Source organism: Triticum urartu, chromosome 4 (assembly GCF_003073215.2).
Source record: "Triticum urartu cultivar G1812 chromosome 4, Tu2.1, whole genome shotgun sequence".
NCBI lineage: Eukaryota > Viridiplantae > Streptophyta > Magnoliopsida > Poales > Poaceae > Triticum > Triticum urartu.
In genome coordinates this window covers 278,860,491-278,932,579 of record NC_053025.1, presented here as the reverse complement: position 1 = coordinate 278,932,579, position 72,089 = coordinate 278,860,491, and the positions used below count along the sequence as shown (strand labels likewise).

The 72,089-nt window shown below is 44.2% G+C and overlaps 1 long non-coding RNA gene across 19 annotated transcripts; it reads left to right on the top strand.

Moving 5' to 3' along the window:
* The first annotated feature begins 47,430 nt into the window (after positions 1-47,430).
* LOC125551473 lies at positions 47,431-52,098 on the top strand. 19 transcript variants are annotated; one of them, XR_007302715.1, is made up of 10 exons: positions 47,432-48,160; positions 48,258-48,290; positions 48,478-48,566; positions 48,798-48,850; positions 49,046-49,108; positions 49,467-49,674; positions 49,777-49,932; positions 50,119-51,056; positions 51,315-51,457; positions 51,815-52,098. It is a non-coding gene; the product is annotated as an uncharacterized LOC125551473 (long non-coding RNA). The 19 variants fall into 19 exon arrangements; XR_007302716.1 differs by having other exon boundaries at positions 49,046-49,679; positions 50,119-50,187; positions 50,403-51,056; XR_007302711.1 differs by having other exon boundaries at positions 49,046-49,679; positions 50,119-50,187; positions 50,286-51,056.
* The last annotated feature ends 19,991 nt before the right edge of the window (positions 52,099-72,089 follow it).

Below are 72,089 nucleotides of genomic sequence, written 5' to 3'. Positions count from 1 at the left end.
TTCTGTTTTCAGGGACAGTAATTTCACCAAGTCCTGGGATTGTTTATCTCACGATGCCATATGTTCGTGTTGTTTCCTAGTGATCCGTGCCTCTTTTGAGGATGATCAGTACGGGAGTTTTGTTAATATTGTAGTGCTCTATCCATCCATGTATTTGTTTGCAATTATGGAGCACCCTAGCTTGAGTCAATCGAGCTCTACTTTTGCTTTGTTGCGAATCTGGGCAGATCGTCAACTTGTTTGCGATTTTGCCGATGTTATTGTAGTTGATCCGTGCATGCTATGCTATTGTTCTTTCCATGTCTAGCTTGTATTTTGTGCCTTCTTTATGGATGTATGCTTTTCTTTCCATGACTTGCACCGTGGTGAGTGCATCGAGCTCGTAAACATGCCTTCGTGAGTTATGTTTCAGCAAGTCCCAGTTTTCACTAAGTCTGAAAACTGATTATGTTTTTGCTATGTTCACATGCTTGCAATTGTATTTTCTGCTCCCTTTTGGCTCAATGTCACTAAGGGACTTTTGTTAAGCTTGTTGAGTAGCTCCATGCCATGTCTTTCTTTGTCATTTTCAGGTCCTGTAGCATGTTGTTTTGTTGCTCCGAAGAGGGCTATATGATCTGAAATTCCAGACAAGTGTTAATTTCACTAAGTCTGAGATCTGTTTGTCATTTGCGTTTTTGCCATGCTTGTTTGAACCTGTTAATGGATGATTTGGCCGTAGCTCAGTGCTAGACTTTTGTTAAGCATCTTGTGTGCATCCCTGCCATGTATTTTGTTGTCTTGTTTGGGTGTTGTAGCATGTTCATTTCGTTGCATTTAGATGCCTACTTGCTGTAAATCGCAGACCGGTGTCATTTTTGAAACGCTTGCCATTTCCAAACCATAACTCCGATTCTGGCGTTCTTTATATCGTTTTCAAGCGATCTCATATCATCTTTCCAGTGGCACACTTGGAATTCCAAGTTGAGGCCAGGTTCATGCATTTCCTGTCGTACCTTGCATTTTGCATCCCGCATCGCATCCCGCATAACATATCATCATTTCATCATATTGCTTGGTCTTGCACGTGGTTGATTGTATCCTTGTTGCTTGTTTGTCTTGTTTGGGTAGAGCCGGGAGACGAGTTCGCTATCGAGGAGCCCGTTGAGTTTGCTGTCGAGGATCCAGTCAACTCTGACAACTGTGCAGGCAAGATGATCATACCCTCGAAATCACTACTATCTTTGCTATGCTAGTTTGCTCGCTCTTTTGCTATGCCATTGCTACGATGCCTACCACTTGCTTGAAAGCCTCCCAAATTGCCATGTCAAACCTCTAACCCACCATTGTCCTAGCAAACCGTTGATTGGCTATGTTACCGCTTTGCTCAGCCCCTCTTATAGCATTGCTAGTTGCAGGTGAAGATTGGAGGCCGTTCCTTGTTGGAACATCTTTTATTTACTTGTTGGGATATCATTATATTGCCATGTTATCTTAATGCATCTATATACTTGGTAAAGGGTGGAAGGCTCGGCCTCTCGCCTAGTGTTTTGTTCCACTCTTGCCGCCCTAGTTTCCGTCATATCGGTGTTATGTTCCCGGATTTTGCGTTCCTTACGCGGTTGGGTTATAATGGGAACCCCTTGATAGTTCGTCTTGATTAAAGCTTTTCCAGCAATGCCCAACATTGGTCTTACCATTTTCCACCTACCCTTTTCTTTCCCTTGGGTTCTGCAAACTCAAGGGTCATCTTATTTTAACCCCCCCCCCCCCGGGCCAGTGCTCCTCTGAGTGTTGGTCCAAACTAGAGCCCCTTGCAGCGCCACCTCGGGGAAACTCGAGGGCTGGTTTTAGTTGTACGGATTGCTTATCTGAGTGTGCCCTGAGAAAGAGATATGTGCAGCTCCTATCGGGATTTGTTGGCACATTCGGGCGGTGTTGCTGGTCTTGTTTTAACCTGTCGAAGTGTCTTGAATTACCGAGATACCGAGTCTGATCGGAACGTCTTGGGAGGAGGTCTATTCCTTCGTTGACCGTGAGAGCTTGTCATGGGCTAAGTTGGGACTCCCCTGCAGGGATTGAACTTTCGAAAGTCGTGCCCGCGGTTATGGGCAGATGGGAATTTGTTAATGTCCGGTTGTAGATAACTTGAACCTTAATTAATTAAAATGAATCAACCGAGTGTGTTACCGTGATGGCCTCTTCTCGGCGGAGTCCGGGAAGTGGACACGGTGTTGGAGTAATGTTTGCGCAGGTTGTTCTCTAGCTTCTCGCTCGTTCTTTGCCTCCTCTTCTCGCTCTCTTTTACGAATAAGTTAGCCACTATACTCGCTAGTCGCTTGCTGCAGCTCCACTTATATTTTACCTTGCCATACCTATAAGCTTAAATAGTCTTGATCGCGAGGGTGCGAGATTGCTGAGTCCCTGTGGCTCACAGATTACTATTACACCAGATGCAGGGCCTGATGATTCCGCTCCAGGAGACGCGTATGAGCTCAAGTGGGAGTTCGACGAAGACTCTCAACGATACTATGTTTCCTTTCCCGACGATCAGTAGTGGTGCCCAGTTGGGGGTGAACGGGACCATGTCGCATGTTGGGTTCTCTTTCATTTTGGCGCCGTAGTCGGGCCATGAGTGTTTGGATGATGTAATGTTATTTATGTACTTGATTGACGTGGCGAGTGTAAGCCAACTATGTTATCTCCCCTTTATTATTCATATTACATGGGATGTTGTGAAGATTGCCTAACTTGCGACATATGCCTTCAATGCGATTATGTCTCTAAGTCGTGCCTCACACGTGGGAGCTATAGTCGCATCGAGGGTGTTACATTTTCCTACCAATCTATCCCCCTAGGAGCATGCGTGTAGTAATTTGTTTCGATAACTAATAGATTTTTGCAATAAGTATGTGAATTCTTTATCACTAATGTTGAGTCCATGGATTATAAGCACTCTCACCCTTCCACCATTGCTAGCCTCTGTAGTACCGCGCAACTTTCGCTGGTACCCTAAACCCACCATATATCTTCCTCAAAACAACCAACATACCTATCTATTATGGCATTTCCATAGCCATTCCGAGATATATTGCCATGCAACTTTCCACCATTCCGTTTACTATGACACGCTCCATCATTGTCATATTGCTTTTCATGACCATGTAGTTGACATTGTATTTGTGGCAAAGCCACTGTTCATAATTCTTTCATACATGTCACTCATGAATCATTGCACATCCCGGTACACTGCCGGAGGCATTCATAGAGTCATCTTTGTTCTAAGTATCGAGTTGTCATTCTTGAGTTGTAAGTAAATAAAAGTGTGATGATCATCATTATTAGAGCATTGTCCCAGTGAGGAAAGGATGATGGAGACTATGATTCCCCATTAAGTCGGGATGAGACTCCGGACGAAAAAAAAAAAAAGAGAAAGAAAAGAGGCCATAAAAAAGAGAAAAGGCCCAAACAAAAAAATAAGAAAAAAATAAAAAAATGAGATAAAAAGAGAGAAGGGGCAATGCTACTATCCTTTTACCACACTTGTGCTTCAAAGTAGCACCATGATCTTCATGATAGAGAGTCCCATATGTTGTCACTTTCATATACTAGTGGGAATCTTTCATTATAGAACTTGGCTTGTATATTCCAATGAGCAAGCGAGTTGGATGCACACCCACTAGTTTCTTTTGTTGAGCTTTCATACATTTATAGCTCTAGTGCATCCGTTGCATGGCAATCCCTACTCACTCACATCGATATCTATTAATGGGCATCTCCATAGCCCATTGATACACGCGCCTAGTTGATGTGAGACAATCTTCTCCCTTTTTGTCTTCTCCACAACCACCATTCTATTCCACCTATAGTGCTATATCCATGGCTCACGCTCATATATTGTGTGAAGATTGAAAAAGTTTGATAACATCAAAAGTATGAAACAATTGCTTGGCTTGTCATCGGGGTTGTGCGTGATTTAAATACTTTGTGTGGTGAAGATGGAGCATAGCCAGACTATATGATTTTGTAGGGATAGCTTTCTTTGGCCATGCTATTTTGAGAAGACATGATTGCTTTGTTGGTATGCTTGAAGTATTATTATCTTTATGTCAATATTAAACTTTTGTCTTGAATCTTATGGATCTGAATATTCTTTCCACAATAAAGAGAATTACATGGATAAATATGTTAGGTAGCATTCCACATCAAAAATTATGTTTTTATCATTTACCTACTCTAGGACGAGCAGGAATTAAGCTTGGGGATGCTGATACGTCTCCAACGTATCTATAATTTTTGATTGTTCCATGCTATTATATTATCAACCTTGGATGTTTTATATGCATTTATATGCTATTTTAAATGATTTTTGGGACTAACCTATTAACCCAGAGCCAAGTGCCAGTTTCTGTTTTTCCCTCGTTTCAGTGTTTCGCAGAAAAGGAATATCAAACGGAGTCCAAACGGAATGAAACCTTCGGAAAAGTTATTTTTGGAAAGAAAGCAATACGGGAGACTTGTGAAAGCACAAGTGCTCCCTGGGTGGTTTTGGTAATTAATGTCAACATATCTCTTGTTGGACTAACACTTTTACCTAGTATGTTTTCAGATAAGTTCAACAATGGAGTGGCATGGACTAGAGGATGTGGAACCCCTTCAAGATGCTAAGGACAAAGGATTGGCTCAAGCTTCAAGATCAAGACTCTACATTTTCTATTTTAGTGATCCAAGGTCACATTGAGTCTATAGGAAAAGCCAATACTATCAAGAGGGGATGAGGTGTTGCTTAATGGCTTGCTTGCTCAAAGTGCTTAGTGATATGCTCCAAAACCCTCAACTACCTTCCCACATCCACATATGACCTAAACCAAAAGTCAAACTCGGCCCCACCGACTCTATCTATCCGGCGCCACCGAGTTTCAAATATCATAGCCACTGCCACAAACCCTAGCAAATCGGTTTCACCGATAGGGATCTCGGTCTCACCGAGATGGGATTGTAATCTCTCTCTATATGTCCATTACCAAAATCGGTCTCACCGAGTTTGAGAAATCGGTACTACTGAGATTACAATGCAAACTCTCTGGTTAGCTTATTACCAAAATCGGTCCCACCGAGTTTGTGTAATCGGTATCACCGAGTTTGCCTGACCAACTCTCTGGTTAGCTTATTACCAAAATCGGTCCCACCAAGTTTGTGTAATCGGTCACACCGAGATTAGTTATGCCCTAACCCTAACCATATCGGTCCTACCGAGTTGCATCTCAGTCCCACCGAAAACCCTAACGGTCACTAGGTTTACTAAATCGGTCTGACCGAGTTTTTCCCTTCGGTCTCACCGAGATTGGTAAATTGAGTGTAACGGTTAGATTTTGTGTGGAGGCTATATATACCCCTCCACCCACTCTTCATTTGAGGAGAGAGCCATCAGAACATACCTACACTTCCAATACACATTTTCTGAGAGAGAACCACCTACACTTGTGTTGAGGTCAAGATATTCCATTCCAACCATATGAATCTTGATCTCTAGCCTTCCCCAAGTTGCTTTCCACTCAAATCTTCTTTCCACCAAATCAAAATCCTGTGAGAGAGAGTTGAGTGTTGGGGAGACTATCATTTGAAGCATAAGAGCAAGGAGTTCATCATCAACACACCATTTGTTACTTCTTGGGGAGTGGTGTCTCCTAGATTGGCTAGGTGTCACTTGGGAGCCTCCAACAAGATTGTGGAGTAGAACCAAGGAGTTTGTAAGGGCAAGGAGATCGCCTACTTCGTGAAGATCTACTGCTAGTGAGGCAAGTCCTTCGTGGGCGACGGCCGTGATGGAATAGACAAGGTTGCTTCTTCGTGGACCCTTCGTGGGTGGAGCCCTCCGTGGACTCGCGCAACCGTTACCCTCCGTGGGTTGAAGTCTCCATCAACGTGGTTTACGATAGCACCACCTATCGGAACCACGACAAAAACCTCCGTGTCTCCAATTGCGTTTGAATACTCCAAACCCTTCTCTTTACATTCTTGTAAGTTGCATGCTTTACTTTCCGCTGCTCATATACTCATTGCATGCTTGCTTGATATGTATTGTGTTTGTTAAACTTGTGCTTAAACTCCACTTAAACTTAAGAATATTAAAAACTGCAACTTTTGGCACTTAGTGTCTAATCACCCCCCCCCCTCTAGACACCTCTTCTCGATCCTTTCAATTGGTATCAGAGCATTGGTCTCCATTGCCTTGGTTTAAACACCATTGGTGGAAGATGGATGTGTCTACTTTGGGGAGTCTTAGAGATAGAGTGCCTATTCTTGATGGAGAGTATTTTCATGAGTGGAAAAATGAAATTCTTGAGATTTTCAATGAATATCATTTGAACAAGTACATTACTAGCCCTTGTGCACCTCATGTTGATCCTTTGCACCCTACCCTAGATGAAGATATTGACATGATTCGCAATCTTAGAACTGTTAATCTTATCACTAGAGGCTTGCCTAGAAACTTGATTGGATGTTTGCCGACTCTTAAGTGTGCCTACACCATATGGAAATTTCTTGAGGAACTCTTTCCTAATTACTCCCTGAAAGATCTAGATGAAATCCTCCATAAGTCTATTGCTTTGATTAAGATGGGTTCCAATGATCCCAAATTTGGTGACTGCTTATTTGAGCTTACTAATCTTATGAGTGCCAAAGGAGATGTTGGAATCATTAGCAATATCATTTCCAAAGCTATTAGAATTCATAAAGATAACTATAGAAATGATCATTTATCTAATGAATTGCCCTCTCTAGGAATTGATCAACCACAAGATGATGTTGAACATGAATACTCGAATGAGGATAATGATGATGATGATAGTGACTATGATCTCGATGATGCGATGAGACACTTTGGTCTTATGGCAAATCTTCGCGGCTACATGGCTGGAGGAAAGGAATGGGTCCTTCATAGTGGATGTACTGATCATATGACCGGAGATAAAGACATGTTCCGTGAGCTTGCTGAAAATGACGGCCCTCGAAAGTATGTCACCTTTGGTGATAATTCAAAGGGTAAGGTGGTTCGTAAGGTGGCCATATCACATGATAGCTCCATACAAAATGTCATGCTCGTTGAATCTCTTGGCTACAACTTACTTTCAGTATCTAGACTTGCTGATTTCGGTTTCAATGTCCTATTTACTGAAGAAGAATGCCAAGTGTTTCGTAGAGATAATCATAAAATGGTCTTTACCGGTATACATAGAGGAGATCTTTACATTGTTGATTTCACTAAAAAGGCTCAACCTAAAACTTGCTTAATTGCAAAATCTTCTAAAGGCTGGTTGTGGCATAGAAGACTAGGTCATGTTGGTATGCGAAATCTTGATAAGCTTATTAAAGGTGATCATATCCTTGGAATAAAAGATGTCATATTTGACAAGGATAGACTTTGTAGTGCTTGTCAAGCAGGGAAACAAGTTGGAGGAAGTCATCGCGCGAAGAACATCATGACCACAAGAAGACCACTCGAGCTACTTCACATGGATCTCTTTGGTCCAAATGCCTACAAGAGTCTCAGTGGTAACTCATTTGGTCTAGTCATAGTTGATGATTTTTCAAGATTTACGTGGGTGTTCTTTCTTGATGACAAATCGCAGGTCCAAAAGATCTTCAAAAACTTCTCTAGGAAGGCCCAAAATCAGTTTGACGTGAAGATCAAGAAGGTTCGGAGCGACAACGGAACGGAGTTCAAGAACGCAAATGTGGACACCTTTCTTGACGAAGAAGGGATTTCACACGAGTTCTCGGCTACGTACACACCTCAACAAAATGGAGTTGTTGAAAGGAAGAACCGGACTCTTATCGAGATGGCAAGAACGATGCTTGATGAGTACAAAACGCCAAAGCACTTTTGGGTGGAAGCGGTTGAGACAGCTTGTCATGCAACAAATCGCTTGTATCTTCACAAGCTACTCGGCAAGATGGCATACGAGCTCCTCACCGGTAACAAACCCCAAGTTGGATACTTTCGAGTATTCGGCTCAAAGTGCTACATTCTTGATAAGCATCGTCGTTCTAAATTTGCTCCTAAATCTCATGAAGGTTTCCTACTTGGTTATGGCTCAAACTCTCACACTTACTGTGTCTACAACAATTTCACCCGAAAGGTTGAAGAGACGGTAGATGTGAAGTTTGATAAATCTAACGGCTCGCAAGTAGAGCAATTGCCAATTGATGTAGGAGACAAAGACCCTTCGGAAGAAATTCAAGACTTGTCCATTGGCAAGATTCGTCCAACGGAAGTGAAGGAGAGTACCTCGTCCGTCCAAGTGGAAGCTTCTACCTCACGAAAAGGTGAACCAAGAGTTGATACGGAAGCATCCACAAGTGGGACACGCCAAGATGAAGAAAACGAGGAAGCACACCAAGATGAACATCAACAACCTCCTTCTCCACCACGACAAGAGAACGACAACGTCAACAATGAAGAAGGCCAAGAAGAAGCACAAGATGAAGAGGATGTTCCACCCCGACCCAAGCAAAAGCTTTCACGAGTTCGAGCAAGAATTGCTAAGGATCATCCCGTCGAGCAAATCTACAATGATATCCAAACTGGGAGAATCACTCGCTCTAAAACTCGTTTAGCTAACTTTTGTGAACATTACTCATTCATCTCTAGCATTGAACCTATGAAGGTTGAAGAAGCATTGGAGGATCCGGACTGGATAAACGCTATGCATGAAGAGCTACACAACTTCGAGAGAAATCAAGTGTGGACATTAGTCAAGAAGCCCGACAACAACCACAACATCATTGGTACCAAATGGGTGTTTCGCAACAAGCAAGATGAAGATGGACAAGTGGTTCGCAACAAAGCACGTCTCGTCGCCCAAGGCTACACACAAGTTGAAGGTATGGACTATGGTGAGACATATGCTCCCGTTGCTAGACTTGATTCCATTCGCATCTTACTTGCTTATGCTAATCACCATGATATCACCTTGTACCAAATGGACATTAAAAGTGCTTTTCTAAATGGCAAAATTGAGGAAGAAGTTTATGTTAAGCAACCTCCCGGCTTCGTCAATCCTAAGAAACCTAATCATGTTTACAAACTTCACAAAGCCCTTTATGGTCTTAAACAAGCTCCTAGAGCATAGTATAAATGCTTGACCAAGTTCCTTATTGAAAAAGGCTTTGAAATTGGTAAAATTGATTCTACTCTTTTTACTAAAAGGGTTAATGGAGAACTATTTGTGTGCCAAATTTATGTTGATGATATCATATTTGGTTCAACTAACCCTCATTTTAGTGAGAAGTTTGGAAAGCTAATGTCGGAGAAGTTTGAGATGTCTATGATGAGTGAACTCAAATTCTTTCTCGGTTTGCAAATCAAGCAAACTAAGGAAGGTACCTTTGTCTCTCAAACGAACTACACCAAGGACTTATTCAAGAAGTTCAATATGCAATAATGCAAAGGTATGACTACACCCATGCCTACTAGTGGACATCTTGATTTGACCAAAGATGGTGAACCGGTTGATCAAAAGGTTTATCGCTCTATGATTGGTTCATTGTTATATCTATGTGCCTCTCATCCCGATATTATGCTAAGTGTGTGCATGTGTGCACGATATCAAGCTGCTCCTAAAGAGTGTCATCTTAAGGCTGTGAAAAGGATAGTGAGATACCTAATCCATACACCAAATTTTGGCATTTGGTATCCCAAGAGGTCCTCTTTTGATCTTGTTGGCTACTCCGATTCGGACTATGCCGGAGACAAGGTTGATAGAAAATCCACTTCGGGTACTTGTCAATTCCTTGGTAGATCTCTTGTGTCTTGGTCTTCCAAGAAACAAAACTCGGTATCCTTATCCACCGCCGAAGCGGAATACATTGCCGCTGGTTCATGTTGCGCTCAATTACTTTGGATGACCCAAACTCTTAAAGATTATGGGATATATGTGAAACATGTTCCATTGCTATGTGACAATGAAAGTGCTATTAAGATTTCTCACAATCCCGTGCAACATTCTCGAACTAAGCATATTGAAGTTCGTCATCATTTCATTCGAGATCATGTTGCAAAAGGGGACATTAACCTTAAGCATGTTCGCACCGATAAGCAATTGGTGGATATATTCACTAAACCACTTGATGAGAATGTGTTTTGCAGGTTGAGAGGTGAATTGAACATCATTGATGCTTCAAACTTGGAGTAGGAACTCCATTTGATACATGCGGGGCATGAGCCTATGACTAATCCTCGATATTTCTTTTATGATGCTATTCATGTGTCTTGGATATATTTGTACCTTGCATGGTATCTAACCCGTGTAGGTACTTGGTTGAATCTAAATCTATGAGATTGCAACTCACTCACATCTTGAGCAATCTCTACATCACCAAGTCTCTACACAATGCTTGTTGAAGACAAGGAAGCACGAAACAATTCAAACATATCCTTTGGCAAATTATATGTTGAGTCTCATGATTGTCATTTTGGATACACAAGTGCTCTTCCTTGCAAAGCTAACCCATGTAGGTAGATGAACTCAAACTCCAAGTGGTGCTCCCAACTCTTGATGAACTACATCAACCTTGAGCAACCCACACAAGTTAACCTACATGATCAAGATCAACACCACCACCCAAGGTATGTTATTCCATCTTAGAGAAGCTTTACTCCAAGTCATGAGCCAAAGCAACTCGACAAGATGTGAATACATCAAGATGCTTAAACGAAAAATGGTAACCCCATTTTGAGCTTAAACGATGAGTATGACCTATGATCAAGTGCTCTCACTTGACTCCTAAGTCAATATACTCTAACATAGGTGACTTTGTCACCGACCATTTCTAGATGAAGTTCTCTAGTGTTTCTCCATGCTTTTGCATTTGCATATTTGTTTCCCCTTTAAAAAAACTTCATCTAGAGCTTTTAGTTTCTTTTCTTTCCTTTTTTTGTTCTGCATTTTCTGCATCCAATTCATTGCAAATCTTTCAGTTAATTCCTTGCATATCCTTGTGAGATCTTACTTGTCTAGTGAGCTGAGGTGACAAGTGGTTTCACTCTGATGAACTCGGTCACACCGGTTTTGTTCTCTTTGGCCCAACCGAAATCCTTCGGTGCAACCGAAGCACACAACTCGGAGTCACCGATTTCATCACAGGAAAACCAACTTGCCACTTATTCCTGATTTCTGTTTGGTCCATCTCCACTCAATGATTCTTGTCCTCTGCCAGCATCATATTAGACATGCTGCTTTGCTCTGTGACTCAAGGACCAACCCATTTGTATCACATGTCCAGAAGAGCCCTTCTTGGAAATTGATGTCAAAAGGGGAGAGAGATCACATCAAAGCTTAATCCTTCCTATAGGGGGAGAAAGAGAGGGTACTCAGGGGGAGAGAGTTTCTCAACTAGGAGAAAGTAATATCATCAAAGACCCCAGATGCTTGGTGTTCAATAGGAGAGATGTCACATGTCTTCAAGAGGGGAAAGACATGTTTGGTTGCTTGCTTTAGCTCAAGCTCTGTTGTTTCTTTTTTGTTGCTCTGATTTTCTGTTCCCTATCTTCTCCCAATATCCCATGCAGATTCAGGGGGAGCAAGACATCTAAGGGAAGGAAATCTCTAGTTTTATTGCATATCTTTACCTTTGGGGACATGTCTATATCCAATGTGGTACTTAGTACTCACTCTACATGTCATCCCGGTCTTGGTTCTCTTGTGGTTTCTCTTGTTTGGTCTGGTCAGTAGGTGTATCTGTGTTATTTAACCTTGTTTGCACAGGTTCATCCCATCCTAAGCCAACTCAAGACCACAAGGTAAGTATATGCATCACAGTCATGTGAATGAGAAGTTCTTGCTGATGTACATACTGTTTGCAAGGACTCATGAGCATGAAGGTACATTTCTCACATTCACATCATTTGCTCTGATGCATATAGCCAAGGTACATGTAACACATTGCTTACTCTGTCATGTTTACGCATTCACATGCTCCTATATTCAATATTCACATGATTGCATACATGTAGGGGGAGCCTATGCATGTTACATGTCTTTCCAAAGCTTTACTTGCTATTCTCTATATCTTTATCTAAAGCTTTGATGTATGTTGTCATCAATTACCAAAAAGGGGGAGATTGAAAGCACAAGTGCTCCCTGGGTGGTTTTGGTAATTAATGTCAACATATCTCTTGTTGGACTAACACTTTTACCTAGTATGTTTCAGATAAGTTCAACAATGGAGTGGCATGGACTAGAGGATGTGGAACCCCTTCAAGATGCTAAGGACAAAGGATTGGCTCAAGCTTCAAGATCAAGACTCTACGTTTTCTATTTTAGTGATCCAAGGTCACATTGAGTCTATAGGAAAAGCCAATACTACCAAGAGGGGATGAGGTGTTGCTTAATGGCTTGCTTGCTCAAAGTGCTTAGTGATATGCTCCAAAACCCTCAACTACCTTCCCACATCCACATATGACCTAAACCAAAAGTCAAACTCAGCCCCACCGACTCTATCTATCCGGCGCCACCGAGTTTCAAATATCATAGCCACTGCCACAAACCCTAGCAAATCGGTTTCACCGATAGGGATCTCGATCTCACCGAGATGGGATTGTAATCTCTCTGTGTATGTCCATTACCAAAATCGGTCTCACCGAGTTTGAGAAATCGGTACTACAGAGATTACAATGCAAACTCTCTGGTTAGCTTATTACCAAAATCGGTCCCACCGAGTTTGTGTAATCGGTCTCACCGAGTTTGCCTGACCAACTCTCTTGTTAGCTTATTACCAAAAACGGTCCCACCGAGTTTGTGTAATCGTTCACACCGAGATTACGTTATGCCCTAACCCTAACCATATCGGTCCTACCGAGTTGCATCTCAGTCCCACCGAAAACCCTAACGGTCACTAGGTATACTAAATCGGTCCGACCGAGTTTTTCCCTTCGGTCTCACCGAGATTAGTAAATTGAGTGTAACGGTTAGATTTTGTGTGGAGGATATATATACCCCTCCACCCACTCTTCATTTGAGGAGAGAGCCATCAGAACATACCTACACTTCCAATACACATTTTCTGAGAGAGAACCACCTACACTTGTGTTGAGGTCAAGATATTCCATTCCAACCATATGAATCTTGATCTCTAGCCTTCCCCAAGTTGCTTTCCACTCAAATCTTCTTTCCACCAAATCAAAATCCTGTGAGAGAGAGTTGAGTGTTGGGGAGACTATCATTTGAAGCACAAGAGCAAGGAGTTCATCATCAACACACCATTTGTTACTTCTTGGAGAGTGGTGTCTCCTAGATTGGCTAGGTGTCACTTGGGAGCCTCCAACAAGATTGTGGAGTAGAACCAAGGAGTTTGTAAGGGCAAGGAGACCGCCTACTTAGTGAAGATCTACCTCTAGTGAGGCAAGTCCTTCGTGGGCGACGGCCATGATGGAATAGACAAGGTTGCTTCTTCATGGATCCTTCATGGGTGGAGCCCTCCGTGGACTCGCGCAACCGTTACCCTCTGTGGGTTGAAGTCTCCATCAACGTGGATGTACTATAGCACCACCTATCGGAACCATGACAAAAACCTCCGTGTCTCCAATTGCATTTGAATACTCCAAACCCTTCTCTTTACATTCTTGCAAGTTGCATGCTTTACTTTCCGTTGCTCATATACTCATTGCATGCTTGCTTGATATGTATTGTGTTTGTTAAACTTGTGCTTAAACTCCACTTAAACTTAAGAATATTTAAAACTGCAACTTTTGGCACTTAGTGTCTAATCACCCCCCTGTAGACACCTCTTCTCGATCCTTTCAACTTGGAGTGCACGTCAGGGATCAACGAGGAGAGCACGAGGCAGGGGTTGCGCCCACCCCCCTGGGCGCGCCTTCCACCCTCATGGGACCCTCGTGGCTCCCCTGATGTATTTCTTCCGCCTATATATATCCATATACCCTAAAACTATCGGGGAACACAATAGATCGGGAGTTCCGCCGCTAGAAGCCTCCGTAGCCACCGAAAGCCAATCTAGACCCGTTCCGGCACCCTGCCGGAGGGGGAATCCTTCTCCGGTGTCCATCTTCATCACCCCGATGCTCTCCATGACGAGGAGGGAGTAGTTCTCCCTCATGGTTGAGGGTATGTACCAGTAGCTATGTGTTTGATCTCTCTCTCTCTTGTGTTCTTGAGGTGGTATGATCTTGATGTATCGCGAGCTTTGCTATTATAGTTGGATATTATGATTTTTTTCTCCCCCTTTACTCTCTTGTAATGGATTGAGTTTTCCCTTTGAAGTTATCTTATCGGATTGAGTCTTTAAGGATTTGAGAACACTTGATGTATGTCTTGCGTGGGATACCCGTGGTGACAATGGGGTATTCTATTGATCCACTTGATGTATGTTTTGGTGATCAACTTGCGGGTTCCGCCCATGAACCTATGCATAGAGGCTGGCACACGTTTTCGTCTTGACTCTCCGGTAGAATCTTTGGGGCACTCTTTGAAGTTCTTTGTGTTGGTTGAATAGATGAATCTGAGATTGTGTGATGCATATCGTATAATCATACCATCGATACTTGAGGTGACATTGGAGTATCTTGGTGACATTAGGGTTTTAGTTGATTTGTGTCTTAAGGTGTTATTCTAGTACGAACTCTAGGGCTGTTTGTGACACTTATAGGAATAGCCCAATGGATTGATTGGAAAGAATAACTTTGAGGTGGTTTCGTACCCTACCATAATCTCTTCGTTTGTTATCCGCTATTAGTGACTTTGGAGTGACTCTTTGTTGCATGTTGAGGGATAGTTATGTGATCCAATTATGTTATTATTGTTGAGAGAACATGCACTAGTGAAAGTATGAACCCTAGGCCTTGTTTCAATGCATTGTAATACCGTTTGTGCTCACTTTTATCATTAGTTACCTTGCTATTTTTATATTTTCAGATTACAAAAACATTTATCTACCATCCATATACCACTTGTATCACCATCTCTTCGCCGAACTAGGGCACCTATACAATTTACCATTGTATTCGGTGTGTTGGGGACACAAGAGACTCTTTGTTATTTGGTTGCAGGGTTGCTTGAGAGAGACCATCTTCATCCTACGCCTTTGCTACTGTCCTACAAACCTCTGCACTTGGAGGCCCAACAACGTCTACAAGAAGAAGGTTGTGTAGTAGACATCAAATAGCAGTGTAAGCAAATTCAACAAAATAACTATCATGAGAGCAAAAATTAAAATCACGATGACAAGTTTCATGTTTATCATTATTATTTATGGCATACATGTCATCACCATAATCATCATAGATAGCCACTTTGTTATCATAGTCAATTGAAGCCTCATCCAAAATGGTGGATTCATCACTAAATAAAGTCCTGACCTCTCCAAATCCACTTTCATCATTATAATCATCATACATAGGAGGCATGCAATCATTATAACAAATTTGCACATCAAATCTTGGGGGACTAAAAATATCATCTTTATCAAACATAGCATCCCAGGCTTATGGCTTTGCATATCATTAGCATCATGGATATTCAAAGAATTCATACTAACAACATTGCAATCATGCTCATCATTTATACCAAACATTCTATTGATTTCTTCTTCTATCAGTTGAGCACAATTTTCCTTTTCGTCGTTTTCAAGAAATATATTATAAAGATGATCAATAATATGATGCGACCTCAATTCCATTTTTTATGTAGTTTTCTTTTATAAACCAAACTAGTGATAAAACAAGAAACTAAAAGATTCGATTGCAAGATCTAAAGATATACCTTCATGCACTCACCTTCCCCGCAACGGTGCTAGAAAATAGCTTCTTTGATGGGATGTGAGTGCCGCTTACCTAACTTCCCCGGCAACGGCGCCAGAAAAGAGCTTGATGTCTACTACGCAACTTGTTCTTGTAGACTTGTGTTGGGCCTCCAAGCGCAGAGTTTTGTAGGACAGTAGAAATTTTCCCTCAAGTGGATGACCTAAAGTTTATCAATCCGTCGGAGGTGTAGGATGAAGATGGTCTCTCTCAAACAACCCTGCAGCCAAATAATAAAAAGTCTCTTGTGTCCCCAACACACCAAATACAATGGTAATTTGTATAGGTGCACTAGTTCGGCGAAGAGATGGTGATACAAGTGTAATATGGATGGTAGAAATATATTTTTATAATCTGAATAATTAAAAACAGCAAGGTAGCAAATAGTAAACGGGCACAAAAATGGTATTGCAATGCTTGAAAATGAGGGCTAGGGTCCATACTTTTGCTAGTGCAATCTCTCAACAGTGCTAATATAATTGGATCATATAACCACCCCTCAAAGTGCGATGAAGAATCACTCCAAAGTTCCTATCTAGTGGAGAACATAAGAAAAAAATTATTTGTAGGGTACAAAACCACCTCAAAGCTATTCTTTCCGATCGATCTATCCAAGAGTTCGTACTAAAATAACACCAAATAATTCCAGATTCATAATACTCAATCCAACATAAAGAACCTCAAAGAGTGCCCCAAGATTTCTACCGGAGAAACAAAGACAAGAATGTGCATCAACCCCTATGCGTAGCTTACCCCAATGTCACCTCGGGAATTTGCGAGTTGAGTGCCAAAACATATATCAAGTTTCAATACAATACCCCATTGTCACCACGAGTATTAATATGCAAGACATGTATCAAGTGCTCTCAAATCCATAAAAGAATTCAATCCGATAACAACGAAATCTCAAAGGGAAAAACTCAATTCATCACAACTAAATAGAGAGGGAAAAACACCATATGATCCGACTATATTAACAAAGCCCGTGATACCATCAAGATCGTGACATCTCAAGAACACGAGAGAGAGAGAGAGAGAGAGATTGAACACATAGCTAATGGTACAAACCCTCAGCCCCGAGGGTGGACTACTCCCTCCTCAACGTGGTGGCCGCCAGGATGATGAAGATGGCCACCGAAGATGATCCCCCGGGCAGGGTGCCGGAATGGGGTCTAGATTGGTTTTTGATGGCTACAGAGGCATGTGGCGGTGGAACTTCTGATCTAGGGTTATTTCTGATGGTTTCTCTATTTATAGGATTTTTTGGCGTCGGTTTCAGGCGAAGATGGGCCTCGAGGTGAGCACAACCCACCGGGGTAAGCCAGGCCCATCAGGCGCGCCCTGGTGGGTTGTGCCCTCCTCGTGGCTCGTCTGGCCCTCCCACAAAGCTTTGGGGGTCTCTTTTGTTCCAAAAAAATCGTCAAAAAGTTTCAGCTCATTTGGAGAACTTTCATTTCTGCACAAAAAACAATAGTGTGGTAGTTCTGCTGAAAACAGCATCAGTCCGGGTAAGTTCCATGCAAATCATACCAAAACCATATAAAATTGTTGTAAACATGGCATGAATACTTCATAAATTATAGATACATTGAAGACGTATCACCCTACCGTTGCGATGATATGCATGAGGACGACCTGGTGGTGGTGGTGCTGGTGGTTACACGTAGTTCTGATTTTGACCAACCTCATACTCGTAATGGTCCTCCACCTATACAGTAGCAGAAGGAGCTATAGAAGCATCAATAGTAGGTACAGCGGCACCAGAATTTTGACCAGGTTCAAGGGGAACGCGCAGTGCTCGTCCCACTTGATTTGGAAGGCGACATTGTTGTTGTTGTAGAGGTGCGACAGGTGTAGCCTACGGTGGTTGTGGAAGACGCGCGAGCAATTCATTAAACTTGTTATCGAGCTTTGTTTCGAACGTCTTCTCCATGCCATCTATCTTCTCCATGGCCTCTTCAAACCTGTTGAGCACATCTTGCATCTGTCCACTCATCATTTGTTGAAACTTATCATGAAGCTCCTTGTTCGTCTAGTTCTCCCAGTCAATCTTGTTGGCTTGTGATCCTGCCATGGTTAGCAGCAATAGAAACACCCAAGAATATGATCCTATAGACTACTAACAAGTGTTGGCGGTGGGTGTCACAAACCCGTCAAGCAAATATCAAATTCTTACTAGTTCTTACCCAGCAGCAGGCGATGATCAGCAACCGTTGTAGTCAAAACTCTCAAAGCTTGGATAGAGCGATTACCAGGGCGAGTCAAACGCACGACGTAGATGTGTGTGGAGCTAGGAAGGCTTATAATATGGTAGCAAAAAGGTTCAGCAATAATCAATTCAGAGATGCAAAGTTGAATAAACGCTCAACGACGGTATTGTGCTGGTCCTAGGCTAGACCATACTAGAGACGTGAGCCTACAACACGAACAGAATCATGGCGCGGCACGTAAACAAGGGAAAAGCACACTCTGGAATTTTTTTCCTCTCTTTTTTGCGCTCCTCTTTTTTTTGCAAAAAATCACTATAATGGTGAGTGTCTCAGAACTCTTCCCCGGTCAAACTAACAAGATAGTCACTAAATTTTTTTGACAATTTTTTTCGGAAATCAGGGCAGCGACGCCGAAAAAGTGCGACAGAAAATCACTATGATGGAGAGTGTCTCAAAAGACTCAGAAAAGCCTAAAAATAGGATAGGGAAAAAATATTTTTCGGCTTCCGAAATTTTGGCCTAAAAACTGCCCGGGGGTCTCTAGACTCTTTTTTTTCGAAACCTACTTAGGCAAGGAAACACGAATCAGAAAATAGATGGATCTCGAAAACAAACCAAATATGAAAAGAACTTGGATTGGTGGTGGATATATGATGGTAAGATATGGCAGCGGTGGTGGTATATTGTAGCAGTGGTGGTATATGGATACGGATTGGTGATGGTATATGGATACGGATCGGTGGTGGTAGATGGCAGGGGCGATGATGAAGGTGCGGTGGCGGCGTGACAACTTATGAGCAGAACTCAAAACTCTAAAAGACTAGACGCTAAGTCCAACAACTAGACACGATGATGCAACCGCAAATTCAACAAAGCAAAAACCCTAAAAAGATTATGCAAAGGCTCAGATTTGTTTGGATATGGTGAACTAACCCTAAATTTTTTGGGCTTTTTCGTGGACTGTAGGTATGAAGAACAGACTCAATCTAAACTATGAAAAACTATAAAATCTCACCGAGCAACCTGGAAACCGGATACCGCTTGATAGAGGCGAGGGTGTCCCAATGTTTCGATGAGATATCTATCGTTTTTTGTGAGAGTCGACCTTGACAATCCGACTACGAACGTGCGAGACGTCGCGCCTTAGCAATCGCTAAACCAACTTCCGAGGGGTTATAGACCAAGCTAGAGCACGATCAACCTGACCACGAGGGTCTATTTCCTGCAAGCAAACGAAGAACACGCAAGAAACTAAGATTGCAATCTGGATATCGGGAATATAAGATGAAAACTTTATTGATCAAGGTGGGGTTCTGTGACGCCTTGGTCTGGTTGTTGAACACAAACGAAGTATGTGAAGTTGCAACTATGGAGGACTTTTAATCTAAACAAAACCCAAAATCTAAACGATGCCCTAAGGGTTGTATATATGGAGGAAAAAGGGGGAATTTCGTGGCCCTTTGAGGAGGGGTCCAAAACCAACCCTAACTCTTGTTTCCCCACACATACGGACTCTAAACACAGCCTATAATCAAGTATTTCGAAATTACATGGGCCTGATGCAAAAATAAGGTGACACAACACCTAGAATAGTCTCTGGACGAAATTTATGAAGTGGCATCTTGTATATTTCATCCAAGGTTTCATGCACTAATTATGGTGGCTTCAAAGTCCTGGAATCATCCTTTGTAACTCCGTTCTTGTTCCCCTTGCGCATGCCATCATCTCCATGCGTGAACTTGCTCCAAGGTTCATCTTTCGTGTCGAAGCTAGGCCCTTCATTTGTAAGTGAAATAAATGTATCCAATTTAGGCAGCATCATATTCTCATGAACATTAGAATCGTTACCAAGAAACAAAAGTACCTCGTAATTCAATTGGCGTGCGCGAGCTCTAGTAATTGGTCCATTATGTATAGTAGAAAGGGTTGTGGGTGTAACAATGGTATTGATGTCCTCATCATCAACTCATGGGATTCTGAGGTTGACAAGTAATCATGGGTACCTACACAACAAATACACAAATGAAAGAAATTGTGTGTGTGGTAAACATACACATCATCCATCATGATGTGTATGTGCACGTGTGAGTTAGCACAAGATAAGAATCGCTCAAAGAAATTTGATGCATGGTATAGAGAGATTCGTACCATTTTAGATTATAAGGAGTATAACAATATCACTCGTTTATTCCATCTTGCTTGCCAAGCTGAACATGAAGTGCAGGATCGACAGGCATTGGCGTGGACTAATTTTTCTGCAGGTCGACCTTCATCATGGACACCGCGTGCATTTTATAATTCCACACGTTCTGCTACACCGACGCCTCCGTCAGCTGCCACCTCCAGCCGTGATACAAGATAGCATGTACTACCACCACTATCTGCCAAGAGCACACCTACTGGGCCTGCATAGAGCTCTTCTTCATCCATGGCATCAACTGGGCACACACATGATATTATTTGTCGTAGTTGTAAGGGTAGGGCTCATTATGTGAGAGAATGCAAATCTCCGCGTGTTATGATTGCAACTGAGGATGGTTGGTATGAGTCCGCTAGTGAGTATCATGAGGAGACATTGGCTCTTATTACAAGTGGAGAACACAGTGGACATGATTCTAACAGGTATGAAAGTTTAGTTTCTCAACGTGTTTTGAGTCTGCAGGTCACAAAAGCTAAGCAAAATCAGAGGCATAATTTGTTCCATACAAAGAGAGTTCTGAAGGAACGTTTTGTTCGTGTCATCATGAATGGAGGGAGCCTCAACAACTTGGCTAGCATGGAGATGGTGGAGAAGCTATCTCTCACCATTAGACCACATCCACATCCTTACTACATCCAATGGTTCAACAACATTGACAAGGTTAAGGTAACACACACTATTCGTGTGCATTTTAGTATCTCTATATATGTTGATTATGTTGATTGTGATGTGGTACCCATGCAAACATGTTCCTTATTACTTGGTAGACCATGACAATTCCAAAAAAAATCAGTACACCATGGTAGAAAAAATCAATATACTCTTGTTTATAAGGATAAACATATTACTTTGCTTCCTATGTCTCCTGATTCCATTTTGAAAGATGATATTAATAGAGCTAATAAAGCAAAACAGGAGACAAATAAGAGTGAAAATCAGATTGTGGCAAAAGAATTTGAGCAACAAATGAAGCCTAATAATGAACCATCTAGTGTTGCTTCTGAAATTAAATTGAAAAGTGCATCTTTACTTGCCACCAAATCTGATATTGATGATCTCGATTTTAGCAAATCTGTTTGCTATGCTTTTGTGTGCAAAGAGGCATTATTTTTCATTCGACATGCCTTCCTCTTTGCCTCCTGCTGTCACTAACATTTTACAGGAGTTCGCTGATGTCTTTCCACAAGAGGTGCCACCTGGATTACCACCTATTTGAGGGATTGAGCATGAGATTGACTTAATTCTCGGTGCTTCGCTGCTAAACCATGCACCATACCGTACCAATCCAGAGGAGACGAAGGAGATTATGCGTCAAGTACAGGAGATACTCGACGAAGGTTATATACGCAAATCTCTTAGTCCTTGTGATGTTCCTCTTATACTAGTGCCCAAAAACAATGGTACATCACGTATGTGTGTTGATTGTAGAGGCATTAATAATATTACTATTCATTATTGTCATCCTATTACTAGGCTAAATGATATGCTTGATGAATTGTGTGGCTCTACAATATTCTCCAAAGTTGATTTGCGTAGTGGATACCATCAAATTCGTATGAAATTGGGAGATGAATGGAAAACAACATTTAGAACTAAGTTTGGATTATATGAGTGGTTAGTCATGCCTTTTGGGCTAACTAATACACCTAGTACTTTCATGAGATTGATAAACGAAGTTTTACGTGCTTTCATTGGACGATTTGTGGTAGTCTATTTTGATGATATACTGATTTATAACAGATATTAGGAGGAACATTTGGACATTTACGTGATGTTTTTATTGCTCTATGTGATGATATACTGATTTATAACAGATATTAGGAGGAACCTTTTGCATTGACCGAGTATCTTTTCTTGGCTATGTTGTTACTCCACAGGGAATTGAAGTTGATAAAGCCGAGAGTTGGTCGCATCCCAAAACGGCCAGACAAGTGAGGAGTTTTCTTGTCCTCGTTGGATTCTATAGGCATTTTATGAGAGATTTCAGCACCATCACTATAGGAATCAGGCACTTTGTCGTCCGCCATGGCGGACGGCAAAGGCCTTTGCCGTCTGTTAGCAGAGGGCAACAGGTCCGGCTAAATAGGCTACGGTGAAGGCTTCTTTGTCGTCAGATGGCGGACGGCAAAGATGAAATGGTCTTTGCCATCAGCCGGCAGACGGCAAAGGTCCTAGACGGCACACATGGCAACTTGTGGACGTTAGGGGGCTAACGGTGTGCTTTGCTATCCACTCGAAGACGGCAATGACCATTGCACCTTTGCCGTTAGCCAGCCGATGGCAAAGTAACCAAATATGCCAGCCCCCAGCCCCCAGGTTGCACAGGTAGCTGCCACATGGCATCTTTGCCATCTGCTGGCTGATGGCAAAGCTCTTTGTCATCTGCTGACTGATGGCAAAGCTCTTTACCGTCTGCCAGCTGACGACAAAGAACCTGTATAGCCCCTGTTTTCTCTGTTTTTTCTTAAATTCATTCAATTTGAACACACAAGTTTCAACACACATATTTCACAGAAGACATATCCAACACACAAGTTTCATCATATATACATACATAACCAACACAAAAGTTTCACATTGTTCATCCAACACCGTTATCCATCCATATAACAAGTTCCATCCATGCAAGTTCATCGGTACAAAATAAAAGCAGAAACGGAAAAGAAGCACTCCATCCATGCAAGCTTCCGTGAATTGGGAAACAAGAAAGTTAGAAGAAGACTAGAAGAAGAAGAACAAGAAAATGAAGAAGAAGAAGAAGACTAGAAGAAGAAGTAAGCATACTTAGGTAAAGTGGAGCTAACCTAGCTAATTATGCCATCTTTGAGTGAACTAAGCATATTATGCCATTTTTTATATGAAGCAGCTAAGTATAGGTCTTTATTGAGCTAACATAGGTAACTAGGCATATTAGAGCTAACTTAGGTCATTTTGTTGAAGAAGAAGAATAAGAAGACTACAAGAAGAAGAAGAAGTTTTTTACCCTTTTCCTTCTCATTCTTCTTTTTTATTATTTCTTTTTCTTCTCTTTCTTCTTCTATTCTTTCTTTTTCTCCTCTTCCTTGTTTTTCTTCTTATTATTCCTTATTTGGGTCATTTTAGAGCTTACATGGGTAATTATGTCATTTTTAGCTAACTATGCTTATTATGTCAATTTGGAGGAAAATAAGGAAAGTATAGGTCATTTTTGTGCTAACATAAGTAATTTGGGAGCTAACCTAGCTAAAATGGATCCTATTGGAGATAACCTAGGTAAACTTGGTCATTTTGGAGCTAACCTAGGTAAAATGGATCATATTGGAGCTAACCTAGGTTAAATGGGTCATTTTGGAGCTAACTTAACTAATTATGCCATTTTTTACACAAGCCAAGTGTATGTCATTATTGAGCAAACCTAGGAAACCAAGCATATTAGAGCTAAGTTATGTCATTTTGGAGGAAACAAAGCTAAGTATATATAGTTTTGGAGATCTGACATACCTGACATAGTTCACTCCTCCTTCTTCTTCTCCTTCTCCTTCCTCATCCTGATGCGCCAAGAGCAGCGAGGCGGTGGAGGCAGTGGGATGTAGTATTCTACCACAATTGGCATGGTCATGTCACCCAACTGTGGGATCGCCGACGCCACCACCATCGTGAGGTCATTGTGAGGCACCACCACCATTGCGAGGCCATCTTAGGCAGCACCATCGCTAGGTGATCCTCAGCCACCACCAACTCTTGCCCATCGTCAGCCACCACCATTGTAGGTCATTGTCAGGCACCACCATCTGTTGCGAATCGTCAGCCTGCACCTCCTCATCCCTACTCTGCTCCTCTTATTCCCCACTCCATTCCGGATCATCCTCGTTGTTGCTTTTGCTATATCCAGAGTCGCTGCTGCTTTGGCTGTAGCCAGAGTCGCTGCTGCTGCTCCCATTGCCTGACCAAATGCAACAATGACCGTTAACAATCGATGTGACACAAAGCCAAATGTAGAGGAAGAAGAGCCAAAACATACTGGCATCATCGTCTTCCTGGTAGTGCATGCGAGCACCTTCACGGTGAGCATGGCATCGCCGTCGTACCTGAAAAGAAGGAAGTACCCGTGCCGCAGGTCGTAGGCACGGTAGAACTGCTCCCAGCCATGACAGAGGTACATGTGGCCATCCCTGATCACCAACTCCACGTCCCAATACCTGCGAAGCCCGCTGCCGGCCTATCGTAGCTTCACATTATTTGGCCGATGGCCATCCAACATCTTCATAAAAGTGTTCGGCAGCCTCTGCAGTTTGGTACAAGGAGTGATGTAGCAAACAACAGAGTTATCATAATGAGATGGGTGAAGGGGAGATCTCTCCTTTTATATACCTGCCTCCTGGAGGAAGTCCCGAGTATGATACTGAAGAACTCGAAAGCATCCAACTCGTACTCCCGGTGTGGCAGAGCGGAGCCTGTGGTGGCGGTTTCCCCCCATCTCTGATAAGCAGCAGAAGAGACCAATTGCTACCCTTACAACATTATCATACAACATTATAGCAGCAAAAGTTTTGAGCAGAAGATAATCAACTACACAAAGTTATCATTTCACATTCGAAAAGCAATGCACTTGTGGACATATGATGGCACTAGGTTGACATACTAGAGCTTACCACAAGATTTAATAGTAGCACTAGTCGTCAACCCATGCCTTCGCACAGGCTAGACACAAAAATGTTGCCTTTAGTTTAATTTCATATAATAACTATTTTAACTTCTTTCGGTCAGCAACCTAGGCAACTAGCAGTATAAAAACATTTAACTAAAGAAAAAAGGAAACTAGGAGTGTTGGTTGAGAGATCCCAGTACAAAAATGAGTTACCAAAATGAAAGGAAAGCAAAAACTGGGTGCCCACTCTAATCTAGTATCTTATAGAACTACTACACACAATCACCTGAAAGTTTCACTTTCGGTCAGTCATCTCAACCAAGATGATTTGCTTTGAGATCATGATAACAACCATGATATGAGGATCTAAGAGTGGTGGAGATTGACTGTAACAATAATAAAGCATGGTTTCTTGAGGGCCATGAAAATAAGAACAACATATACACGACTATGCTCGGTGTGTTGTATTCACCCTGAACGAGACCATAACTCTTAACAGCTAAAAAAACTTGACATGGAAATATACTCTAAAATTTTGAAACAAGTCTGAAACTACTCTGAAATTGTTAATTTCTGAACCTATATGACAGCCACCAGATCTTCTGTGTTTCTCGCACTTATTACTACTGATGCAAATCTTCAACTACAATCAAGAGGGAGCATTCAATCTGAAAAAAACAAAAACTTACTAGACTTGTGCAATGAACCCTTGCTTTGAAAACTAGAAACTTGACTGGCATTTTAGCAATGTTCAACAGTAGGATTGAATTGTTGTAGCGCGCTGATAGTTAAAGCTCGACGCATTCTTCTATTATATGTTATTCTCGAGTGCCATGTTCTTCTAAGATATTTAGATAACCTAGGGCAGGGCCTTTTGATTGTGCTATCATTTTCACATCATGGGCAGACAGTACTAGGCAAATCAAAACTAACTAGAACTGTACATATGAACATAACACAAAGATCATAACAGATTTTGAACCCTAGGCAGAGACAGTGACCAAATCAATGCATCAAAAGTGCAATTGGGGCACCATGAAGACCGGGAACACTTACTTGAGGGCGAGGAGCGGTTGAGATCTAGGTCATGGTCGCTGGGGTGGCGGGGGCGGGGCGGCGACGGGTTGGCGTGGGGCGGCGGCCGCACGGGGGCGGGCGGCTGGCGACGGGGGTGGCGCGGGGCGGCGGCGGCTCGGGCTCGGGAAGGAGAAAGGGGACAGAGAGAGAGTGGTCGGGCGCAGGCATACCTAACGGACGTCAGTTTAAGCACTTTCTTTGTCGTTCGCTAGCTGACGGCAAAGAAAGTGGCCATTAGCACCCCTCACTATTGGCCCACTCTTCCTCTTTGCCGTCCACTAGCGGATGGCAAAGGTTCTATGCCGTCAGCTAGATGACGGCAAAGATGGAGCTGACGGCAAAAACTTTCTTTGCCGTCAGCTACTTCTTTATCGTCGGGTTTCCTCAAGCTGATGGCAAAGACTCTCTTTGCCATCAGCTAGCTGATAGCAAAGAAGCGGCTGATGGCAAAGTTACTGATTCCATTAGTGATTGCTACACCTCTCAATGAGCTTACAAAGAAGGATGTGCCTTTTGTTTGGGGTACCGCATAGGAAGTTGCCTTCACGGTATTGAAAGATAAGTTGACACATGCTCCTTTACTCCAACTTCCTGATTTTAATAAGACTTTTGATCTTGAATGTGATGCTAGTGGAATTGGAGTAGGAGGTGTGTTATTACAAGATGGCAAACCTGTTGCATACTTTTCTGAAAAATAGAGTGGGCCTAGTCTGAACTATTCTACCTATGATAAAGAATTATATGCTCTCGTCCGGACCTTAGAAACATGGCAACATCATTTATGTCCCAAAGAATTTGTTATACATTTTGACAATGAATCTTTGAAACACATTAAAAGTCAAGAAAAAAATGAATATTAGACATGCTATATGGGTTGAATTCATTGAGACTTTTCCTTTTGTCATTAAACACAAGAAAGTAAAGAAAATGATATTGTTGATGCATTGTCTTGTTGTTATAGTATGCATTCACAACTTGACATTAAAATATTTGGTTTGGAGACCATCAAAGATCAATATGTGCATGATGTTGAATTTCAAGATGAATTGCAGAATTGTAAAGAAGGTAGAACATGGAACAAGTTCGTCGTTAACAATGGATTTGTGTTTTGTGCTAATAAGCTATGCATTCCAGCTAGCTTCGTTCGTCTTTTGTTGTTGCAGGAGGCGCATGGAGGAGGATTAATGGGACACTTTGGCATGAAGAAGGCCGAGGATGTACTTGCTACACATTTCTTTTGGCCAAAGATGACATGAGACGTTGAGCGTTTTGTTGCTCGCTGCAATACATGTCAAAAAGCTATGTCACGACTGAATCCTCATGGTTTATATATGCCTTTGCCTATACCTAGTGTTCCATGGGAGGATATATCTATGGACTTTGTTTTAGGTTTACCTCAAACAAAGAAGGGCAGGGATAGTATATTTGTTGTCGTGGATAGATTTTCAAAAATGGCACACTTTATACCATGTCCTAAAAGCGATGAGGCTGCTAATGTTGTTGATTTATTCTTTCGTGAAATTAGTCGCTTGCATGGTGTGTGCCAAATACAATTGTTTCAGATCATGATACTAAGTTTCTTAGCCACTTTTGGAGATTTTTATGGTCTAAGTTGGGGACTAAACTAGTTTTTAGTACTACATGTCACCCCCAAACTGATGGACAAACTGAAGTAGTCAATACAAAATTGTCTACTATGCTTAGGGCTATTTTGAAGAATAAAAAGATAATGTGGAAAGAATGCTTGCCTCATATTGAATTTGCTTATAATCGTTCACTGCATTGTACTACTATGATGTGCCCTTTTAAAATTTTGTATGGTTTCCTTCCTCGTGCACCTATTGATTTGTTACCTCTTCCATCTTTGGAGAAGGTTAATTTTGATGCTAAACAATGTGCTAATTTGATCTTAAAAATGCATGAGTTAACTAAGGAAAACATCGAGCGTATGAATGCTAAATATAAACTTGCTAGAGATAAAGGTAGAAAACATGTTGTCTTTGCACCTGGAGATCTTGTTTGGTTACATTTGCGTAAGGATAGGTTTCCTAATTTGCGCAAATCAAAGCTAATGCCACGTGATGATGGTCCTTTTAAGGTGTTAGAGAAAATAAATGATAATTCATATAAACTTGAGCTGCCTACAGATTTTTGGGTTAGTCCCACATTTAACATTGCAGATTTGAAGCCGTATTTCGGTGAGGAAGATGAGCTTCCATCGAGGACGAATTCATGTCAAGAAGGGGGGGCTAATGAGGACATCAATACCATTGTTACATCCACAGCCCCTGTTGCTATACATACTGGACCAATTACTAGAGCTTGTGCATGCCAATTAAATTACCAGGTACTTTTGTTTCTTGGTAATGATTCTAATGTTCATGAGAATATGATGATGCCTAAATTGGATACATTCGTCTTTCTTACAAATGAAGGGCCTAGCTTGGACAAGAAGGATACACATTGGAGCAAGATCAAGCATGGAGATGATGGCATGCGCAAGGGGAACAAGAAAGGAGTTACAAGTGATTATTTCAGGACTTTGAAGCCACCATAATGAGTGCATGAAGCATTGGACAAAATATACAAGATGCCACCTCATAAATTTCGTCCACGGGCTATTATAGGTGCTGCGTCACCTTATTATTGGGCCAAACCCATGTAATTTCAAAACATAGAAGTATATGCTGTTTTAGAGTCTGTACGTGTGCGGAAAACAGAGTTAGGGTTGGTTTCGGACCCCTCCTACAAGGGCCACGAAATTCCTCCCTCTTCCTCCATATATACATGCCTTAGGGCATCGTTTAGACTTTGGGTTTGTTTAGATTAAAAGTTCGCCATAGCTGCAACTTCGCATACTTCGTCTGTGTTCAACGACCAGATCAAGACATAACAGAACCCCACCTTGATCAATCAAGCTATCATCTTATATTCGTAATATCCAGATTGCAATCTTAGTTTTTTGCTTGTTCTTCGTTTCCTAGCAAGAAATAGACCTTCGTGGTCAGGTGGATCATGTTCTGGCATGGTCAATGACCCTCGGAAATTCGTTTAGCGATTGCTAAGGCGTGACGTCTCGCACATTCGTAGTCGGATCGTCAAAGTCTACTCCCACAGAAAACTATAATCACCTCCTCATCAAAAGACAGGACACCTTTACCTCTATCAGCATCCATTTCTTCATCGCTCATAGAGTCATAGGTGCCATCGTCGTTGATAATCACGTTCCGTCTTGCTTGGCATTCATAGGACTTGTGGCCTCGTCCTTGACATTTGAAGCATTTTATGGAGCTCGTCTTGGAGGTATCATTGGTAGGGGTTGTGGAGGATGAAGCTCTTGGCTTGAAGTTGCTCATAGTAGGAGGACGACTTGATGATGTCGAAGTCTTGTAAATTGACTTGTCGCCATTGCTTGAGGAAGGTTTGGTTGAAGTAGTAGGCGCCGAAGCCATTGGAGCTTGAGTATAGGAGCCATAGTTCTTGGACGTGTACTTGGAGTACTTGTAGTCCTCTTATACTTGTTTTTCTGCCTTGGTGGCTTGGTGCACTAAATCAATGAGGTTGGAGTAGGGTTGGAAGTCGGCGGTTTTCTTGATAGGATGGTTGAGTCCGTTCAAGAATCGCGCCATGGTTTGTTCCTCATCTTCCATGACATTTGCTTGAATCATGGCAATCTCCATTTCCTTGTAGTACTCTTCAACCGACTTCGTGCCTTATTTAGGAGTTGCAACTTTTTGAATAAGTCGCGGCTATAGTGTGTTGGGACAAAGCACGCTCTCATGACATCCTTCATTTGATTCCAAGTGGTGATGGGTGGCTTTCCTTTTACTTCTCGTCGTTCAATGACTTGCTCCCACCAAATAAGGACGTAATCTTGAAACTCAAGGGATGCCATGGCGATCTTCTTTTATTCTTCATAGTTATGTAAGCGAAAGATCTTGTTGACTTTCAATGCCCATGAGAGATAGTCTTCGGGATCATTGCTTCTGGAAAAATTTGGCATGTTGAACTTGAGCTTGCCGTAGCATTGCTCTTCATTGCACTCTTGCCTATTGTGATCACATTCTTGACGTGGAGGATTATCAACCTCAAGTTGCTCTTGGCGTGGAGGATTCTCATTGTTTTGTTGCTCTTGGCGAACTTGTGGTTCTTGTCGAGCTTGTTCTTCTTGTCTATTATGGTGGCGCATCATTTTATTAACAATGATAAGCACAAGCGACTTTGTTACAACTTAGTATTTAGCCAGGCGACTCATGAGATTATTACTTTGCCTGCACCTTCTTTGTTTGATCTTTATTCAGGCAAATACACTATTATTCCCGAGGACATCTATGCATATTGGGGTCTGACACAACCCCCAGTACCTGAGCCAGCACCAGTACATGAGGCATACCTGGAGCTTGTTCATTAGTGGGAGCCACACGAGCTCTCCGACCAGTGGAATCCTGATGCGGGGCTAACCTGATCTAGGCCAATCTTTCATGAATGGAGGGGATTCCCACAAAAAACACGAAGAACACGCGGGGGAAAACATGAGGGGAATGAGAGGAAACACTCAAATCAACAAGAAACAATCACACATGTGCTAGATCCGAATACACGTAGAGATACACGATCCAAAGTCAACAAAGGGTCTTGAATCCGCTTGGGAGATCTTCTCCGTAGAGGCCGCGGTCTCTTGTGGAGTAGACCTCAAGGGGATGAGCAAAGCTCTATCTCTCAAATGAGCTAAACCAATGCCAACCCTAGAAAAGTGGAGGAGGTGGAGTATATACAGTCTTAGTCGACGAAAGGGCACATGGGCCTTCACCCTAGTCTCTGTGCACAGATAGGCGTCAGTAGTCCGACAGGTGTCGGATGTCTAATGGCTCGCGGGGGTCCGGTCGTCCGGTACTGGTCGGACGTTCGACGTTTTGGCTCTGGTCAGCCTTCATGGGTCGTCTGGAGGGCCCGGACTTCTGATGTTTCTATTCTGTGAAGACTTGCCGGATTTCCGGTGGAGACCGGCTGTCCAGTCGTTGGAGGGTGTCAGATGTCCGGTTCTTTTCGGACGTCCGGTGGCTATAGCGTTCCCAGGCTGGGATTTTGGCTGGTGTAGCTTCCAGGGGTCAGACGTCCGACGCAGCTCAGTCGTCCGATGGCTGTCAACTTATGGCAGCTTCTTCTCTTGGTCCTTGGACTCGGTATCCTCACCGTCTTGTCCACTTGGAGTAGCGTCTTCACATCCGTCCTCTCGATACATGATCATGCATAGAGTCTCCACTTTAGGTAGTAGCCATGTCTCATATGCATCAAATGGGAGGTCATTAAGGAGAGATGCCACCTCGGTTTCAAGTGCTCTTGCACATGATCGTGGCATCAGTCCATTTGGTACTTGATGAGATGGATCCATTGGGATGACTAAAGGATGCTCTGCATCATCTCCCCCCATTGGGAAAGATCCGACCTCGGTCGAAAGCATCATCACCATGGTAGGGAGAGAGATCTTTGATGTTCAAGACACGGGGTACTTGTCACGTGGGATGTTGATCTTGTAGGCGTTGTTGTTGTAGCGTTCGAGCACCTTGAAGGGTCCATCGGCTCGAGGTAGAAGCTTGGACTTGTGTTTGTTGGGGAAGCATTCCTTGCGAAGGTTTAGCCACACAAGATCTCCAATGTTGAATATCATGGGGTGCTTGTTGACGTTTACCTTGGCCACGAGGCGTTATACTTGGCGCTCGATGGTGTGCCTTGTATCTTCATGCACCTTCTTGAGATAGCTTGCTCGGGCACTTGCGTCCATGTTCATGTGCTCTTGTAGTGGTAGAGGTAGAATGTCCAATGGGGACAACGAATTGAAGTCGTAGATGACCTCAAAGGGGGACTTGCCGGTAGTCGAGTGTCTTGCGTGGTTGTAGGCGTACTCGGCAAAAGGCAGGGACTCCTCCCACTCCTTGATGTTCTTCTTGATCAACACGCGTAGGAGAGTGGAGAGCGTCCCGTTTGTGACCTCCATTTGGCCGTCGGTTTGTGGATGGTATGCCGAGGAGAACAAAAGCTTGATTCCGAGCATGGCCCATAGGGACTTCCAAAAGTATCTTAGGAACTTTACATAGCGGTCCGACACGATAGTCTTAGGCACGCCATGTAGACGCAAGATTTCCCTATAAAAGAGATTGGCAGCATGTGAAGCATCATCTATCTTGTTGCATGGAATAAATTGTGCCATCTTAGAGAAACGGTCCACAACAGCAAACACGAAATCTTTGCCATTGCGAGTTCTAGGCAAACCAAGTACAAAGTACATACTAATATCTTCCCTTGGGTGACACGGAATAGGAACTGGCATATAGAGACCATGGGATTGGGCTTTAGACATAGCTTTTCGACATGTAGAGCATCGGTTGGTGTAGTGGGAGACATCACGGAACATCTTGGACCAAAAATAGTTCTTTGAGAGCGTAGAAAAGGTCTTGTCGCATCCAAAGTGTCCCATAAGTCCTCCTCCATGAGCTTCTTGCAAAAGTAACAAACGAAGAGAAGACTCAGGGATACATAGTTTGTTAGCTCATTGGATAATCATCTCTGATCTAATTTCTTCCCCAAGATGTATGCGTCAAACATTTGGCAAAAGGGATAGCAAAAGTAGGATCATGCGCATACAAGTGTTTTATGTGCTCAAAGCCAATGACATTTAATTCAAGTTGGGTAACTAGCATGCATTTACGGGAAAGCGCATCCGCCACAACATTCTCCTTTCCTTTGATATACTTTATGATATAAGGAAATGACTCAATGAATTCTCTCCACTTAGCATGATGCTTGTTCAACTTAGTTTGACCCTTGAGGTACTTAAGTGTTTCATGATTCGTGTAAAGAATGAAATCATGGGGGCGGAGATAATGCTCCCAAACATGCAAGACTCTCGCTAAAGCATATAGCTCTTTGTCATGGATTTGGTAGTTAAGTAACGCTCCGGAAAGTTTTTCACTAAAGTATCCTATGGGGCGCTTCTCTTGCATCAACACACCTCCTATGCCATAACGGCTAGCATCGCAATGTATCTCAAAAGGTTTATCAAAGTTGTGTAATGCAAGCAAAGGGGCATGCGTAAGCAAAGCAAATTATTAAGCTCATTGAATGTGATATCTTGTGATGGTCCCCAAACAAAAGGTGCGTTTTTCTTACTCAAGGCATGTAAAGGTAAAGCAACGGTGCTAAAATCCTTCACAAAGCGACGATAATATCTGGCTAAGCCAAGAAAACTACGCACTTGTTGAAAGTTTGTGGGTTGGGGCCAAGTTTTAATAGCTTCGATCTTGGTTTTGTCTACACGCACACTCTTGGAAGAGACAACAAATACTAGGAAAAAAAGTTTGTCTACCCCAAATTTGCGTTCTCCATGTTGTCATAGAGTCTCCCTTTGCGAAGAGTTTGCAAAACGGTTCTAAGATGTGTCACATGATCTTGGAGCGACTTGCTAAACAGAAGTACGTCGTCAAATTAGACCACAAAAAATACGCCAATATATGGTCTAAGGACAAAATGCATGACGCGCATGAATATACCGGGTGCTTCGAATAAGCCCATTGGCATAACAAGCCCTTCGTAAAGCCAAATTTGTTCTTAAAAGCGGTTTTCCATTCATCACCCTCTTGTACGCGGATTTAATAGTAGCCACTCTTAAGATCAATCTTAGATAAAATTGCGGCTCCGCTAAGCTCATCTAGCATGTCATCTAAGCATGGGATGGGGCGAATGTATCTAATGGTGATAACATTGATAGGACGACAATCAGAACACACGCGATATGTACCATCTTTCTTGGGAATAAGGATTACCGGCACAACACATGGGCTCAAGATTTCTCGTACATGGCTATTGTTGATGAGTTGTTGTAATTGACATTGGATCTCCTTGCACTACTGCAGGATGCTGCTAACGCGACACTACGATCAGAGACCCTTCGAGAAACTGTGTGCGATGCAGACAATCGCAAACGGTGGTGTATGAAAACCGTCAAAAAAGGTGCAAAACGTTTGCGATGGAGGATGCATCAAACACGGTTCAGATTTTAGTTACATGTGCGATTCAGGCCACACGGTTAACCCATTCGAACTGTTTGCGATGGTGCAGAACAACAGAAACGGGCAGCCATATCAATGTGTGTGCGATATACGGCATACAGTTAGCTCCGATGAACCGTTTGCTATTAGGGAGTGCAACATAAACGGTTAGCCACATCAAGGTGTGTGTGATATAGGGCATACGGTTCACTCGGACGAACTGTTTTCGATTACCGAACGCAACATAAATGGTTAAAATTAACAAGATGTGTGTGATACGTGGCAAACAACTAACTTGGATGAACTGTTTGCGATGAAAATTTACAACACAGACAGTTAATACAGTTAGTTCGTGTGCGATTCTGGGTGTACAAAAAACTTTGAAAAATGCAAACTAGTTGCTTGCGGTGGCTAGGAGTATCGCACACGGCCGCAAGGGTTCTATGCTGATCATGGAGTTCGAGAAGACCATCATCGGAAGGCCAGCAGCTCAGCATTTTAGCTTATATTTCATTATAATTCTATGCATTTGTAGGTCGTGAGTGTTCTGGGCCTTGCCGCATTTGGAATTTTAAATTATCCTAAATATGTAAGACAATTATTAAGAATTATTAACAGTTGCCATTGTACTTTGCCTCAACGGCTCGCAAAGCACGCGCAGGGACGCCAGAGCAGAGCGCGCCGCGGCCGCCTCAATAGCGAGCAACCATGTGGTCAACCTTCCGCCATCAATAATTTTTGACCTTGTTTCTCGTCACATTGCTGATTACAACGCAATAAGTAATTGCAAATCTGTCCACACCTCTCAAACTAATATGTGTTCACACTTAGCACCGGGCTATAAAAACTACCCACTCGAAAATTACTTCACAGTTCCTCTCCTCATCACCGACAAAACTGGCTTTCTCTGTCAAGTCGTTCCGCCATGACCGACAGGAGGAGTTTAGGGTGGACATATAACCAGGCAGCAAAGAACAAGGCCACGGAAGCACTAGATAGGTCTCGCGTGAAGCCGCAGCCGCGGCAGAGATGTCCGGGCGCGCCGCGGAGCCCTTGAACAAGCTCTCACGGGCACGCGAGGACTCTCACAAGCGCATTCGCGACATCGGCTATCGCGATGAGCCGGCGTTCCTGAAGTCCTTCACCGCCGCCGACGACACTCTCACTAACGTCACTACGCAGAAGGAGCTGGTCGACGGCTTGATGAAGCTGCTCAAGATCAGCGATGCCTCGGTTGACAAGGCGACCGGCCTCGTCGAGCAACTCATGGATGACAATCTGAATCTCCTCAAGTTGGTCGCCAAGAAGGAGGAGGAGGCCGTCGGATGGAAGATGATGCATGAGCAGAGCAGTGCCTCGGAGATGACGCTAAAAGCGGTCGGCGAGGAACTGATGGGTGGCTTGAGAAAGCTCCGGATCGAGTGTGAGCAGGAGGTGGAGGAATCCGTGGCTGCTTTCAAGCAAAGTCGTGAGGAATTAAAGAAGGAGCTGGAGGATTTCGCTGCCCGGCGATCCATCGACGAGTAGAGGCAGTAGTGACCCAGACCATCGTCTGCAATTTCCTTCTTCTCTTGCCCCGTGTCTTCCGGGCTTTGCTGCATGTGGCATTTTATATTATCCGGAATATGTAAGACAATTATTATGTGCGCCATTGTAAATTTGTCGTCGTATTATCTGTTTCCATTTTATTTGTGGTCGTATTATCCGTTTCCCTATGTGGCAATTTAAATTAGGGCAGAATACTAGTTGAAAACACGAACAAAGCAAATGTTGCCATGGGATCACAAGCAAACACCCTCCGTCGAGGTGCTTTAATTAACCCATTAATGGAGAAGTTGTGAGAGAGGCAGGTGGCGGCTGGTGCATGGAGGTCAAAGAGCTCGCTTCCCAATGAGCATGGGCGGCCTTGCTGCTCGCACGTGTCCCATCGAGCCTGCGAGGTGGACAGGATGCATGCGCCCCGTCGAGCCTGCGTGGCGGACTGCTCGCACGCATCCTGTCGAAGCTGCACGGCGCACTTCTCGCGCTCGTCCCGTCTAATCAAACAGCTGCACGCATGCCACCGAGTATGGTTAAATTTCGACACGGTAAATATAATACAGCCGTTTGCGATATTAATGTGTCACCTTTTTTCAAAAAGGACTTCGTTGGCTACTAATGTGTGCGCCTCTTCTCAAACTAGTCGATTTTTATTACCACGTCATATATGTGCCATGTCATGAAACCATGCCAAGTTTCATGTTTTTTGGGTGACTTTTTTATTTACTGGGATTTAAAAACTGAGATTCTCATTGTTTCAGGACGACGACAAGTTTGTAATTCATTCTCATTCCTTAAACGAGACCTAAACATGCACCCAATGACACACGTACGATTTCCCACCTATTTTGCTTCACTGGAGCATGTGGTTGTAGTTCAAATTTGAATTATGGACTACATTAAATGCATAGAAAACTTAGTAATTAGTAATATATATACAATGGCCAAACGAACTCTGAACAGTTTCAAATTTCAGCCCGACACTCCTGTTATTCTATGTTGCCTGTAGAAAACAAAGTTCAAGGCGAGAAGAGGCATCGATTATCGTTTCGCCTACAAGAGGGGCATGTTTCCCTACTGGAACCACAAGGGTTGCGACAGGCTCCGGTTTGTAAAAGGCTTGTAATATAGCTTCATCCAAATTGGACAATTATATAGACCATGTAGTGACATCATACCAAGTTTTATGATTTCCTGATGAGTTTTGGATTTACAGACATTTAAAAACCAAGATTCGCAATGTTTGTGGCCAGGCCAGGACGGCGGGATGGTTGAATTCGGTCCCATTCATTCCATGGGACCTAAACATGCACCCCAAGGAAACATGTACGTTTTTTCTAGCCATTTTGGTGCACTGGAACATGTATTTGTAGTTTGGATTTGAATGATGGACATTAAATGCCTAGAAAATTCAATTAATGAATAAAAAAGGTCAAACGAACCCTGAATAATTTCAAAGTTCAGCCCGAACCTCCAGTTGTTCCATGTCGCTTGTAGAAGAAAATACGAGGCTAGAAGAGGGAGTGATTAGCGTTTGGCCCACAAGGCGACACATTTCCCTATCAAAACCATGAGGGTTCTTGCGATAGGTTCCGGTTTGTAATAAATCTTGGCCCAAATTGGCAATGTTTTTACCATGACATATATGTGCCATGACATGACACCTTGCCACCTTTGATGACTTTCTGGTGAGTTTAGGATTTATGGGGACTTAAAAACCGAGATTCGAAATGTTTGAGGAAGAGCTAGGACATCGGTGCGACTGTAATTTGTTCCCATTCCTGCCATGAGACGTAAACATGGACCCAAGGACACATGTATAATTTTTCTAGCCATTTTGGTGAACTGGAGCATGTATTTGTAGTTCAGATTTGAATTATGGACATTAAATGCATAGGAAACTTAATTAGTGTATAAAAAGGCCAAACGAACCCTGAATAAGTTTAAATTTCAGCACGGATATCCTATGGTTCCATGTTGCCCATGGAAGAAAATACAAGATGAAAAGAGGCAGTGATTACGTTTCACCCACAAGGGGAACACGTTTCCCTATCAGAACCACGAGGCTTCTTTGAGAGAAGCTCCAGTTTTTGTAAGAGGTTTGCAATAAAGCTTGGCCCAAATTGGACAATGTTTTTACAACGACATATATGTGCCATGACATGACACCATGCCACATTTGATGACTTTCTGGTGAGTTTTAGGATTTATGGGGACTTAAAAACCGAGATTCGAAATGTTTGAGTATGAGCCATGACACCAGTACAGTTGTAATTCGTTCCCATTCCTGGCATGGAACCTAAACATGCACCCAATGACACATGTATAATTTTTCTAGCCATTTTGGTAAACTGGAGCATGTATTTGTAGTTCATATTTGAATTATGGACATTAAATGCCTAGGAAACTCAATTAGTGTATAAAAAGGCCAAACGAACCCTGAATAAATTTAAATTTCAGCATGGATATCCTGTCGTTCCAAGTTGCCCGTAGAAGAAAATACAAGGTGAAAAGAGGCAGTGATTATGTTTTGCCCACAAGGGAGACATGTTTCCCTATCGGAACCACGAGGCTTCTTTGAGAGAAGCTTCAGTTTGTAAGAGGCTTGTAATAAAACTTGCGCCACAGTGGACGAAAAAAATTCCTCAACATATAAGTGTGATGTCGTGACACCATGGCAGGTTTCACGATTTTCAGCTTAGTTTTGGATTTACGGGGATTTAAAAACCGAGATTCTTCTCACGAAATGTTTTCAAATAGCACAAGATTCACTCACCAAAGCCGATATTCAATGAAAACTTCGTGGAAACCATATTTTAAAGTTTCATCAAAATCTGAAAAAATGTCGGATGTTAAGAAGGTGATGTTTTATTGCGACACAAAATTTCAAGTTGAAAAACATTACGAGATGTGAGATATGAAAAAGACAAATTTCGCCCTGAATAGTGACATTACTATTGAGCACTATTCAACACTGATTTTGTCTTTTTCGTAGCTCACATCTCTTAATGTGTTTCAACTTGAAATTCTGTGTGCAAATAAAACATCATCGTCTTAACATCCTGCATTTTTTTAAAACTTCAAAACATCTTTTTCTCGTGGTTTTCACCAGTTTCCACCAAATGTTGGTTTCATTATGATATTCCCCACCCCTGCTGCTGCTACCTCTTGAGCACTGCGTTGGTTTTCCCTTGAAGATGAAAGGGTGATGCAGCAAAGTAGCTTTAGTATTTCCCTCAGTTTTTGAGAACCAAGGTATAAATCCAGTAGGAGCCTACGCGCGAGTCCCTCGCACCTGCACAAAACAAATAAATCCTCGCAACCAACGCGATAAGGGGTTGTCAATCCCTACACGGTCACTTACGATAGTGAGATCTGATAGATATGATAAGATAATATTTTGGTATTTTTATGATAAAGATATAAAGTAAAATAAAAGCAATGAAAATAACTAAGTATTGGAAGATTAATATGATGAAGATAGACCCGGGGGCCATAGGTTTCACTAGTGGCTTCTCTCAAAAGCATAAGTATTTTACGGTGGGTGAACAAATTACTGTTCAGCAATTAACAAAATTGAGCATAGTTATGAGAATATCTAGGTAAGATCATGTATATAGGCATCACGTCCGAGACAAGTAGACCGACTCCTGCCTGCATCTACTACTATTACTCCACACATCGACCGCTATCCAGCATGCATCTAGAGTATTAAGTTCAAGAGAACAGAGTAACGCCTTAAGCAAGATGACATGATGTAGAGGGATAAACTCATGCAATATGATGAAAACCCCATCTTGTTATCCTCGATGGCAACAATACAGTACGTGCCTTGCTCCCCCTACTGTCACTGGAAAAGGACACCGCAAGATTGAACCCAAAGCTAAGCACTTCTCCCATTGCAAGAAAGATCAATCTAGTAGGCCAAACCAAACTGATAATTCGAAGAGACTTGCAAAGATAACCAATCATACCTAAAAGAATTCAGAGAAGATTAAAATATTGTTCATAGATAAACTTGATCATAAACCCACAATTCATCGGTCTCAACAAACACACCGCAAAACAAGATTACATCGAATAGATCTCCACAAGAGAGGGGGAGAACTTTGTATTGAGATCCAAAAAGAGAGAAGAAGCCATCTAGCTAATAGCTATGGACCCGAAGGTCTGAGTTAAACTACTCACACTTCATCGTAAGGGCTATGGTGTTGATGTAGAAGCCCTCCGTGATCGATGCCCCCTCCGACGGAGCTCCGGAACAGGACCCAAGATGGGATCTCGTGGATATAGAAAGTTACGACTGTGGAATTAGGGTTTTTGACTCCGTATCTAATCGTTTGGGGGTACGTAGGTATATATAGGAGGAAGAAGTATGTCGGTGGAGCAACAGGGGGCCCACGAGGGTGGAGGGCCCGCCTGGGGGGTAGGCGTGCCCCCTACCTCGTGGCCTCCCTGTTGGTTGCTTGACGTAAGGTCCAAGTCTCCTGGATCTTGTTCGTTCCAAAAATCATGTTCCCAAAGGTTTCATTCCGTTTGGACTCCATTTGATATTCCTTTTCTTCGAAACCCTAAAATAGGCAAAAAACAGCAATTCTGGGCTGGGCCTCCGGTTAATAGGTTAGTCCCAAAAATAATATAAAAGTGAAAAATAAAGCCCAATAATGTTCAAAACAGAAGATAATATAGCATGGAGCAATCAAAAATTATAGATACGTTGGAGACGTATCAAGCATCCCCAAGCTTAATTCATGCTCGTCCTCGAGTAGGTAAATGATAAAAACAAATTTTTTGATGTGGAATGCTACTAGGCATAATTTGAATGTAATTCTTCTTAATTGTGGCATGAATATTCAGATCCGAAAGATTCAAGATAAAAGTTTAATATTGACATAGAAATAATAATACGTCAAGCATACTAACTAAGCAATTATGTCTTCTCAAAATAACATGGCCAAAGAAAGTTCATCCCCACAAAATCATATAGTTTAGTCATGCTCCATTTTCATCACACAAGAATGTTCTCATTATGCACAACCCCGATGACAAGCCAAGCAATTGTTTCATACTTTAGTAATCTCAAACTTTATAAACCTTCATGCAATATATGAGCGTGAGCCATGGATATAGCAGTATGGGTGGAATAGAGTATAATGATGGGGGTTATGTGGAGAAGACAAAAAGGGAGAAAGTCTCACATCAACGAGGCTAATCAATGGGCTATGGAGATGCCCATCGATTGATGTTAATGCAAGGAGTAGGGATTGCCATGCAACGGATGCACTAGAGCTATAAATGTATGAAAGCTCAACAAAAGAAACTAGTGGGTGTGCATCCAACTTGCTTGCTCACGAAGACCTAGGGCACTTGAGGAGGCCCATTGTTGGAATATACAAGCCAAGTTCTATAATGAAAAATTTCCACTAGTATATGAAAGTGACAAAACAAGAGACTCTCTATCATGAAGATCATGGTGCTACTTTGAAGCACAAGTGTGGAAAAAAGATAGTAGCACTGTCCCTTTTCATTTATCTCTTTTTTGGGCCTTTTTTTATTTGGCCTTTCTCTCTCTTTTTTTATTGGGACAATGCTCTAATAAATGATGATCATCACACTTCTATTTATTTACAACTCAATGATTACAACTCGACACTAGAACAAGGTATGACTCTATATGAATGCCTCCGGCGGTGTACCGGGATATGCAATGAATCAAGTGTGACATGTATGAAAGAATTATGAATGGTGGCTTTGCCACAAATACGATGTCAACTACATGATCATGCAAAGCAATATGACAATGATGAACGTGTCATGATAAACAGGATGGTGGAAAGTTGCATGGCAATATATCTCGGAATGGCTATGGAAATGCCATAATAGGTAGGTATGGTGGCTGTTTTCAGGAAGATATATATAAGGAGGTTTATGTGTGAAAGAGCGTATCATATCACGGGGTTTGGATGCACCGGCGAAGTTTGTACCAACTCTCAATGTGAGGAAGGGCAATGCACGGTACCGAAGAGGCTAGCAATGATGGAAGGGTGAGAGTGCATATAATCCATGGACTCAACATTATTCATAAAGAACTCACATACTTATTGCAAAAATCTACAAGTCATCAAAAACCAAGCACTACGTGCATGCTCCTAGGGGGATAGATTGGTAGGAAAAGACCATCGCTCGTCCCCGACCGCCACTCATAAGGAAGACAATCAAAGAACACCTCATGTTTCAAATTTGTTACATAACGTTTACCATACGTGCATGCTACGGGACTTGCAAACTTCAACCCAAGTATTTCTCAAATTCACAACTACTCAACTAGCACAACTTTAATATCACTACCTCCATATCTCAAAACAATCATCAAGCATCAAACTTCTCTTAGTATTCAAAACACTCATAAGAAATTTTTTACTAATCTTGAATACCTAGCATATTAGGATTATTTAAGCAAATTACCATGCTATTTAAGACTCCCAAAATAATCTAAGTGAAGCATGAGATATGAATAGTTTCTATAAAACAAATCCACCACCGTTCTCTAAAAGATATAAGTGAAGTACTAGAGCAAAACTATATAACTCAAAAGATATAAGTGAAGCACATAGAGTATTCTAATAATTTTCGAATCATGTGTGTGTAACACCCTCGATGCGACTATATCTCCCACGTGTCGAGGCACGACTTAGAGGCATAATCGCATTGAAGGCATATGTCGCAAGTAAGGTAATCTTTACAACATCCCATGTAATATAATAATAAAGGGGAGATAACATAGTTGGCTTACACTCGCCACGTCAATCAAGATACATAAATAACATTACATCATCCAAACACTCATGGCCCGACTACGGCGCCAAAATAAAAGATAACCCAACATGCGACACGGTCCCGATCACCCCAACAGGGCACCACTACCGATCATCAGGAAAGGAAACATAGTATCGCTGAGAGTCCTCGTCGAACTCCCACTTGAGCTCGAGCACGTCACCTGGAGCGGAATCATCAGGCCCTGCATCTGGTGTAATAGTAATCTGTGAGCCACAGGGACTCAGCAATCTCGCACCCTCGCGATCAAGACTATTTAAGCTTATAGGTAAGGCAAGGTAAATATGTGGAGCTGCAGCAAGCGACTAGCAAAAATGGTGGCTATCTTGTTCGCAAAAGAGAGCAAGAAGAGGAGGCAAAGCGCGAGCGAGAAACTAGAGAGCAACCTGCGCAAGCATTACTCCAACACCATGTTCACTTCCCGGACTCCGTCGAGAAGAGATCATCACGGTAACACACTCAGTTGTTTCATTTTAATTAAGTTAAGGTTAAAGTTATCTACAACCGGACATTAACAAATTCCCATCTGCCCATAACCGCGGGCACGGATTTCGAAAGTTCAAATCCCTGCAGGGGAGTCCCAACTTAGCCCATGACAAGCTCTCACGGTCAACGAAGAAATAGACCTCCTCCCGAGACGTTCCGATCAGACTCGGTACCTCGGTTCTTCAAGACACTTCGACAGGTTAAAGCAAGACCAGCAACACCACCCAGATGTGCCGACAAATCCCGATAGGAGCTGCACATATCTCGTTCTCAGGGCACACCGGATGAGCAAGACGTCGGGTAGGCCAGCCCAGAGTTGCCCCTGGTAGCCCCGGACATCGCTCGGTTGGACCAACACTCAGAGGAGCACTGGCCCGGGGGGGCTAAAATAAGATGACCCTCGGGCTCCGGAAACCCAAGGGAAAAGAGGCTAGGTGGAAAATGGTAAAACCAAGGTTGGGCATTGCTGGAAAAACTTTAATCAAGGTGAACTATCAAGGGGTTCCCATTATAACCCAACCGCGTAAGGAACGCAAAATCCGGGAACATAACACCGATATGACGGAAACTAGGGCGGCAAGAGTGAAACAAAACACTAGGCGAGAGGCCGAGCCTTCCACCCTTTACCAAGTATATAGATGCATTAAGATAACATGGCAATATAATGATATCCCAACAAGTAAATAAATGTTCCAACAAGGAACGGTTTCCAATCTTCACCTGCAACTAGCAACGCTATAAGAGGGGCTGAGCAAAGCGGTAACATAGCCAATCAACGGTTTGCTAGGACATGGTGGGTTAGAGGTTTGACATGGCAATTTGGGAGGCTTGAAAGCAAGTGGTAGGCATCGTAGCATAGGCATAGCAAAAGAGCGAGCATCTAGCAAAGCAAAGATAGTAGTGATTTCGAGGGTATGATCATCTTGCCTGCAAAGTTGTCAGAGTTGACTGGATCCTCGAAAGCAAACTCAACGGGCTCCTCGTTAGCGAACTCGTCTCCCGGCTCTACCCAAATAAGACAAACAAGCAAACGGAACACAATCAACCACGTGCAAGCTCAAACAATATGATGCAAAGATGGTATGCTATGCGGAATGTGATGCGGGAAGCATATGCAAGATTTGACAAGGGATGCATGAACCTGGCCTCAACATGGAAATCCAAGTGTGCCGCTGGAAAGATGAGATGAAATCGCTTGAAAACGATATAAAGAACGCCGGAATTGGAGTTACGGTTTGAAAATGGCAAGCAATTCAAATATGACCACGTTCTGCGATTTACAGCAAGTAGCCATCTAAATGCAACAATATGAACATGCTACAGCACCCAAACATGGCAACAAAATACATGGTAGGAATGCATTCAAGATGCTTAACAAAAGTCTAGCACTGAGCTACGGCCAATTCATCCATTAACAGGTTCAAACAAGCATGGCAAAAATGCATATGGTAAACAGATCTCAGACTTAGTGAAATTAACACTTGTCTGGAATTTCAGATCAGATAGCACTCTTCGGAGCAACAAAACTATATGCTACAGGACCTGAACATGGCAAAGTAAAGCATGGCATGGAGCTACTCAAAGAGCTTAACAAAAGTCCCTCAGTGACCTTGAGCCAAAAGGGATCAGAAAATACAATTGCAAGCATGTGAACATGGCAAAAACATAATCAGTTCTCAGACTTAGTGAAAACTAGAGCATGCTGAAAACAGATATCACGTAGGCATGTTTACGAGGTCGATGCACTCACTACAGAGCAAGTCATGATAATCTAAGCATACACCCATCAAGAATACACAAACTGCAAGCTAGACATGGCAAGAACAATAACATAGCATGCACGGATCAACTACAACATCATCGACGAAATCGCTAACAAGTAGACAATCTTCCCAGATTCACGAAATGACAAAAATAGAGCTCGATTGACTCAAGTTAGGATGCTCCATAATTGCAAACAAAGACATGGATGGATAGAGCACTACAAGATTAACAAAACATCCTTACTGATCATCCTCAAAAGAGGTACGGATCACTAGGAAACAACATGAACATATGGCAATATGAGATAAACAGCTCAAGGACTTGGTGGAAATGCTAAGTCTCTGAAATCAGCATTACCAAGTGCCTCACTTTGCAAGCTTGTGCTAGTCACCACACACATCACAAAAATACATGGGTTGCACCTCTGGAAAGATGGCAAAACCCTTAACAAAATATATGTAGAACTCATGGGCATATCATGCACACAATAATCATGGCAAAAATGACAAATATCTAAATGGAGTAGCAGATCTGACAATTAACTCAAGTAGCACTCTTCTAACAGCATTTCGGGCATCAAGATCAACTCAAATGAAAATGATGCAATGGAATGAAATGATGTACTCTCCGAGATGAACATTTTGATATGCTATATGCCCAAAACGGAGCTACGAATGCAAAGTTACGATGCAATGAACACGGCAAGATAATTAGGGTTTCGGGGCAAAAAGTCAACCGAGAGGGAGTTTCCAGATCCAGATCGGGATCTCGCGGGTACTGTAGCGGCACGGAGTCCGAGGCTCGCAGGAGAACCCAAGGTCGCCGGAGATGGGCCGGCCGGAGTTGGACGGCGAGGCGGCCGGAGAGAGGGAGGCGCCGGAGGCGCGGTCGGCGAGCTGGTGCGGCGGCGGTGGCCGAGCGGCGGTGGAGCACGGCGCCGGCGACGAGGACATCGGTTCGGCACACGGCATGGCACATGTACTGGACTGGAAGCACAGACGTATGTGCCAAGAGGGAACGTTCCTGTGGCCCGACGAGGACATCGGTTCCTCTGAGTGGGGGTGTATGTAATGGTCTGGCTTATTAGGGATGATAGACTACTCATATCAATAAGGAATTCCTTCTTTTCCGGGAGCCCATTCGGACAGAACTCCCAAGTTAAGCATGCTCAGCTTGGAGCAGTGTCAGGATAGGTGACCGACCTGGAAGTTGCTCCCGGGTGTGCATGAGTGAGGACAAAGTGCACAGAAAAGACTAGTATTGATTTGTGGGGCCAGTCTAGATCCCGCCAGGAGTAACGACCACCGGCGGGTGTGTCCGAGGCGTTACAGTGTGTCTCTCTTAAAAGGTGTGTACAGCAAAGATGATTTTGATAAAATAAAAAGCAAAGACTCAAATCATACAAGACACTCCAAGCAAAATACATATCATGTGGTAAATAAAAATATAGCTCCAAATAAAGTTACCGATGGAAGTAGATGAAAGAGGGGATACCTTCCGGGGCATCCCCAATCTTTGGCTTTTTGGTGTCCTTAGATTATCTTGGAGATGCCATGGGCATCCCCAAGCTTAGGCTCTTGCCACTTCTTATTCCATAATCCATCAAATCCTTACACAAAACTTGAAAACTTCATAACACAAAACTTAAAGTAGAAAATCTCGTGAACTCCTTTAGCGAAAGAAAACAAAATACCACTTCAAGTTACTGTAATGAACTCATTCTTTATTTATATTGGTGTTAAACCTACTTTATTTTAACTTCTCTATGGTTTATAAACTATTTTACTAGCCATAGATTCATCAAAATAAACAAACAACACACGGAAAACAGAATCTGTCAAAAACAGAACAGTCTGTAGCAATATGTAGCTAGCGCAAGATCTGGAACCCAAAAAATTCTAAAATAATTGCTGGACGTGAGGAATTTATCTATTAATAATCTGCAAAAATAATTAACTAAATGGCACTTTAGAAATAAAAATGGCAGCAGTTCTTGTGAGCGTTAAAGTTTTTGTTTTTTACAACAAGATTAACAAGACTTTCCCCAAGTCTTCCCAACGGTTCTACTTGGTATAAACATTAATTAAACACAAAAACCACAACCAAAATAGAGGCTAGATAAATTATTTATTACTAAAAAGAGCAAAAAGCAAGGAATAAAAATAAAATTGAGTTGCCTCCCAACAAGCGCTATCGTTTAACGCCCCTAACTAGACATAAAAAGCAAGGATAGATCTAGGTATTGCCATCTTTGGTAGGCAATCCATAAGTGGCTCTCATAATGGATTCATAAGGTAATTTGATCTTCTTTCTAGGAAAATGTTCCATGCCTTTCCTTAACGAAAATTGGAATTTAATATTTCCTTCCTTCATATCAATAATTGTATCGATCGTTTTAAGGAAAGGTCTACCGAGAATAATAGGACATGAAGGATTGCAATTATCAAGAACGATAAAATCTACGGGCACATAATTCCTATTTGCAACAATAAGAACATCATTAATTCTTCCCATAGGTTTCTTAATAATGGAATCCATAAGGTGCAAATTTAAAGAGTAATCATCAAAATCACAGAAACCTAACAAATCACACAAAGTCTTTGGAATCGTGGAAACACCAGCACCCAAATCACACAAAGCATAGCATTCATGATCTTTAATTTTAATTTTCATAGTAGGTTTCCACTCATCATAAATTTCTACTCCTAATGGACGACTTGGTGAATAGTCTCCACGGTTTATTTTCGCTGGTTTTTTTCGTCATCCTCCCACCTCCAGTTTTTTTCGTCATTCTCCTACCTCCCTTAACTCGCAACCCTTCCACGAAAAAAAACTGTGCCAAAAAAAACCCTACGATCGATGCCTCCTGCCCATAACAGATCGGTCTCCACCGCCAACCAGCCCTTCGCACGCCCGATCCACCCCTTCATCCCGGCCGGACATCCATCACTGTGTCGCGGCCGATCCTAACCTTTGCCGTCGCCCTCGCACATCAAAGCCGCCGCACGTCCATCCTACGATCTGCTTCAGGATCGCTTCAGGAGACGGCGCCGCGATCCCGTTTAGGAGACGCCGGCGATCACGCCCAGGATCCGACGGCGATCCCCTTCTGGACATGCACATCCTCTCGTACGCACGACTTGCATTCATCCCTGCGCTAATTTCGTCCCTTCGCCACCGCCGATCCCTGCGGAGCTTCCCTCCCCAATCCGATCTGACGAAGAGAGTGCCAGATCCGGCCGGGGAGCCGCCGTACAGCCTCCACATCGGTGGACCAGCACCTCATGCCACGGGCGCCGCCGCCACCTCCTGCCTCACGACCCTTTGCCGTGACTCCGCCCCCAAGCGCCACTCCCGCATGCAACCCTAACCCTATCCCTCCATGCCTCGCTGCCTCGCCGATTGAGCCGCGCTGATGGAGCCCGAGCAGCGGTGGCCGACCCCGTCGCCGCCGCCGAGCCTGTGGACAAGGAGAAGGAGAAGGAGAAGGAGGAGGAGACGGAGGCGGCCGAGGACGAGGAGGACACACTGCTAGACCGCGCGCAGCCTGATCTCACGGGTCCCTTTGCACATGTGCAGGTACAAACCATCCTCATCCAAAATTGTGTTTTCCGCTCTGATTTGCCATGCTAATGTGGTTTCAGACTTGCCCAATATGTGATACTGTGTTTTGCAGTTCGTCAATGGACCAATGCCTAATCTCCCCAAGGTACTAACTACTAATTTCTCCCACCCCCTTGGTTCTAACTATGTGCTCTGTCAAACTGTTTCCACCCTTGGCCTTCGGTACAACTCAAACATGAGATGTAGTCTTAACCCTCCACCTAACTTTTGTGTGTTTTCTGAATAATAAAAGTATCAAGCATTTGGTTTACTGGTTGTAATTGCTGTTTTAGGTTGATGTTTCACTGGACCCGGTGAAGGAGTTGAGCAGAGTAATATCTGAGCGAAAAAATTGAGGGGCGTGCTTTGGTTGTGCTCTCAGGTATTTTCCACACATAAAACTTGAAGTGTATTTCGCGTATTCCCCATTTTCTTCTTGATGCTTGAGAAAATCAAAAGATGCCTACAAATACACAGAGTTTTGCATCTGATAGTTAGTCCATCTCATGCACCTGTGCTTCTGGTACACGGAGAAACACTTTTATCAGGTTATCCAACGTTTTAATTAGGATGTGTGTCACTATGGGTACCTGATACTCTAATATCCTTTCAGCCAGGTTATTTTACGAGGGTTGTGTGCACTGAACCCCATTTCTCTGGACCAAGGTATTCTTCTGGCCCTTTTCCAGCAACGGACATGTGACATAGCCAACTACACATTTTTCCTAACATTGATGTAATGTACTGCTAGAAATTGATTATATTTTTTCAGTTAGTACATCGGATGTAATTAACTGCCAGAGATACGAATTAGTTTCAAGCACTATGATTTTACATCGAGATGATGTTTGTTTGTAACAGGGACGATGAACAAGATGGGAATGAGGACGATGCGACCTATAGATGGTTGCTATGGATCGGGAGGTTGATACTGAACATCAGTTTACTACTAATCCGGAGTAGTAATATTGGATTACAGGTCATGGGTTAGTAGTTAACTGCAGAAATCAGAATATTGGATAGCAGTAACTAAGGCCATTGGCAATTTCTATCATATATCATTATTTATTTGTGTGATTCCTTTACCAACTACATGTTTCTATTTGTTTCCTATATTTTGTTTGTTCCTGAATATTTTATGAATTGTGTATTTCTATTTTAATACATAAGAGTCTTTTTCATGCAATTTACTCAATGGCCTATATAAGAAGCCCTAAATAAAGCTATTCCTCATTTGTACACTTTCTTACTTATATAGATCAAAATATGGAATTCTCTGCAGGTTAACTAATACATGCATCAGCTTTGTATCATAAAGATTTCACCATCCCAAGGTAATGGAAATAAGTTCACAAGATTCTCATGTTGAGGTCTGTACAAAGAGATACAAGGCAATGTCTGTGTGCTGGAAGGAGAAACTCACTGCCAAAGCTATAATCCCTGATGCTAAAGCCTGCATGTTCAGATCTGTAGAGTTTACTCATATTACTGTATGGTATATTATTAACTTTCTTTTTATACTTCATATTTGCAACATATATCATCCATTTTAGTATGATTTTAATTTTCAGACATTTATTAAAAAACTGCAGTTAGGTTCTTCACAGCTAGGAGCTTTTAATCAATTGTAGTTATACAGAAAGATTAAGATGGAGGGAGTCATTAAAAATCAGCAATTGTTCCAGCCAACCGGTAGTAGTGGGTGCAGCATTTGAAGACACCAAAAAGAGCCTTGGACTCTGATGGATGTAATGCCTGCCATTTATATATGTTGATATGTTGATTTAGTTCTACTAAACATATGCATGAAAAAAAGTTTGTATTTGCTGACATATATCATGTATTTTAGCATGATTTTACTTTTCAGACATTTACTACAAAACTGCAGTTAGGTGCTTCAGAGCAAGGAACTCATAATTTTGTTTTTTCTGCAGAATGATTAATACAGAGGGAGCCCTTTTGTCAGGTCATTTAATCATTTAATCATAGGTACATTATCTCAGGTAACTTACTACTACCTTTGTTCGAAAATAAGTGTCGTTAACTTAGTACACCTTTGCACTAAAATTGTACTAAATCCGTGACACTTATTTTGGGACAGAGGGAGTATTTCATTTTCTACCTGAACCAAGTTGTTATTTCATTTCTAAGAGGCAAAGAGTTCCTCCTGGTTAGTTTGCCACATTTTATATGTCTATCTATGTGCATTACTTATTAGTTCCCACTTTTGGCTCACTTTCTTGATGCATCTCGTATGAGAGGAAAGGAATGCAAAATCTGACAAGCAATGTTCGGGCATACCCTTATATTTACGTCTGATGAAATGCTGCGGGTGCAAACTAAAAGACTGCTGCCATGAGCAAAAGTGCAGACATTACTTATGAGAAAACAATAAAAGAATCTTCCGTGACTACAGACCACAACGAGTCAAAGACAATGAAAGCACTACTCCATTGGTGGTGTTAGCAAGTGGAGTCTGGAGGGAGAACAACACAAAGTAGGAAATTGATTCCCTCGCCCTCGCTTGCTTCAACGACCCCACCAAGACGGGCGGGGTCGATTCCCCCATCGCCCGACTCATCTCCGACGAGTATGGCGTCAATGGGTATGCCCCGCCGCTTATATGCTTGGCGGGTCCCAGAACACCCGTGATGTGTATGAGCTTGACTAGGGCGAGGGGCTCGTGCTCGTGCTCGTGCTCGAGCTCGACAAGACACACTTCGATCTCATCACCAACAACGAGATGGACTGTGAGACTCCAGAGCAGGCGGGGATGAACGAAGACGAAAGTGGGGGCAGTTCGAGCTTGTCGCTCCCGAAGACCCTGGAGAGGTGCACGAAGAGACTTGGTTAGATTTGTTGGCCACCACTGGTAGATGATCTATGTCTCCTCCCCTGGTTCCTTGTGCATTATTGGGTTGTCTCAATTTTCAGTTTGGAACACTTAGCTATGAATATTTTTTTGATTAATATTGATGTCGTTGTTACATATTGGTACTGGGAAGATTTTATGTATTATTGCTGAGCTCTCATGAGCAGGCCTAATTTTACAGATGTTTAGTGCACCGGTTCCTGTTCATTTACAACACAGCCCTGTGATCTAATTGATGTTTCTCTGAATTTATGACAGGTAAACTGCACTAATAACAAATCGGATGTCATCTCTCATGTTGCCGATTCAACCCTGGACGATGTTGCGCGGCTCGCGGCCATGGACGATGTGCTGTTGGACAACGACGTGAGGCCGAGGCAGCCAATGTGAATGACCACTGGGTATGTAATGCCCCCCCCCCCCCCCCCCCCCCCCCCCCCCCAAAAAAATATGTATTAACTTTTTTGAGTTCTTCTATTTGTTATGCGGTTTTTCTTAAAAGTGTACATCTCCCTTTCATTCATTCATAATTCATAATTCATACAATAAAAGCGTGTTTTACTGCCTGGTTTTTTTGGGGCTTAAAACCGATAGCTTTATGCAGGAGGGCAGGAGGCTGTATGTTGGTTTTGGAAATACCTGTTTGTCCATAGAAAACTACAAAATGCATGTGCGCTTAGAATTCGGATATAGTCACATTTGGCAATATCCAAGATTATTGTTATCTAATAGATTTTCATGTTTCTTTCTTTTTGCAGAAATCATTTACCTTTCAATCTTGGAAGGCCCTAAGCTGAAGGAGAGCATCAATTGTCATGAGAGATAAGCAATATCTATTAGACACGCATACTATCAGGCTAACGCAAACCACTCGGGAATGAAGTATACTTATTGTAACTTTCTATGTGTTGACTTGAGTTTTCCTGTTAGTAAAAGAAACATGCCATTTTTTGCGGTTCATGGATTCATGCTCAATGTTGAAATATTATCTAATCTGCAAAAGCTTGATCAAAGATTCCACTGTGTGCTTATTTCTCCATCATATCGGACGATGAATAATATCAGTAGATAAATATCTCCTTTTTATGCAATGAATTTCATGAAATAAAACAATGTCGATCACTGTCTCCGACGTAATCTTAAGTGCACAGGCATGGCTCACTGCTTTCTTGTAGTATTAGTGTCGTCTTAGTTGTTTCCTTTCTTGATGTTGATTATTTTGATCTTTGTGACTTGTTCAGGTAACAAATATTCACCATGGCTCACTGCTGCCAAGTTGAAAATTTCATGGATCTCCTGTTGTGCCCCTGGCCTCAGGTTCTTCTGCTTCCTCTGCCGTCTTGGAGTGCGCCCTTTCGGAGATGGCCCAGCTACGGGAAGATTTCCAGGGCGCGGACCCGCGTATGTGGCCGGGCGCCTGGAGCTGGCCTCTGGCTGGCTTCACTCCAACTCGGCTGTTCGAGCGTCGCTGAGCCAGGCCACGGCGGCCTCCGAGAAGGAGAAGCAAGCCACCGCCAAAGCTGTGGCCGATCATGAGGCGGCACTGAAGGACGCCGAGGCCTCCCGCGGCCGCTGCTAAGAGCTGGTGGACGAGCTGAAGGGCCTGCGCGACCAGCACACAGAAGAAGCATGTGGCCACCAGGCGAAGGAGGAGGAGATGAGGGCTCGGGAGGATGCCATCAAGGGCCATGACGCCGAGCTGGGAGAGCTGGCGAAGGCGCAGGTCACAGAGCGCAGCCGACTGGAGGAGTTGGAGCGGAAGGCGAGGGCGAAAGAGGCCGATCTTGACGCCAAGGCGAAGGTCCTGGCTGAATACCACGTGGCCTTCTCGCTCCTCGAGGAGAGGCCCACGTGGTGCTGAAGTCACTGCACGAGAAGGGCTTGGAGAGGCCGCTGACCACCGACGAGGATGGCCCTGCTCAGCTGCTTCCCTTCTTGGTGAAGGCGCTCGAGGAAGTCGTGGAGGGCATCGGTCCCATGGCGGAGGCAGGGGCTCACGTCCTTTCCTCAGCCGCGCTGACGCAGGTCTTCAGCCACCTGCACCTTCATGACCCCAGCGCTCGCCTTGACGAGTTGCTGGAGCTTGTAGCTGATGAACACTACGTGGCTGCCGCCGCAGCCGTGAAGGGTCAAGTGGAGGCCTGATGAAGTTCCGTGGCTTCACCACCGATCCCACGGCTCCAGCTGGTGGTGTAGGCGAAGGCGATGCCACCAGGGAAGGAGCACCTCTTGTGGGCGTCGGCGGTGTCCAGGGGTGACCTGCAGCTGCTTTTCTGTTTTATTCCTGCAACATGCACCATGCCTCGTGGAGGCGTTAAACTCGCGTTTAATATTGTGAGAACAATATGTCTTGTAATATTTGCTTTGAGATTTTGCGATTTTCTTCCTATTGGCTTTGTGTTCTGTGTTGGCAGGTGCGGGCGCAGATCCTAACGAGGCGCCACTTGCCTGAGGTCCTGCGTGGCGTAACTGCTTCTTCTTCTTGGGGGTGAACTCAGGAGGGTGCTCGCCCTGGCTGTCGGGGTCGTCGATTGCTGCAGCTTGGAAGACACGCTCGAGGGAACACATCGCGTCTCTTTCCTCGCACAGGACTGTGATGACTCCGCCGCTTCCCGGCATCTTGAGGACATTGTAGCCGTGATGAGTCACCGCCATGAACTTGGCCAGGGCTGGATACCCGAGGATGGCGTTGTATGGTAGGCGGATGTAGGCAACATCGAAGTCGATGAGTTCGGTGCGGTAGTTGTTGCGTTCTCCGAAGGTAACTGGGAGGCGGACCTACCCGATCGGGGTAGTAGAGCCGTCGGTCACTCCTGAGAAAGGCTTGGTAGGCTACAGCTGGTCATATGGCACTTGGAGGTTGTCGAACGTGTCGACGGACAGGACATTGAGCCTGCGCTGTCGTTGATGAGGGTCTTGGTAACTTGCACGTTGCTGATGACTAGTGAACAAAGCATTGGGAGGACGCCTGCAGTAGCTGCACACTTGAGCTGATCTACCGAACTAAACGTGATGGGGAACTTGGACCATCTGAGCGGGCGTGTGGCCTCGAGTTTGGGGAGGACTGCATTCACTTCGCCCGCAAACTGTTTGAAGATACGCTGGGAGGCTGGGGCTTGAGCTCCGCCCAAGATGCAGCCGATAGCGCACGCCTCCTGGAAGCCCCCAGCCCCCTCGTCTTGATGGTGGTCGTCATTCCTTCTTGGTGGTGGCGGTAGTGGAGGAAGGCCAGCGTTGCCTTGAGGACGATCCTCACGAGGCTAGTCCCTCCAGGCGCCCTCGCGAGGCTGATCCTGCCAGCGGTCCTCACGAGGCCGGCCGCGCCACTCCTGGCTCGGGCCCCGGTTGTCCCAGCGTCCGCCAGCACGTCCTCCTCCTCGGTCGTAGCCCCGATCGTTGCGCTCAGGGTGTCAACCGAAGCGTCCTTCTCGAATGGCTCTGAGCTCTTGATAGTCGCTGGTGTTGTGGGTATGCAGGTTATGGAAGGCACAGAACAGTCGGCTGCTCTTCGATGACTCGGGCTGGTCTCTGCCGCGCTTGGTGTCTGGTTCCGCCGCGAGCATGGCTGCTCCCTTGCGCTTCACGTCCTTGGCGTTGGCTTTCTTCTCCTCCGGGTCTGCAGCCGGGAGCTCGAGGAGGGAGAGGCGCCCCTCCTCAGCTCTGGTGCACTTGGTCGCCAAGTGGAACAACTCCAGAGACGTGCACAACTCCTCGTGGATGGCGAGCTCCTCCTTCATCATGACGTCATGGACGCCATCAGAGAACGCGGAGATGATGGCTTCGTCCGTCACCTTGGGGATCTTTAGACGAACGTTGTTGAAGCGGTGGATGTACTTTTGGAGGGTCTCTCCTGGTTGATGCTTGACGCGACGCAGGTCACCCCCGGCCAGGGGGCGGTAGCGAGTGCCCTGGAAGTTGGCGACAAAGCGGTCGCGCATCTCGTCCCAAGAGGAGATCGAGCCTGGAGGCAGGTTCAGGAGCCAGTAGCAGGCGCCATCCTTGAGGGCCATGGGAACCCAATTCACCATGACTTTCTCGTCGCCGTTGGCTGCCTCGATGCTCAGCTCATAGAGCTGTAGGAACTCCCCGGGGTCAGGGGTGCCGTCATAGCGAGGAGGCAGATCTGGCTTGAACTTGCCCAGCCAGGCGACGCTACGCAGCCCGGGGGGTGAAGGCGCGTCAGCCGGCCATGGTCACCGGGGCCCACCTTGGAGGTGGAACTTGTTCTTGGCGCCCGTGCGCCGCTACGGCAAGCGGCGTGGGGCCTTGCCGCAGCAAACGATCCTAGCGCGGCGGTGCGAGGAGTGGCAGAGCGTTCTCTTGTGGTCGAGGGACTTCTTGATAGCTTCTTTCTTCACGCTCGGGCGCCGAACGTGGTGGGTCGCGCCATGGAGCCGCGCGCCTTGGCGCTAGGGCGCCGTCTTGGTGTAGAGGTGGTGGAGGTGCTTCGTGAGCTACGTCGCCCGTGGCTAGCGGAGGGTGAGGCAGAGAGAGGGAAGGCGCAGGGGAGCCCCCTATGGCGCGGACAAGCTCGGCGATGCGGTCAAGCCAGTCCTCGTAGAGGTCGTCGACTGGGCGGTAACGCAGGAGCTCGTGCGCCATGAGGAGCGCGCCCCGCGCGTCCGTGGGAACGCGACGAGCTTGAGACGATGAACCAGCGAGAGTCAGTGATGGAGTGGCTGAGCGGCCATCCTGTCGCACCAAGGGGTGCAGCGAGGATGCTTGCTGCTCGTTCCCCGCCGGGCCGGTGGCGGCGTTGGCGGCTCGCGACAGAGAGCGACGGGGTGGATCGCCGACAGGGGCCGTCTGAGCAAAGCGGGTGGCGAAGGCAGCCCGGCGCTCGACGCGGGCACGGCATGCGTCCGCCATGGAGACGATGAAGCGACACGGCGCTGAGCGATGGAAGGGAAGCTTCAGCGCACCCGTACCTGGCGCGCCAAATGTAGGATCATGGGTTTCGGCAAAACCATCAAGGTTCGAACTCTGGGGTGCGCGTGAAGATTCCCCCTACCGATCCACGTCCTAGTTTTGCTAAGATCTCGCAAACTCACAACACAAGGGACACAAGATTTATACTGGTTTGGGCCACCGTTGTGGTGTAATACCCTACTCAAGTGTGGTGGTGGTGGATTTCCTCTTGGGCTGATGATGAACAGTACAAAGGGAAGAACAGCCTCCTGAGGTTGAGGTGTTCTTGTGCTTGGTGAACTTGTGTGTGTGAGGATTCGGTCAGCTCAGGCTTGCTTCCCTTGCTTGCTGCCTTTCTCCTCTTTTTTCTCTCCCCTCCTCTACTGAGGTGGCTAGTCCTATTTATAGAGGCCCTGATCCTCTCCCCAAATATTGAGCGGGAAGGGAGCCAACAACAGCCAATTTGAAAGGGGACAGCTAGTACAGCTTATTCTAACAAAAGTGGTCTTCGCCTGCAAAAGGCTCTGGTGGTGAGGCCGCCTTGGGCTCCATGGTGACCTTCATCTTGCCGTCCTGCTGGTCTTGATCTCGTTGCACCGATATGGAAACCTTTGCTTGATGCCTCGGTACTCCGCACTTGCGCTTGCCCCCTTTGCACCAAAGAGGAAACAAGGACGCTGCGCGCGCTGACGCCCGCCTGGCGCCTGCCTGGTCTCAATCGTCACGGCTCACGTCACGGGAACCTCGCGAGGTTTTCCTTGCCTTGATCTCTTTGCCCCTCGTGAGCCCGCCTTGCGAGGCCGCTCCTGAGGAGGTCTTGCGTCATCCGCCTCGCGAGAGTCTTGAATGCCTTGTTGATGAAGATGGGCCGTACAAGCCTGCTAGCAAGGCAGGCAAGTCTGGGGACCCCAGTTCCTAGAACACCGACATGCCCAGACCGATATTACATGACCGCATTCATGAGACTGGTTCTACCAACGTGCTTTGCACACAGGTGGATGGCGGGTGTTAGTTTCTCCAACTTTAATTGAATCGGATTCAATGAACAGGGTTCTTTCTGAAGATCAAAAAGCAATCACTATACCATGTTGTGGTTTTTGATGCGTGGGTAAGAACTGTTCTTTCTAAGCCCGTAGCAGCCACGTAAAACTTGCAACAACAAAGTAGAGGACGTCTAAATTGTTTTTGCAGGGCATGTTGTGATGTGATATGGTCAAGATGTGATTATATAAATTTTTGTATGAGATGATCATGTTTTGTTAAAGTTATCGGCAACTGGCAGGAGCCTTATGGTTGTCTCTTTATTGCATAAGATGCAAGCACCATATAATTGCTTTACTTTATCCCTATGAGATAGCAATAGTTGCAAAACCAATAGTTGGCGAGACGACCATATGATGACACATTGATAAAGATCAAGATAATGGTGATCATGGTGTCATGCCGGTGACAATGGAGATCATGACGGTACTTTGGAGATGGAAATCAAAGGCATAAGATGATGATGGCCATATCATGTCACATATTGATTGCATGAGATGTTTATCTTTTATGCATCTTATTTTTCTTAGTACGATGGTAGCATTATGAGATGATCCCTTACAAAAATTTCAAGGTATAAGTGTTCTCCCTGAGTATGCACCATTGTGACAGTTCTTCGTGCTGAGACACCACGTGATGATCGGGTGTGATAAGCTCTACGTTCACATACAACGGGTGCAAGCCAGTTTTGCACATGCAGAATACTCGGGTTAAACTTGACGAGCCTAGCATATGCAGATATGGCCTCGGAACACGGAGACCGAAAGGTCGAGCGCGAATCATATAGTAGATATGATCAACATAGTGATGTTCACCATTGAAAACTACTCCATCTCACGTGATGATCGGACATGGTTTAGTCGATATGGATCACGTGATCACTTAGATGATTAGAGGGATGTCTATCTAAGTGTGAGTTCTTAAGTAATATGATTAATTGAACTTAAATTTATCATGAACTTAGTCCTAATAGTATTTCCATATCTATGTTGTAGATCAATTGCTCGTGTATAGCTTCCCCGTTTTATTTTTGATATGTTCCTAGAGAAAAATAAGTTATAAAATGTTAGTAGCAATGATGTGGACTAGATCTGTGATCTGAAGATTATCCTCATTGCTGGACAGAAGAATTATGTCCTCGATGCACCACTAGGTGACAAACCTATTGCAGGAGCAGATGCACACGTTATGAACGTTTGGCAAGCTCGGTATGATGACTACTTGATAGTTTAGTGCGCCATGCTTTACGACTTATAACCGGGACTTGAAAAACGTTTTGAACACCATGGAGCATATAAGATGTTACAAGAGCCAAAATTGGTATTTCAGACTCATGCCCGAGTCGAGAGGTAGGAGACCTCTGACAAGTACTTTGCCCACAAGATGCAGGAGAATAGCTCAACCAGTGAGCATGTGCTTAGAAAGTCTGAGTACCACAATTGCTTGAATCAAGTGGGAGATAATCTTCCAGATAAGATAGTGATTGACAGAGTTCTCTAGTCACTATCGCCAAGTTTCTGGAACTTTGTGATTAACTATAATATGCAAGGGATGACGAAAACGATTCCCTGAGCTCTTCGCGATGCTGAAATCGGCGAAGGTAGAAATCAAGAAAAACATCAAGTGTTGATGATTGACAAGACCACTAGTTTCAAGTAAAGGGCAAGGGAAAGAAATAGAACTTCAAGAATAATGGCAAGCAAGTTGCCACTCCCTTAAAGAAGCCCAAAACTAGACCCAAGCCTGAAACTAAGTGCTTCTACTGCAAAGGAAATGGTCACTGGAAGCGGAACTGCTCCAAATACTTGGCGGATAAGAAGGATGGCAAAGTGAACAAAAGTATATATGATATACATGTTATTGATGTTACTTTACTAGTGTTCATAGTAGCCTCTAGGTATTTTATACTGGTTCAATTGCTCTGATTAGTAACTTGAAACAGGAGTTACAAAATGAACAGAGACTAGCTGAAGGCAAGGTGACGATGTGTGTTGGAAGTGATTCCAAGGTTATTTGGTGTTTGCATTGAGCATGAATATGATTGGATAATGTTTATTGCAATACAATTATTCATTTAAGTCAGGGAATAATTGTTGTTCTGTTTACATGAATAAAACCTTCAATGGTCATACCCCCAATGTGAATGGTTTGTTGAATCTCGATCGTAGTGATACACATATTCATAGTACTGAAGCCAAAATATGCAAAGTTAATAATGATAGTGCAACTTATTTGTGGCATTGCTGTTTAGGTCATATTGGTGTAAAGCGCATGGAGAAACTCCATACTGATGGGCTTTTGGAATCACTTGATGCTTGCGAACCATGCCTCATGGACAAGATGACTAAGACTCCGTTCTCCGGAACAATGGAGCGAGCCATTGACTTATTGGAAATAATACATACTGATGTATGCGGTCCGATGAGTGTTGAAGCTCGCAGCGGGTATCGTTATTTTCTGACCTTCACAGATGATTTGAGCAGATATTGGTATATCTACTTGATGAAACATAATTCTGAAACATTTGAAAAGTTCAAACAATTTCAGAGTGATGTGGAAAATCATCGTAACAAGAAAATAAAATTCTACGATATGATCGTGGAGGTGAATATTTGAGTTATGAGTTTGGTCTTCATTTAAAATAATGTGGAATAGTTTCACAACTCATGCCACCTGGAACACCATAGAGTAATGGTGTATCCGAATGTCGTATCTGTACTATATTGGATATGGTGCGATCCATGATGTCTCTTACCGATTTACTACTATCGTTTTGGGGTTATGCATTAGAGACAACTGCATTCACGTTAAAAGGGGCACCATCTAAATTCTGTTGAGAGGACACCGTATGAACTTTGGTTTAACAAGAAACCTAAGATGTCGTTTCTTAAAGTTTGGGGTTGTGATGCTTATGTGAAAAGTTCCAGCCTGATAAGCTCAAACCCAAATCGGAGAAGTGCGTCTTCATAGGATACCCAAAAGAAACTGTTGGGTACACCTTCAAAGGCAAGATCTTTGTTGCAAAGAGTAGATCCTTTCCAGAGAAGGATTTTCTCTCGAAAGAAGTGAGTGGGAGGTAAGTAGAACTTGATGAGGTAATTGTATCTTCTCCCAAATTGGAAAGTAGTTTGTAACGCCCCGAGACCGATGTGCCAGGTGTCTTCCAGTTTTTCACTGTTGTTTCCTTGCCATTGCTTGCGTGTCATGCATCTCATATCATGTCATCATGTGCATTTCATTTGCATATATGTTCGTCTCATGCATCCGAGCATTTTCCCCGTTGTCCGTTTTGCAATCCGGTGCTCCTATGTCACCCGGTGTCCCTTTCTACCTCTTTTCGTGTGCGGGTGTTAAACGTTTTCGGATTGGACCTAGACTTGTCATGTGGCCTTGGTGTAGTACCGGTAGACCGCCTGTCAAGTTTCGTACCATTTGGACTTCGTTTGATACTCCAACGGTTAAACGAGGGACCGATAAGGCCTCGTGTGTGTTGCAATCCAACCCCCCTCCAAAGTGGCCCAAAACCCACCTAAACCCCCTCCATCATCTCGGTCGTGGCCTAAAATCGCACCTCATTTGGACTCTCCTAGCTCCCTCTACCTATAAAAATGTGCTCTCCTCCGAATTTCTCGCGCAGATGAAACCCTAATTTTCCTCTCGCGTCGCCGTACATTTCATCCCGCGCCGCGCCGGACATGTCCGCCGCTGCCGCCACGTCGCTCCAGCCTATGGGAGCCTGCCAAGTCACCCCAGCGACCGCTCCCGGCCAACCAGAGCACGCCACATCAGCTTGCGCCGCGCCCTCTCTCTCTTCCCCGCCGCGCGGCCGCGCGGCCCGGATCCGGCCCGCGCGGGCCCGGTCGCCACCGCCGCCACCCGAGGCGTTCGTCCCCGCGTCTCCTCGTCGCCGCACTCGACGCCGTTCGTCACCGGCCGCGCGCCGCCGCCGGTTCGCCCAGCCGCCTCGCCGGGCGCCGGCCACCGCCGCCGCAAGCGCCGGAGCTCCGCACCGCGCCGCCTTCTCCGCCGCCGCATGCGCCGCGCAGCGCCGCCGTCCGTCGAGCCGCTCCGCCTCGCCCGCGCCTTTGCCTCGTCGCCGCGGCGCGAGCCCGCCGCCGGATCCTCCTCGCCGGCCTCCAAGCTCGTCGGAGCGCGCCGCCTCATCGCCCCGTCGCCGGATCCGGCCGGTTGGACGAGATCCACCGGTCGGGCTAACCAAATGCGCCCCGCCGTGTCCCGGTTCCCTCCATCCCGGATCTCTTCGTCCACCCGTTGACTTTTCCCGCGGGGTAATATTTTGTCTAAGTCCCTAGATCTGCTATATTTTTAGGCATCTTTGACAGATCATAACTCTGCATCCATGGCTCCGATTCGTGCGTGTAGCATATCAAAATATTCGCCTCGACGAGTACATCATTTCATCTCATTGCATCATTTCCATTTGAGCTCATCTTGGTGCCCGAAATGCTGTTGGAAGGGGGCTATGTGCGGAAAGTTGCAGATCTGTTTCAGCAAATGGCCTTTTGTCATTTTGCCATGATTAATGTGTGCATGATATGATCTTGAGCTCTACATGTGTTTTGTCATATGCCATGCCATCTTTACAGGGGTGTATGCCATGTATTTTTTATGATATTTGTGGTGACTAGCACAAGCTTGCAAAGTAGCGTAATCGTTGATGCTGATTTCAGGGACATAGAATTTCACTAAGTCCTTGTCCTGTTATTGTTTTTATGCCATATGTTCATGTTGTTTCCTAGTGATCCACGCCTCTTTTGAGGATGGTCAGTAAGGATGTTTTGTTAATATTGTGGTGCTCTATACATCCATGTCTTTGTTTGCATTTATGGAGCAACCTACCTTGAGTCAATCGAGCTCTACTTTTGCTATAAAATGTTCCTGGCAGATTGCTAACATGTTTAGCGATTTTGCGGAGGTTGTTGTTATTGATCCGTGCATGCTATGTTCTTGTTATTGCCATGTCTAGCTTCTATGACATGTCTTCTTGATGGGTGTATGCTTAGTTTGTCATGCCATGCTTTGTAGTGAGTGCATCAAGCTCGTAAACATGCCTAGTCGTTAACTGTTTTGCATGCTCCAGTTTTTCACCAAGTCTGAATCTGTTTATGTTTTTGCTATGTTCACATGCTTGCAATTGTATTTTCTGATCCCTTTTGGCTCAAGGTCACTAAGGTCACCATGGCTTGCTTTTCCATGTTAATTTCCTGTAGCATGTAGTTTTCATGCTCTAAAGTGTGCTTCCTGATGATAAATTCCTGACTTGTGTTAATTTCACTAAGTCTGAAACCTGTTATCTTTTGCAATTTTGCCATGCTTGTTTGAACCTGTTAATGGATGAATTAGCCGTAGCTCAGTGTTCATTTTTTGTCAAGCATCTTGAGTGGATCCCTTCCATGTATTTTGTTGCCATGTTTGAGTGGTGTAGCATATTTATCTTGATGCATTTAGATGGCTACTTATTGTTTATCGCAGACCGGTGCCATATTTGTTTTGCTTGCCATTCCCAAACCGTGCATCCGATTCCGGTGATCTTTATATCGATTTCAACCGAAATCACCTCACCTTTCCAGTGGCACTCTTCGATTTCCATGTTGAGGCCAGGTTCAATCATTCCTTTCCAAATCATGCATATGCACCGCATACCGCATCCCGCATATCATACCATGTTCATGTGTTGGTTGTTTACTATGTTGTGTGCTTCTTTCCGGTGTTGCTTCTTCGGGTTGGTTCTGATAAAGTCGCGTTTGTGAGGACCAGTTTTACTACGTCCACTTATCTTCTTCATGGACTTGTTCTTCTTCCTTGCGGGATTTCAGGCAAGATGACCAGACCCTCAAAATCACTTCTATCTTTCCTTGCTAGATGCTTGCTGTTTTGCTATGCCTATGCTGCGATACCTACCACTTGCTTATCATGCCTCCCATATTGTTAAGCCAAGCCTCTAACCCCCCTTGTCCTAGCAAACCATTGTTTGGCTATGTTACCGCTTTGCTCAGCCCCTCTTATAGCGTTGCTAGTTGCAGGTGAAGATTGGAGCTTGTTCCATGTTTGGAACATGGATATTTTGTTGGGATATCACAATATCTCTTATTTAATTAATGCATCTATATAATTGGTAAAGGGTGGAAGGCTCGGCCTTATGCCTGGTGTTTTGTTGCACTCTTGCCGCCCTAGTTTCCGTCATATCGGTGTTATGTTCCCGGATTTTGCGTTCCTTACACGGCTGGGTTATAATGGGAACCCCTTGACAGTTCGCTTTGAATAAAACTCCTCCGGCAAGGCCCAACATTGGTTTTTACCATTTGCCACCTAGCCTTTTCTTTCCTTGGGTAGGCCTGCCCAAGGGTCATCTTTATGTAACCCCCCCGGGCCAGTGCTTCTCTAAGTGTTCGTCCGAAACGGGCAGCCTGCGGGGCCACCTCGGGGAAACTCGAGGGCTGGTTTTGCTCATAGCTTGAGCGATCTGAGTGTGCCCTGAGAACGAGATATGTGCAGCTCCTATCAGGATTTGTCAGCACATTTGGGCGGCTTTGCTGGACTTGTTTTACCATTGTCGAGGATGTCTTGTAACCGGGATGCCGAGTCTGATCGGATTGTCTTGGGAGAAGGAATATCCTTCGTTGACCGTGAGAGCTTGTGATGGGCTAAGTTGGGACACCCCTGCAGGGATTTGAACTTTCGAAAACCATGCCCGCGGTTATGGGCAGATGGGAATTTGTTAATGTCCGGTTGTAGAAAACCTGAAACTTAACTTAATTAAAATGCATGAACCGCGTGTGTAGCCATGATGGTCTCTTTCCGGCGGAGTCCGGGAAGTGAACACAGTGTTGGAGTTATGCTTGACGTAGGTTGTTCTAGGATCACTTCTTGATCATAGTTTCTCGACCGCGCTTTGCCTTCTCTTCTCGCTCTCTTTTGCGTATGTTAGCCACCATATATGCTAGTCGCTTGCTGCATCTCCACCTCATACCTTTTTCCTTACCTATAAGCTTAAATAGTCTTGATCTCGAGGGTGTGAGATTGCTGAGCCCCCGTGACTCACAGATACTTCCAAAACCAGTTTGCAGGTGCCGATGTTACCGAGCAGGTGACACAACCAAGCTCAAGGAGGAGCTCGATGAAGATCTTGTCCTTTGTGTTGTTTCGTTCTAGTTGATCAGTAGTGGAGCCCAGTTTGGGTCGATCGGGGATCTGTGTAGCATTTGGGGTAGTCTTCTTTTATTTTGGTTTCGTAGTCAGACCTTGAGTGTATCTGGATGATGTCATGCTTTATTCATGTATTGTGTGAAGTGGCGATTGTAAGCCAACTATGTATTTCTTTCCCTTATGTATTACATGGGTTGTGTGAAGATTACCTCACTGGCGACATTGCTTACAATGCGGTTATGCCTCTAAGTCATGCTTCGACACGTGGGAGATATAGCCGCATCGTGGGCGTTACAAGTTGGTATCAGAGCCTTCCCCGACTTTAGGAGCCCCCCTGCTTGATCAAATCGTTGGCATTGTTGAGTCTAGAAAAATGTTTTGAGTCATTTAGGACTATATATATCGGAGAGTAGGATTATTTTTACTCCTCAGTCCCTTCGTCAATCTGGTGAGGCATCCTGACGTAGAGTTTTAACTCTTCTCTTCTCACATTTCACTGAATTTTTTTTAGGATCACGCGGGTATCTTGGAATGGTTCCGATGGTTTTGTGATGAGAACATTGTTCTTGGTGCCTCCTGATATTTAGGGGTTGTGGCAGTGTCCCGGGGAGTTGAGCTCCGAGGTGTTGTCGTCACAATTTTATCGTTGCAGTTCTGGAATACCTGAGTTTGCCGACATCGAAAATCTCTTTTATGTAGTTGTTGGTGAGAAAACCTCGACGCCACCCAGTACTGGGGCGGGAGTTCGGGAGTATTGCCATAACTCGTATAACAGATGCTTTTAGAAGGTTGAGGTAAACGTTTTCCGAAGGTTTCTTGTTTATGTGTTGAAGGATGGATACAGCTGGATGTAGGATTTGTTAGTTTTGGGTGAGATATTATGCTTCCCCTGTATTCCCAACACCTGATTGCATAATCGGAAAATTTCAGGAGTTTATAAGTGGGAATTCAAGTAGCTCTTAGGATATCTTTCCGACAGATGTATGATATGAAATTGGGGTTCGACGTCTAGTGGTCCGCCTATTCACGGTTGGTTTTATAGTGGTCTCGTTGTGTCCTAAAGAGTCCTTGGCTATGCCGACTCGGGGACGCTTTGTATGTCATGTGCACTGCCTTGTACATGATGGTGTTGTACGATCGAGCCCGTGTAGGCCCCACCACGAAAACTTCGGACGAAATCTCTATCATATGTTTGTTCCAGCTTATTCTGCAAGCCAATCCTTTGTTTTGTTTAGAGTTGTGGTATTCGAGTTGCTTCAATGTGAAGTGTTGATTCCATACCTTTCCTAAATGGTGTTCTCATACTCCGATGTGAATACAAATCCTTCATGATAATCAAGATTGTCATGTCAATCCTTTTCAACCGGTGTGTCTCTCTTCAAGTGGATCCGTTCATTTTCAACATTTGCAAGATTCAATCTCAGCTTTCTCAACGGTGTTTGTTTCATCCATCCCAAATTGTCTTTGTTTTCCCGCCCACCCACCCCTTTTCTTCAAGGACTAAGATTTCTTAATCTAGTATCATCTTATTGATGAGAAGCCTCTCCATTCTTTTTCCGTCAATGTTTTTATCCGACTATTCTCATGAAGATTCTAATGGAGCTTCAAGTTCGTCATTCTTCATTCTTTTCTTCTCCGGTTGATTCAATTCATGCTTTCGGTGTTAATCATATTCCTCTCCTTGTTTAAAATGCTTTCTCATGCCGGTGCACCTCTTAATCATCCACTTTTGCTATTCTTTTGTTCCGGAGCGTTGAAGATATCTCAAAGATTCGCATTTCCATTCCTAATTCCATTCAAGTTATTTCGTGGTTGTCATCTTATTCAAGCCATTTAAATCAACCGGTGCAATATCTTTCAAGTAATCATTTTAACGGTGTTTCTTTTGAGTGGGCCCTAACCCACAGGTCTTTTCCCAAGATCTTACCTGACTCTTCTAATTTTCCCGGAGCTATCCTCAAATTCTCTCAAAGTTTGACGTAAGAATGATTCATCATCAGTCATATGTATTTCTCCAAGATCTTTCAAATTCTTTTCATCGTTGGTTCAACTTTTCCATTCTTTATTCCAGAGTGCCTCTACAATTATTGGTGGTGTTTCTCGTCGTCATTCTCAGATTTTGAAGACCGAAGAAAAGTTTTACCTCCTTATCTTATCCGTTCTCTCAGAGATTCGTGGTTCTAGTTCGAGGCCATCCTCTCATAATTGTTTTGATTGTGAGAATTCTTTTCACCTATCTGGAGTCCATCAATTCAGGTTTATTCATTCTCATCTTTCAGTTATCATTCTCCATCTTACCGGCGCATCATTCAAGTATTCTCTTATCAGCTCTAGATCTCTTCGTTCTCTTGTATCTAAATTCTCTCAAACATCTGCGTTCATTTGCTAATTCTTCCCGGTGCTTCAATATCTTTCCTTTGATCATTTCCAATTCTTATGGTGGGTCGTTCAAGATTCTCTTCCTTGGTTGTCATATTAATTTATTCGTTGTTTCAACCCTTCTGGTGGTTCGTTGAAGACCTTCCCAAGTTGGCGCGATATCTATCTTAATCCTTTCTACGAGAATAAGTAGTATGCAAAAATCTGTTGCTTGTCATCAATTTAAATTGATGAAGGATAAGCATAATGTAATTCTTATTCTTGTTTCATCCAAATGATTCAATTCCTGTTTTCTGGAGTGGTTCATCATATCACATTCTCGGTTCGAGATGCTCATCTTTTCTTTTCCAAGAGTTCCAAGCTCTCACCATCACAAAGATCCATCTAATCATTGCAAGGCTTCACCTGGTGTTTTCATTCTTCTCTTTCCTTTCATTTGATCATTTTTTATTGAAGTTCTTCATGGAGGCTCTACATGATGGTTCATCAAGGACTTAATCCGTTCTCGAAATGTTCATCAAGATTCTTTTCAGAGGAGTTCAAGCTTTTTTCATCTTGCAGTCCGGAGTGAGATTGTTTCTCCTTTATCTTTTGAGGTGGTAATATATCATTCTTCATTCACAAGAATGAGGTATTTAAACCCATCACTTTCTTCCATGGAGTTATCTTGGTATAGTTTTCATCTAAAGCCTTCCATTGGGAATGTAGCTCTTTGTGGTGATTATCTATGATCCAAGTTCTTCTTTTATCCTTCCGACGAATAAGTTTATCGTCTCCTTCTTGGTATCAAGTCAATCTATTGTTCCGTTAGTGGCAGAATTTCACCTCATAGTTTTCAGAAGTTTTTCATAAGCCCACTACGAGCTTACTCTTTTCGTTGTTGGTTTTCCAACTACTCCGTTCGACCCTTCTCCTTAGGATGCCTTTTCAAACTCTTTTGTGGCAGAATTTGGCTTTTATTCTCCATTCTTTTATTTCAATGATCTATCTTCTATTTCTCTCTTCCGGAGGCATTGTGTTGTTGCTCTCTTCACTCATCATCTCGTTTTGTCAAAGATCATGTTCTTTTCATGCCTATCCATTTAACTGGAGTGTTGTGCCCTTTCACTCAAGTTCTTTTCGCCTTATCAAGCCTTGCATCTCTTTTCAACCGGAGTGCTATCTGAATTTGTTCTTCCTTGTTCCTTTTTCCTAACGGAGTGTTTTCAACTTCGTTCACCTCCGTTGCTTTCTTTCTTTCAATTTGCTCAACCTTGCAAGGTTCTTTGGTTTCACTCATTGGTCAAAGAAGCAACTTAGCTTTACCTCTCCTCTTTCTCTTCCGTTTCCCTCCGGTGCCATTCTAGATCTCGGGACGAGATCCTCTCGTAGTGGTGGAGTGTTGTAATGCCCCGAGACCGATGTGCCAGGTGTCTTCCAGTTTTTTTCTGTTGTTGCCTTGTCATTGCTTGCGTGTCATGCATCTCATATCATGTCATCATGTGCATTTCATTTGCATACATGTTCGTCTCATGCATCCAAGCATTTTCCGCGTTGTCCGTTTTGCAATTCGGCACTCCTATGTCACCCGGTGTCCCTTTCTACCTATTTTCGTGTGCGGGTGTTAAACGTTTTCGGATTGGACCGAGACTTGTCATCTGGCCTTGGTGTACTACCGTAGACCGCCTGTCAAGTTTCGTACCATTTGGACTTCGTTTGATACTCCAACGGTTAACCGAGGGACCGATAAGGCCTCGTGTGTGTTACAGCCCAACACCCCTCCAAAGTGGCCCAAAACCCACCTAAACCCCATCCATCATCTTGGTCGTTCGATCACGATCGCGTGGCCGAAAACCGCACCTCATTTGGACTCTCCTAGCTCCCTCTACCTATAAATATGTGCTCTCCTCCGAATTTCTCGCGCAGATGAAACCCTAATTTTCCCCTCGCGCCGCCGGACATTTCATCCCGCGCCGCGCCGGACATGTCCGCCGCCGCCGCCACGTCGCTCCAGCCTATGGGAGCCTGCCATGTCACCCCGGCGACCGCTCCCGGCCAACCGGAGCGCGCCACATCAGCCCGCGCCGCGCCCTCTCTCTCCTCCCCGTCGCGCGGCCCGCAGGGCCCGGATCCGACCCGCGCGGGCCCGTTCACCACCGCCGCCGCCCGAGGCGTTCGTCCCCGTGCCTCCTCGCCCCTCTCCTCATCGCTGCGCTCGCCGCCGTTCATCACCGGCCGCGCGCCGCCGCCGGTTCGCCCCGCCGCCTCGCCGGGCGCCGGCCACCGCCGCCGCAAGCGCCGGAGCTCCGCCCCGCGTCGCCATCTCCGCCGCCGCATGCACCGCGCAGCGCCGCCGTCTGTCGAGCCGCTCCGCCTCGCCCGCGCCTTCGCCTCGTCGCCGCGGCGCGAGCCCGCCGCCGGATCCTCCTCGCCGGCCTCCAAGCTCGTCGGAGCGCGCTGCCTCGTCGCCCCGTCGCCGGATCCGGCCGGTTGGACGAGATCCACCGGTCGGGCTAACCAAACGCGTCCCGCCGTGTCCCGGTTCCCTCCATCCCGGATCTCTTCGTCCGCCCATTGAATTTTCCCGCGGGGTAATATTTTGTCTAAGTCCCTAGATCCGCTATATTTTTAGGCATCTTTGACATATCATAACTCTGCATCCATGGCTCCGATTCGTGCGTGTAGCATATCAAAATATTCGCCTCGACGAGTACATCATTTCATCTCATTGCATCATTTCCATTTGAGCTCATCTTGGTGCCCGAAATGCTGTTGGAAGGGGGCTATGTGCGGAAAGTTGCAGATCTGTTTCAGCAAATGGCCTTTTGTCATTTTGCCATGATTAATGTGTGCATGATATGATCTTGAGCTCTACATGTGTTTTGTCATATGCCATGCCATCTTTACAGGGGTGTATGCCATGTATTTTTTATGATATTTGTGGTGACTAGCACAAGCTTGCAAAGTAGCGTAATCGTTGATGCTGATTTCAGGGACATAGAATTTCACTAAGTCCTTGTCCTGTTATTGTTTTTATGCCATATGTTCATGTTGTTTCCTAGTGATCCACGCCTCTTTTGAGGATGGTCAGTAAGGATGTTTTGTTAATATTGTGGTGCTCTATACATCCATGTCTTTGTTTGCATTTATGGAGCAACCTACCTTGAGTCAATCGAGCTCTACTTTTGCTATAAAATGTTCCTGGCAGATTGTTAACATGTTTAGCGATTTTGCGGAGGTTGTTGTTATTGATCCGTGCATGCTATGTTCTTGTTATTGCCATGTCTAGCTTCTATGACATGTCTTCTTGATGGGTGCATGCTTAGTTTGTCATGCCATGCTTTGTAGTGAGTGCATCAAGCTCGTAAACATGCCTAGTCGTTAACTGTTTTGCATGCTCCAGTTTTTCACCAAGTCTGAATCTGTTTATGTTTTTGCTATGTTCACATGCTTGCAATTGTATTTTCTGATCCCTTTTGGCTCAAGGTCACTAAGGGACTTTTGTTGAGTGCTTTGAGTAGCTTCATGCCATGCCTTGCTTTGCTATGTTAAGTTCCTATAAAATGTAGTTTTCATGCTCTAAAGTGTGCTTCCTGATGATAAATTCCTGACTTGTGTTAATTTCACTAAGTCTTAAACCTGTTATCTTTTGCACTTTTTCCATGCTTGGTTGAACCTGTTAATGGATGAATTAGCCGTAGCTCAGTGTTCATATTTTGTCAAGCATCTTGAGTGGATCCCTGCCATGTATTGTTTTGCCATGTTTGAGTGCTAAACCATATTTATATTGATGCATTTAGATGGCTACTTGCTGTTTATCGCAGACCGGTGCCATATTTGTTTTGCTTGCCATTCCCAAACCGTGCATCCGATTCCGGTGATCTTTATATCGATTTCAACCGAAATCACCTCACCTTTCCAGTGGCACTCTTGGATTTCCAAGTTGAGGACAGGTTAAATCATTCCTTTCCAAATCATGCATATGCACCGCATACCGCATCCCGCATATCATACCATGTTCATGTGTTGGTTGTTTACTATGTTGTGTGCTTCTTTCCGGTGTTGCTTCTTCGGGTTGGTTCCGATAACGTCGCGTTTGTGAGGACCCGTTTGACTACGTCTTCTTATCTTCTTCATGGACTCGTTCTTCTTCCTTGCGGGATTTCAGGCAAGATGACCATACCCTCGAAATCACTTCTATCTTTGCTTGCTAGATGCTCGCTCTTTTGCTATGCCTATGCTGTGATACCTACCACTTGCTTATCATGCCTCCCATATTGTTAAGCCAAGCCTCTAACCCCCTTGTCCTAGCAAACCGTTGTTTGGCTATGTTACCGCTTTGCTCAGCCCCTCTTATAGTGTTGCTAGTTGCAGGTGAAGATTGTAGCTTGTTCCATGTTTGGAACATGGATATTTTGTTGGGATATCACAATATCTCTTATTTAATTAATGCATCTATATACTTGGTAAAGGATGGAAGGATCGGCCTTATGCCTGGTGTTTTGTTCCACTCTTGCCGCCCTAGTTTCCGTCATATCGGTGTTATGTTCCCGGATTTTGCGTTCCTTACACGGTTGGGTTATAATGGGAACCCCTTGGCAGTTCGCTTTGAATAAAACTCCTCCGGCAAGGCCCAACATTGGTTTTACCATTTTCCACCTAGCCTTTTCTTTCCCTTCGGTAGGCCTGTCCAACGGTCATCTTTATTTAAACCCCCCCAGGCCAGTGCTTCTCTAAGTGTTGGTCCGAAACGGGCAGCCTGCGGGGCCACCTCGGGGAAACTCGAGGGCTGGTTTTACTCGTAGCTTGACCTACCTGAGTGTGCCCTGAGAACGAGATATGTGCAGCTCCTATCGGGATTTGTCGGCCCATTCGGGCGGCTTTGCTGGACTTGTTTTACCATTGTTGAGGATGTCTTGTAACCGGGATGCCGAGTCTGATCGGATTGTCTTGGGAGAAGGAATATCCTTCGTTGACCGTGAGAGCTTGTGATGGGATAAGTTGGGACACCCCTGCAGGGATTTGAACTTTCGAAAGCTGTGCCTGCGGTTATGGGCAGATTGGAATTTGTTAATGTCCGGTTGTAGAAAACCTGAAACTTAACTTAATTAAAATGCATCAACCGCGTGTGTAGCCGTGATGGTCTCTTTCCGGCGGAGTCCGGGAAGTGAACACGGTGTTGGAGTTATGCTTGACGTAGGTTGTTCTAGGATCACTTCTTGATCATAGTTCCTCGACCGCGCTTTGCCTTCTCTTCTCGCTCTCTTTTGCGTATGTTAGCCACCATATATGCTAGTCGCTTGCTGCATCTCCACCTCATACCTTTTTGCCTTACCTATAAGCTTAAATAGTCTTGATCGCGAGGGTGTGAGATTGCTGAGTCCCTGTGACTCACAGATACTTCCAAAACCAGTTTGCAGGTGCCGATGTTACCGAGCAGGTGACGCAACCAAGCTCAAGGAGGAGCTTGATGAAGATCTTGTCCTTTGTGTTGTTTCGTTCTAGTTGATCAGTAGTGGAGCCTAGTTGGGGTCAATCGGGGATCTGTGTAGCATTTGG